At 37.3% G+C, this 72,089-nt stretch overlaps 4 protein-coding genes and 3 pseudogenes across 5 annotated transcripts in view; 3 read left to right on the top strand and 4 right to left on the bottom strand.

Annotated features, from left to right (window-relative positions):
- Nucleotides 1-5,136: 5,136 nt before the first annotated feature.
- LOC149029544 (pEARLI1-like lipid transfer protein 3 pseudogene) lies at nt 5,137-6,016 on the bottom strand (annotated as a pseudogene).
- A 3,037-nt stretch (nt 6,017-9,053) lies between these two features.
- LOC149029545 (14 kDa proline-rich protein DC2.15 pseudogene) lies at nt 9,054-9,906 on the bottom strand (annotated as a pseudogene).
- Nucleotides 9,907-20,269: 10,363 nt separating this feature from the next.
- Nucleotides 20,270-23,148, top strand: LOC149029546 (flavin-containing monooxygenase FMO GS-OX-like 3). Its single transcript, XM_089150989.1, has 7 exons — nt 20,270-20,969; nt 21,050-21,120; nt 21,688-21,837; nt 21,910-21,992; nt 22,187-22,322; nt 22,473-22,646; nt 22,788-23,148. The coding sequence occupies exons 1-7, from the start codon at nt 20,384-20,386 to the stop codon at nt 22,989-22,991; spliced, it is 1,404 nt and encodes a 467-aa protein (XP_089007115.1). The 5' UTR covers nt 20,270-20,383; the 3' UTR covers nt 22,992-23,148.
- Nucleotides 23,149-36,801: 13,653 nt separating this feature from the next.
- LOC149029547 (flavin-containing monooxygenase FMO GS-OX-like 3) lies at nt 36,802-39,542 on the top strand. Its single transcript, XM_089150990.1, has 7 exons — nt 36,802-37,405; nt 37,486-37,556; nt 38,076-38,225; nt 38,299-38,381; nt 38,592-38,727; nt 38,886-39,059; nt 39,201-39,542. The coding sequence occupies exons 1-7, from the start codon at nt 36,817-36,819 to the stop codon at nt 39,417-39,419; spliced, it is 1,422 nt and encodes a 473-aa protein (XP_089007116.1). The 5' UTR covers nt 36,802-36,816; the 3' UTR covers nt 39,420-39,542.
- A 2,432-nt stretch (nt 39,543-41,974) lies between these two features.
- LOC149029548 (putative F-box protein At4g17565) lies at nt 41,975-43,417 on the bottom strand. Its single transcript, XM_089143589.1, has 2 exons — nt 42,522-43,417; nt 41,975-42,032 (listed from the first exon to the last, which is right to left on the bottom strand). Exons 1-2 carry the CDS (start codon nt 43,415-43,417, stop codon nt 41,975-41,977), a joined length of 954 nt encoding a protein of 317 aa, XP_088999715.1.
- Nucleotides 43,418-47,135: 3,718 nt separating this feature from the next.
- LOC149029549 (autophagy-related protein 8f-like) lies at nt 47,136-50,361 on the bottom strand (annotated as a pseudogene). The gene is made up of 5 exons (XR_016172693.1): nt 50,325-50,361; nt 50,128-50,179; nt 48,361-48,413; nt 47,647-47,765; nt 47,136-47,514 (listed from the first exon to the last, which is right to left on the bottom strand). The product of XR_016172693.1 is annotated as an autophagy-related protein 8f-like (transcript).
- Nucleotides 50,362-71,084: 20,723 nt separating this feature from the next.
- Nucleotides 71,085-72,089, top strand: part of LOC149029550 (protein NRT1/ PTR FAMILY 6.3-like) — a 2,840-nt gene continuing 1,835 nt past the window's right edge. The window contains exons 1-4 of the mRNA XM_089150991.1: nt 71,085-71,355; nt 71,443-71,620; nt 71,723-71,762; nt 71,868-72,089. The exon at nt 71,868-72,089 is cut by the window's right edge and continues 347 nt beyond it. Of these exons, the coding sequence (XP_089007117.1) occupies nt 71,229-71,355; nt 71,443-71,620; nt 71,723-71,762; nt 71,868-72,089 (567 nt within the window). The 5' untranslated portion in view covers nt 71,085-71,228. The remainder of the gene's footprint in view (nt 71,356-71,442; nt 71,621-71,722; nt 71,763-71,867) is intronic.

A 72,089-nucleotide genomic window follows, 5' to 3' on the forward strand; every position in this document is an offset into this window, starting at 1 on the left:
GAGTATTTAAAAAATGAAAAGATACCATGTCATCAGAGGCAACCATAAAAACATATGAAGTAAAGGGTTTGATAAGTGGTTAAAAAAAATACAAGGAATGAGATCATAGATCTAAATTCAAAATATTTTTACTATCCCTACAAAAATAAGGAAAAAGGGTGGAGGATGTTTGCAACAATTTTTCTAAGTCATATTTATTTTAAAATTCTCATAATCAAGAAAAAAGAGGGTTTTCATAATTATTCTCAAGGTGAATTTACACTTTTTTTTAAGATTTATTATGCTAGAAGGTCAACATTTGTATTGAAAAGCAAAACAACAAAAATTACACACATCATAGGATACAAAAACACTTAAACATACAAGAGTCTAGCTTACAAACACCATGCCTATTATTCCATTATAAGAATCTCTCTTTGGGTCTACCTTCAGCATCCCTTTTCAACTCAAGAATTATTATTACTTGGCATACTTTATGATCATATATATGAAAAGAAAGGTTTTCCTCAACAAAGGGTCTACACTCTATGTATGCCATGTAATTAAGGAGAACATGTATGGATGCATCATTAAGGGCTTTTTGGATATCAATTTTTCTTCTGTTTTTTTCCGATAATCTTTTACTTTTTTTGTGCCTTTAGTATCTATTATAAATTTTTTTTTATTTAAAAATCGAAAAAGCTCCATAATTCATATAAACTTTTGTGTAAGATTATTTGAAAATCCAATTCAAACGGAGAGTACAATAAATTTTTTCCTTTTTTTTTTTTTTTACATTAATAAAAGTACAATCATTGACACAGAAAATGATAGAAAGAACCTGTCACTTGAGCAAGAAATGGGACCTATTGGACCAAGCAAAGCCGAGTCCGGATCAGCGACCCCGACGGGGAGCACTTTGTGCTACCCCCACGCTTCCTGACCACAAAATGCAGTGGGGCCCACGGTGAAAAATACTTTTTGGAAAAAAATTAATTAAAAAAAAAAAAAACTTTTTCACCAGTGGGACCCACTGCATTTTATGGTCAGGAAGCCATGGGGGTGCTCCCCCGACGGGGAGAAGATCCGGATTCAGCAAAGCCTGCCACTTTGCGGAGAGTTTGGACTATGACCCTGTATAAAGACATCCAAGAGTCATCAAGAACTAACCATATGAAATTCATTTCATTATTTTAACAATCTCATGGTGAATTCCCCGTGATTGGTTTATAAAGTGTCTTAAATGTGATATGATCCAAACTCTTGACTAGAGTATTTAAGTATTTTGGAGGGGTATTTAAGTATTTTGGAGGCTGTTCTGGCCATCACAGTGTAGAGGATTAAGATTTACGGAGCGTATGAAACTAGGTGATATGTACATATTGAGCTCAATCTGGTGTATGAGCTCTAAATTGACTTAGATGTGATAAGATTAAAGGACTTAATTGCTCAATAATAAAGTCTTTTCCAATGGAGACAGCTTGGACGGTTGTGGTTCACTTCCATTTGCCAGCAAGTGAGAGGACCCACTTGACAATTGGAATGAGGCGATTGGTGTCTTTTGGGGGAATCTATTCTGATGAACCCGGTTCTATGGCCCAATCATCTGAATATTTCAAACAAGTTCGACAAATTCATAAAACGATTTGGCTGATTAAATATTGAACGGCACAAAAATCAATTGAACCTGTTTCCATTCACGATTCAAATGAGCTTCAGAACAACTAATTGCCATGGACCCATTAATCAATACAGCCATAGAGGTAGCCAGTAGCGTTATTTTTTTTTTTTTGCTCTTTTGTTTTTCTCTTTTTGGGCAAACATGCAGCAGCATTATTCCACTCCCCTTAATGTGGCAGCCCCGCAATAACCACGTTTAATTATCACTGAAGAACCGATTAAATAAAAAAACAGAAAAAACCTAATGATTTATGCTTTGGTTTAATTTACTATCAGTTTAATTCTTTCTTGAAATTTCATAAGTTCATAGGGTTTGATGACTTCGATCTTTGATATAAATGCTGATAAATTTAATACTGTCTGTAAAACTTCTATAAAATCCAGATATATCACCTCAAACAATACACTACTTAAAAAGCCCATTCAATAATGGATGGAACCTGCATTATGTGTCGTCTTCTACTCTTCTTCATCTTCTTCTCAAATCATAACACAATCAAACAAATAAAAAAAAATTCATAAATGAAATAGTTCACATGACTCTCTGCAAGTGTATTCAAGTGAAAGAAAAAGGACTCCAGTTAACCAGAGATAAGAAAACCTAGTTGCTGAGATCAATTATAGCTTAAAATTCTTATTAAACTGCAGTAAAACCAAGAAGAAAAATCCACGAAACCAAAGTTCACGGATTCAGCAAGTCACGGATTGAGCATAGAAATCCACGCCATGATGGTGAGATCTGGAAAACTCCAAACTCTGCAATGGAGAATCTCGATCAAACACCAACTAATTCTATATACAGAAAACAGTACAACTGAAAAATTACTATACTTCCGTCAGAATTTCAATCATCGCTCTGAAACACTGAGTACAGAGTCACGGGTTTGTCTTCCCTGTTCATCTATAAAACTTCTATCCAAGCGCTGCCACCGGAAAGCAAGACTTTCAGGTTCATCGTCATGGGTTTGAGGGTAACAGCAACTTTGTTGATTTTTATGATTCTATCATTAACAGCACTGCCGCCGTTGTATGCTTGTGGTTACTGCCAACCCCACCCGCCGGTGAACCGCCATCCACCATTCCATGGACCTGGCTGGCCGAGAACACCTCCACCTAACATGAATCCGGTGAAAAATCCTCCCAAGATTACCCCTTCACCTCCCTCTACCTCTCCACCTTACACTCGCAACCCTCCTGCAGGCGGCAAAGGTGGTGGCGGCGGCGGCGGTGGTGGAGGTGGAGGTGGTGGTGGTGGAGGTGGTGATGCTGGTTGTGGTCAACCAGGGAGCTGTCAACCTTCACCAACTTCTCCTACTTGTCCTATCAACATCTTGAAACTGGGGTTGTGTGTTGACATTCTTGGAGGGTTGGTGCATATAGGACTGGGGAACCCAGTTGAGAATGCTTGCTGTCCAGTGATTCAAGGGTTGGTAGACCTCGAAGCAGCTATCTGCCTCTGCACAAGTATAAGATTAAAGCTTCTGAACCTCAACATCTTCCTTCCTCTTGCTCTTCAAGTTCTTATAACATGTGGAAAAACTCCTCCACCTGGGTTTGTCTGTCCACTATCATAACCTGTTACTCATTCCTTAATTAGTCCAGTAGTCATGCATGCATTGGATGTTTGTTTTGTTCCATATATTTTAGGAATTTGGTCACTTCTTGTGATTTTTAGGTTTTGTTCTACATGAAAAGCATCCACATTTGTTACAGTTTGCTCTCTTGTGTCTTTCCACCAATATTCTTCTACTATGCCTTTGAAGGATTTTCGTTTTTGTGGATAGGTAGGTCTAATTTGTGTCACTAATTAGCTGAATTTATTACACGAAAAAGAAAATTTTGAAAAAACTAAGGTATAGCCTATACTAAACCCCAGAGATTACAAAGCTTCCAAGTTCTTACAAGCCCTCATAAGATAGCCCCAGAAACGAAACCAACTACAGATCTTCTTGAATTAAAAAAAAAATACAAACTTAATGTCGATGACTTCTGCACAAGAAAACGAGATTTGGTGTAGTTGAGAGTCGAATTTCAAATTTTCTATTCAAAAGGATTTTTTTTAGAGAAACACTTTTTTTTTTCATGTGCAATTATAAATGATTTTTAAGCACTTAGAAACAGAAACAGTAAAAACTAATAAAAATGTATAGAAACAGTAAAAGCTATTTCTTATCTAAACGGAATCATACAACCCTTAAATATCACGAAATAAACTTTGTCAAAGTTCACGAGTTTCCATTTGGTAGCTAGGATATGGACCTACCACAGAACATCGTTGTGAGTTGCAAGAATTTTTCCCCTTCCGCAATGGAGGTGCATGGATTCTCTCCCCCCTTTCTCTGGTTATCTGAAAAGGAGATGCGCCAACAAACACAATCATAGCTGATCATTCAGAATTGCATCAGATTGGAACGTTGATCCAACTCCGCTCCACGTAGATGAAGCCCTTTCAAATCAAGAAGATTTTCCTTCACAGTTTCACTAGATTTATGGAGAATTAAGGAATGCTTTGTCGAGTTCAACTTTGATTATCTCAACTACCACCAGTTGTGCAATTATTCTCTTTTGTCAAAGCCAATCGACTCGGTTGTTATAAGTGGGGTAAAAGGTATAAATTTAAAGCAGCTTTAGTAATGGACATTTGTTTTGATTTCTATTTGCACCATCAATTGAGTATTGCAACCTAACCACCCTTCACCTTTTCCCAGTTATGCAGTCACGGGACTCAAAACTGTTTGTTTTATTCCATTTCAGTGGGGTTCTAGAAATGTGGAATAGCATATGGTATGGCTCCACATGCATTGATTAAAAGAAACAAAGAATTCTATATGTCGATGATTTCGTTTGAGATTTTTAGTCAAAATGCTTAGAAGTTCTTCCTACAAGTGATAAGTTTTACTGATTTTCAACTGCTTCAGTGACCAAAAGAAAAGAAAAAATGGAGGGGATAGAGCACCAACAGTAGATTTCTGCCATTTAAGTACACTAAAACTAGACTCGACGGAATGGATTCAATTATTCGATTTAAAATTTAGAAATATGCATCTTATGTTCTCTTATTAGGTCATTTGAGATCTGGAATTTTTTTCCTAAAGTTTTGGGTGAGAGTTTTGATGTTAGTTGAGAGTCTCTATTGTAATCTTCTTCTACGTACATAGTGAAATCTCTTTTTATTCTCATGGACATAGCATACCGTGTTTGTGTGTGAACTACATTCCTTCGTTTGTTTCTATTTCTATTCGGGATTGCTTGATATTCATTTTAACAAATTTCATACAAAACTGAAGGAATCAAGTCAAGATTAATGAGCTAAACCTATGACTTTCAGAACTGTAGGTCGATTCCTGGGTTTCAGTTTGATTTAAATAGTTTAGCTTAGGGATGAGTCAACTGAAGATATTCTCTACCAAGGAGAGCATGAAAATGACACATGAACGAAAGAAAAACCAAGAACTACAAATAGTCTTTCACTGCTACATGCAACAAATACGCACAACAGAGAAAATAAAGACAAGAAACGAGCGTTCTGAAAATCCCTAGAGTACAAAGTTTCTTTCACTGCTAACCCAATAACCAATAAAAAAACACACAGTAGTGTAGAAAACGAAGTAACGCAACAAGCACTTCACTCAAAACCTCTGAGACACTCACATAACTTTTATTTGATACCAAAGAAACACACAGGATAACGAGCTGGAGAAGAGGGATTTGCTTAGGTCAACATTGGAATCCGGTGGGGAGTGTCCTTCCACAAGTGTTCAGAAGCAAACTGAGTGCAACTGGAAGGTTGAGGTTGATGCCCAATAAATTAACTCTAATGGCAGTGCAAAGGCAGACTGCAGCCTCAAGATCAGCAAGACCTTGAATGAGGGTGCAACATGGGGTGTATGGAGGAGTTCCGATCACTGCTCCGACAACGCCGTTGAGTAAGTTGAGGCATACACCGAATTTCAGAGCATCCCTAGGACATCTTCCCCTGGAAGCTGGGGTGGGGGTGGGAGTTGGGTTATTAGGGTTTGGATTAGGATTATTAGGGTTTGGAGTTGGGTTGTTAGGGTTTGGAGTAGGATTATTAGGATTTGGAGTTGGGTTGTTAGGGTTTGGAGTTGGGTTATTAGGGTTTGGAGTAGGATTATTGGGGTTCGGAATTGGGTTATTACCAGGAATTGGAGAAGGGTTAGTGGGAGTTGGGCTTGGATTTCTACCAGGTTTTGTCCTTGGGGAGCAACGGCTGCATTGAGCAGACACAAGTGCAAAGAAGAGAAGGTTGAAAGAAAAGAAGAGAGCAGTAGAAGCAGAAGCCCTGGAAGCCATATTAAAACCTTCACAGTATCTAGGTAATGATATGGTAGTAGTAGCAGAGGTGATGGCTTTAAGGACTGGTAGTGTGTGGTGGCTATTTATAGGGATTTTGGAGTGTGCTGTTGAAAACTTTTCTAACTGATAAACAGAAGAATTAATATTCTAATATTAATTGATCTACCAGCTCATATAAGATCAATTGATTTAATGGGCGAGGCAACCAAACTTTTGGAGGGTTGTGTGTAGAAGGTATTGACAAATTGCGATTGTCTCGGTTCAAGCAACCCCTATAAAAATTTCCATTGCACCTTATAGCTTTTGTAGGTCACGTAGTGTAACAGCTAACCCCATAAAGGTAGGTATCGATGATTTCTCCGAATGAACCTCAAGAAATCATGAACAAAAACTGTAGGAATTAATCAGAATAACAGAGTTTAACATAGGCTTGTATTTGGCATAATTTTCATTTTTCATTTTTATTTATTTTTCAAAAAATCAGTCTTGAAATCATTTAAGATCAAAATATGAAAATCGTTTGATAACTAATCTGTAAAATAATTTTTTCACTAAAAAAATACATTTAGCATTACCTTTTTGCAAAATATTTTTTTTTTATAAGTTTTCAAATTTCTATTAAAAGTCATCTCCTACCATCAATCATAAGTCATTCATGATAGTGTATCATCACACATACAATTAAGATAAATATTTGTGTTTTGAAACTATATCAACCACAACAAACATCTAGACTAAAACCCCTTATGACAATCAAATTCTAACTACAAATGAAATAGACCACCTATGCTTGCCCAACAAGTGCAGCTGTTTGATGGGGTATTACAAATGCTACAGGGCTTAACCAAAATCAAGTGTTCTATTCAGTGCTTGAAATAAGGCTACAAATTTCCTGTCATTAGTTGAATAATAAGAGTCCCAAGTTTCCTGTTTTGTTGTTTGTGCTAAGAATCTCATTGGTTCATGTTTTGTCGGTGAAATTTCAGCAATTCTTTGATCTCTAACATTGAAGAGCTTCAATCGTTTTGATCCTAACCCCAAAAAAGATATGTTTCGGCTTCTCAATTGTTTAACTATACTTCCTATGATGAATCTAACTTGTATTATGTAATGTGAGAGTACAAGCGCGTATATAAAGAGAAACACAATGAATTACTCAAAGTACCCATAGGATACAGTGTAATGACTAAGAGTCCCTAACACACCCCCTCAAGCTTAACAGATCCACAACTGAAAGCTTGTGACGAAGTAGTAGAAAATGTGCTCGTGGAAGACTCTTAGTAAGAAGATCAACAAACTGATCTATAGTAGACAAGCAACGCACAATCAACTAGATCACACACAAAATGAAAATCAATCTCCACATGCTTAGTACGACCATGGAAGATCTGATTGACTGTCATGTGGGTGGCTCCTATATTGTCACACCATATTTGCGGTCTTGAGGGAAGAAAAACAAGCAACTCACCAAGCAAGGAGCGAAGCCAAACCAACTCAGTGGAAACTGTAGCTATCACTCTATATTTGGCTTCCGTAGAAGACTGAGAAACAATACTTTTCTTCCGTGAACACCATGAGACTAAATGATTGCCAAGAAAAATACAATAGTCTGTGTTGGAATGCCGATCATCAAGGCAATCAACCCAATCCGCATCAGAATAAGCACTAAGAGCAACAGAAGATTTGTTGGAATAAAAAAATCCATAGTAGAAGTACCACGAAGATAACACAAAATCCGTTTAGCAGCGCTCCAGTGAACATCAATGGTTGAGTGCATAAACTGTGCAACCTGATTAACAGTGAAGCCAATATCAAGTTGGGTATTTGAAAAATATTGCAAAGCACCAATAATCTTCCTATATTCCATCCCATCAGGAAGAGTTGTCCCAAGCTCAGTGACAATGCGATACCCAAAGCTATAGGAGTAGAAACAACATTAGCCTTAGTCATATTAGTTTGAGATAACAAATCAATGATGTACTTGTGTTGAATAAGAAACAATCCATCAAAAGTTCTCTTGGCTTCCATCCAAAGAAAATAATGCAAATTACCCACATCTTTAATGGCAAATGCAGTCGATAAGGCTTCCAAGAGAGAACAAATGGCTGCAAAATTATTTCCAATGACAAGAATATCACCAACATATATAAGAAAGTACAACAAATGATTCAAAAATAGCGAGCTATATGTCTTGGAACCAATGAATCCTTAAGAAACTAAAAAGGAAGTGAGCTTATGATACCAAGCTCAAGGTGCTTATTTCAGCCCATAGAGTGATTTTTGAAGATGACAAACATAGCCAAGTTTAGATAAATCCATAAAACCCGAAGGTTCTTCCATATAGACATTTTCAATAACTAAATCTCCATGTAGAAAGGCATTGAAAACATCTAACTGACAAATGGGCCAATTGTTAGCAATAGCAATGGACAAGACCACTCTTATAGTGGTATATTTAACAACTAAACTAAATGTATCACTAAAATCACAACCCGAACATTGATGAAAACCTTTAACAACAAGTCTTGCTTTGTAGTGCTCCACGGTTCCATCCAGATGACACTTGACCCGAGATACCCATTTACAACCTACGACATTATAGTCAAGTTTGGAAGAACAAGTACCATGTTCCATTATAAATCAATGTATTAAACTCTTCATTCATCGTCTTCCGCCATTGAGGAGAAAGAACAACTTTTAAAAAACAAGTTGGAACATATTCATCCTCAACTGTGGCAATAAGATTCAATTTAACCGTGGCCTCCAGATTTAGAACGAGTGACCATTAAATGGCGCTGGGGTTGATGAGTACTAGCTGTTGAATCCAAATGCACAGTTGGATTATTTAAATTGAGACTAGGCTGAAGTGGTGCAGAATTATTATCATGTAGCACTGCAGAACCATCAACATTAACCGGTTCATAAATAGGCTGAGGTGAGCCGATTAGGGAAGTGGACTGATTCGGACCATTGGAATCCTTATCACCAACCCTAACCACAGTACCTGTGGGCCTACAAATAATGCCAGGCCCATTCAGCAGGGGTGGAGAGCTTTCATTAATAGTAGGAATATTACAAATTACATTTGAGCCACCTGAAATTATTTCTGCAACAAACAGAGAAGAAGACGTACAGTGATGGGAAGAGAGCAAGCCATTGTGAAGTATCAAGTGTTCTAGACCCAATCTCTCTATACGGGAACATCACTTCATCATTTAGTTCAATAAGTTGAAATGGATGTTGACAGGACTACCTACAATAATCTGAAGAAAAACCATATATATAAACGAATTGCTTCTCTGTTGTACAAAGTAACTTATTGAGAGGAAATAACTGAACCACACTAACCACAATACATAAGGTGAATTAAGTAGGGAACAAGCAGTTCACTCTTATCATCCTATGTAGCTTCACAGAACACTCACATAATAAGGTAGAAAATATGAAATTGCTTAGTAACTAGCACTGGAATCCAGAGGGGAGCGTCTTTCCACAGGTGTTAAGAAGCAAGCTGAGCGAAACTGGGAGATTGAGGTTAAGACTTAACACATTAGCTTTGATGGCAGTGCACAGGCAGATTGCAGCCTCAAGATCAGCAAGTCCCTGAATGAGAGTGCAGCATGGGGTGTCTGGAGGGGTTCCAATGACAACACCGACAAGGCCGCCGAGCAAATCTAGACAAACCCCAAACTTCAGAGCATCCCTCCGACATTTGCCTTTGGCAGCCGGGGTCGGAGAGGGAGTTGGATTAGGGTTTGGTTTTGGTCTTGGCTTCGGTTTTGGCTTAGGGCTTGGGCAGGTTCCACACGAAGATACGATAACAAAGAAGAGAAGGTTGAGTGAAAGGAAGAGAGCAACAGATGCAGAAGCCTTGGAAGCCATTCTCAGACCTTAATACTGGAAGTAAAGGTAGTACTAGCAGAGTTTTCCTTTGCCTCTGAATGGTGCAAGGATTGGTAACGTGTGTTGGACATTTATAGGCACCAAGAGAGTGAGTTGTCGCTGTTCTTTATATTATTATCATTATCATTATTATCTTTTTTTTTCTCAACTCTTTGTTTGTTGTGGGTTTTTGGTAATACCATTTCACGATGGATTTATAAAATAATGAAGATATTTGGAACAGATGTGCAAGCCAATGGATTTAATGGGAAAAACAAGCAAATTTTAGAGGGTTGTGTAGGTGGCTTTGGCAAGTTGCCATGTTCCACACTTCAGCAATTTTCTGTACTTCCATCACTGCTAATTATTGGAGATGGTTTTCCCTTATCCTTCACAAAGGGTTCAGTTGTTGATCAAGGTCTTCGAACATATTTGAAAGTTGTAATTTTAGGGATTCCCTTTCACTGTTCTTAAGGCAAAATTCATCTAAGATCATAAACTCAGGTACTTCACAACAGGAAATGATTTTGTTAAGAACAAGTGATGCAGCCTACCTTGAAGTCTAACATGACAAACCAATTCAGGTAAAGAGTTCGGTCCGTATTCAAGCTTGATCCAACTCTAACCTAGTTTAGTTTAAGTACAATTCTTGCCCAAGAACTAGTTCAAAAGTTTCCATTTTGACTTAATTATTCTCCATACATTGAAAGCATTGGAGCTTGCATTAAGGAGCATTGGATCCACTATTTCATTGGAGCTTGCATCAATAAGCATTGGAACAAAGTACTTCATTAAAGCTTGCTTCAAAACACTTTGAAACAACACTAGTTATTGAAAATGTTTACTATTTATTATATTTCGAATTTCTAAGATAGCTCTAAGTCTTATGTTAATCTCAACCATTGAAACTCATTTGTAACTAAGGGTTGAGACTTCGTGGTGATTAGATATATTTTCCTCTACTTGTCTATAAAAGGCCATTATGTTGTGTAAATAGAACATATAAAAGTTTGAATGAAACATTGCCTAAGAACATTTCCATTGAACCTTGAAGAGTCCTCCCCTTTCCTTGAAGAGTAGGAGCATTTCCTTATGTATGCATCTTTGAAGAGTTGCATCCAGCAATTTGAAAGAACTCATGCCCTTAGAGCTTTCATTGGAGCTCTGGAAGAGCATTGATTGAAGTTCTACTCATTCTTATCATTTTCTACCGAAAACTCACCCCAAATCTGTCCACTCATATTTTCTCACTTCCAACCTCATTTTGGTCATACTCCAATCCTTATCCGAGAAAACTCAAAACACAAACTCTATAGATCCAGAGTCCTTGAAATATTGGTTTTTGAATCATGTCAATTTAACCTATATTGAAGAAGTCACACTATCTCCCCCCAACGTAAACACTAACAGAAAAGAAAATTCTGCTGTTTCACGGTTGTGATCAGTTTTGGTGTGTGCTAGTCAATCTCCTGATCATATTGTTCCAATGGCTCCACTTGTATCACATCAACAAGATTATCCGTTTTCTCTAGAGTCTAAAGGAACCTATCTTTATTGTGACAAATCAAAGGGGGCAAGCTCCATGAGCATATCAAGGACAAGCCTAAGAGATGAAAGAACTTCTCTCAATGCCAAGAAGGAAAACAACAAAAGCCAGCCAACAATGAATACTATCCGACTTTCTGTGGAGCCACCCACATGGAAGGACCAACATGCCTTGGTGCAAGGTAAGAGGAGAAAAGCTCTTGAAAATGAAAAAAATAAAGACTAGAGGAGAAAATGAGAGGCTTCTAGCACCACAGGGTGAAATTCCCAAGAGGATGACTGAACCTCCAGTCGATCTAGACCCATTCATTGGAAAATCATTACAAAAAAAATATTTTTTTTATCTATAATAATGATTTAGACTCAATTCTGTTTCAAAAGAAACAAAATTACCCGATCAACCAAATATGAAAAACAGTAGCTCATGAATGCTAGCTAGAAAGGTTTCTAATTGGGTTGAGTTCCCTTGAAATGAAGTCTTCTTTTAAGGAAGGGAAGCCCAGAAATCCACCCACATTTTATTAAGAAAAGCTTACATTTTCCGGTATTTACAATCAACTTTCAGGTTGTAATTCTACCAAACGAGGGAAAATTCTACGAATCATTTCAAAAAACCCTCCCCATCTTCCCAACTCCAAACAAAAAACAACTCCAGCACAGCAGGATCAGCCAGGGGAATCTTTCTCAACCATTCTTTGATGAGAAAAGCAGAAGTACACCTTCAAGCTGTGAATGAGTGGAAGACTGAAACCAGATGACTAAAGGCTCACTTAGTGCTTCCTTGTTCGTTAAATTGTCACGATCACAAAAATGTGGGGAAGGAGACAAATTAGTCTATCATTGCCTCGTCGGATCACGAGGAGAAAGAAATTAAAACAATGGATTTTATTACCTCGGTGTGAAACGAAGAACATTATGACTGGAAACTTATAATGTTTATAACAAAATAAACATAATGCATGTGTGTATTGCATTGAGTCTCAATGTACTATATATATGGGATGAATTTTTAGATGGAATGCACAATTATAAGAATAGGGTTTTCTAACCTTCTATACACAAATAAGAACTATACAATAAAATATAGAATATACACAACCAGATGAGGCGTCAAGACAAGATTGCATGAAGCGTTATGATAAGAAATTTCATGCATGGTTTAGGTGTGGGCGCAACTCTAATCAGAATAAATCTATTGGTCTTTGGGAACCATTAGGATTTGGATTGAAAAATTCTAATTGTATGAGAATATAAAATTTCTGATCTCAAATTAGGGTTAGGTTAGCATTAATGACTTCGGTTGAGTCCAACCATTTAGATCCTTCTTCTTCTTATTCAACCTCTTTCTTGTCTATCTTCTTCTTTTCTTCAATAAACAATTTTATATATTGAGGATAATAGTATTTCATATTAAAAAGTGTGGCTTTGCCCTTGACTTCGACCAAATTTGAACTCTTCATTTTCTATCTTTTCATTACCTGCCTTTCATTTCTTCTTATTTTTCTGTTCTCCTTAGCCTGGCCCGAATCATGATAGCATGTTGTGTCCTAGATGGTGGTGTTTTTTGCTGCCCACCATTTAGATTGTACCATTGGGCAATTCACTCATTATGAAATGATAATACTTCTATTTCTATTATCTTGGCCTTCATTGTGCTTTCCTTCATTTAACCATAGATTTATTATATAAATAGCCAAATGTTCATTTCCACTATGAATGATAATTGTATGGTCGATTCGTACAAGTACAAAAAAAGCAATTGGATGATTTATAATTTTCGGTAATATGCATGCGATAGATGCCCAGGCCTAAGTTTAATTTCAATCGTTTGAAATAAACATGTGAAGACTTCATCTACTTAAGTGAAAAGATCAAGACTTGAACCCCAGTTGAGCTGAACCACTCATCCATTAACCCAAATTTGGGATTTCGTAAGGTTATGTGGTTCATGAACGTTCAATTCAGGTTCATCAGTTTCTATATATATCTCTGCAAGAGTCGAACCCACAAACTCTGATTTCATCAGAGTTCACTTCACTTAAAGAGTAAGTATTATATGCGCCTCATCATTTCTACACTCCACATTTAACCTTTCTACCTGGTGCAGATCCAACCATGGAAAACACAAGCAACATGAGCCAAGACACAGCAACTATCACGATCTGTCTGGCCCAGTGTAGCCCTTGATTCCCTTCCTTTCCTCTTGGCTAGGTAAAATTAGGGTCAATTTGACTGGATGAGATTATTTTGATTATAACTCAAAACAAAGCTCTATTGAAACCCTAGATGTGTTGGTTTACAGAGATGAACTGTTCTGATCTGTCTCGATTCTGGTCCATTAGAAGAAGCCAAAATAAAATCATTCGATCCACGGTCACCCTCAGCTAATGTTTCTATCTTCTCACTCTTCTGATTTTTGTTTGTTACTTAGACCTAGAACTTTCACCTTCTACACTTTTCAATAGTAATGAGTGAGACTCACTACCAGAATCATCAATCTAGTTCATTGTGATCCAAGACTTAAACCATGGCTTGTGCGGTAGCCTTCGTTATCAATCACTTCTGGCCATCTTGTGTAATTGTGTGAAAACAAAGCAAGTTGACAACCACTGCATGCCCACTGGGTCAGTAATGTGGGTTAAGCAGCTCATGGGCCCTAACCTACGCCTGCATAGGAAAAACTGGGGGAGGAAGTGGGAGGGAATATTGTGTTTTGTGGTTCCCATGGTGTTGTGGTTAGGGAACAAAGATGTGTGGGATTTCCATATTGCTAGTAAAATAATCAAACAAATGATCTCAATCTGAAGCTACTTTGATATTGAGAGAGGGGGGTTAGGGTTGTAAATGGATAATCAAATCTGCTTCTGAATTCGCATTCTCATCCATTTAACGGTATTCAAATTCGTCCAATTACTAAAAAGATGCGGATATGGTATACCCCTTTCTTCAGATTGTAATTTTACTTTTTTGTCTTAATACAAGCTACCTTTTTCCCAAAAAAAGAATTACTTCTTTGAATTTTTTTTTTATTTTATAATTTTTTTACCTGAGATATGTGACCATTTTTATAGACTTTCTACTAAAATAATTACCAAAATTGCTGAACTCTTAAATTTCAAACCTAGCCTCACAAATAAAATGGCAAAGATATCAATAGCTAGGTAGTTGAAAACTTATATTCAATCTATATACATGGCCATTTATAAGTATATACTTAAGAAAATAATTATCCAATTATCAGAATTCGATTGAATCCATAAAAAAACCGATAGAATATTATTCAAATCCGTCTAAATATAATAAGATACGGATATGGTATTACCACTATCCGATCAGAATTCAATCCGTTTACATCCATAGTGGGGGTTACCAGCCAAAAATAAATGATAGGGTGAAAGAATTAAAGTTGTTTCTTAAGATTTTCCAAGTTTACTATTCTAGGCCCATTACACCTCTAATCCCCTCCCTTCCTCAAGACCATCCTTCTCCTAAGCTATCCCTTTCCTTCAGCCCATCTGAAGCCATTTCCCCAATGCATCCTCCTCTCCGCATCTCCTACCCCCCACTACCCAGCCCATCAAACCCACCCTTCTCTCGGCCAGTCCCATTGAACCTCTGTCGTCATATCTCTCTCCCCTGCATACATAATTTTACACACGAGATTCTCTTATATCTTATAAAGTCTCAACGGCAAGGGTGTGGCTGTACCCATTAGGTTTGCATTGATTAAGATATGTAATTTTGATATACGTTACCATCGAAGGGTTACTCAGTCGGTAATTACTGTCACCTCTTAGTACAGATGTCAGGGATTCGATAATTGCTGTGGTATATATAATAGTCCTCACCCCCTAATATAAAGTGAAGATGCTGGCCTTATTTTGGATGAACATTTAAAAAAAATCTCATCGTATTTAATATCGATCACATATGAAACTTTTACCAAAAATATAGCATTCATTATCTTCACCTACTCAAAGCTTCTTTTATGTTTTTAGTAACAAGCATTTGTTCTAAAACGATTGCTAAATGCATGATAAAAGCAACAAAGATTCCCTGATTCTCACTCTGGAGTACCATACATTTATGATCGATAATGAAAGTAGCCCAAAAATACATTATAAGCCACTTCAAGGGAAAAGACCCTAATTAAGTTATCCCATTAACTGCTACTAGGGTCCTTACAAAGGATGCATAAGGCAAATAAATGTCAAAAGAAATATTGGCCAACCATCTAGCAATGATGTTTAAAGTTTCTTAACTAACCCCTTTCTCCTAACCCAAAACCCATTGCTCTGTTGAGCCATTATTGAGAGAGAGAGAAGCTCAGTCGAATTCTAATGCACTAGTTGGGAAACCACCACTATGCTTTATAACCATAGTTGTAGAAAAGTAAAAAGAGATTAAGAATGAGTGGAAGACAGTTTTAGAAATCAAAACCGACTGGTTCAAACTCAATTTGCCAATCGAAGTGTCTCTCCTTTCATGTAAGGATGACTCGCAACAGCAGTACTTCTTAACCTTTGTAATGTAAGGCCCATCCCTTAGTTCTTGTTTTTTTCTTTTGGTTTGGTGTTTGTGTTTGTGTTTTATTTCAATTATGAATGAAATATTTGAACTTTTGACCAAAAAAAAAACCTTGTAATGGTTTGTAATTGATACTTAGTAGAGTTAACCCACTCTCTAGCGCTACTGGATTAATGAAGATTCCAATTATTGTATGGGAAAGGTATTCGTATCATAATTGGAAAATTAGGTCTTCTATCTCAATTCATCTTTTCAAAAATGATAAAAGCAATTCGTTATTTTTAAAATATTTTAATGCAACAAGTATTGTATAAGTTAATAATAAAAAAAGGCTAAATATCACTTACCTCCCCTCTTAGCTGGACAAATAGCACTTACACCCCCTCTTACTTGGATAATATCACTTATCTCCCCTCTTACCTAACAAATATATCAAACACTTCCCCTCTGTTAACTTTCTCGGTTAAATTTAACTTTTATCGTTAAATATTTTTCTAAAACCACAAACTACCCTTGGCTAAAAATATTTTTTTAGTTTAAACCCTAAATTATTGTAATCACCCTAGTAGTTAAAATACTAAATTATCCTCAATTAAAATAATTGTTAAAAACAAAAATACTATACTTAAAACCCAAATTATCTTTAATTATTAAAACCCCAACATACCTTTTTTTTTTTTTTTTTAATTTTTATCAAAAATGTATGTTGGACTTTTAATATTTAAAGATAATTTGAATTTTAACTATGGTGTTTTGGTTTTTAATAATTATTTTAATTGAAGGTAATTTAGTATTTTAATTGCTAAGGTGATTACTATAATTTAGGGTTTAAACTAAAAAAATATTTTTAGCCAACGGTAATTTGGGGTTTTAAAAAATATTTAACAGTAAAAGTTAAATATAACCGAGAAAGTTAATAGAGGGGAGGTAAGTGATATTTACCCTAAAAAAAAATTAAACAATGTTTAGAGGAAAAAGAAACAAATCAGGAGCCATGTAAATGCATTTTTGGGTAGTTTTCATTTGGACTCCTTAAAGTTTGATTCGAGTTATTTTTAATCCTATAAAAAGAACATTTTACATTTGTCACTTCAGTCATATCCCGAAAAGAAAGACACAGCCATTTTTATGACAAAAAAGCCCTTGTACTTTTTTTTATTTTCTTTCTTCAACAAGTAGCACTTTGAGTTAAAAAATTACTTCAATACCAAATTGTTAATATTTCATATCTTTTTTTCTTCTAGATTTGGGTAAGTTGAGGAAAGAAAATTGAAAGGACACAAAAACATTTTTGTTATAAAAATTACAATGTATCTTTAGTTGGTTTTCTTTTTTCTTTTTAATATATATTTCAAATTGTAGCTTGTGTACATTCAAGGGCAGAGATTCCCCCCCTCCCCTCCCCTCCCCTCCCCCACTTTTTGAAAATTTCCCTTCCTTTCACAATTTTTTGAAAATTGTCCTCTGTGTAAAATATCAAAACTTGGTTTCCCCAATATTTTGAAATTTGCCCTCTGTTTCCTATGTTTTGAAAATTTTCCTTTAACCCTCTTTATATTTGGGAAATATTAGTATTTAACCCTTCAAATAGATAGACCTTTTAATGATAAAGAAAATTAATAGATAAATCATTATATTGTGTACAAATTTAGTTCTTGGCCCCCTTGATCTTAAATCTTAAAGCAAATTGAATTGGCTCCCCAAAATAGAGACTTTAAAACATTGACACCCCACTTTATGTTTGAAAAACACATAGGTCATATTCGGTTAGAATGCTTAGTTATATTATCGCAATGACTTTTCTACCCTTCTCTATCAAATTTATTCTTCAAAAAATTTTATTATCATTTACCCAAAAAAAAAAAAAAGAAAGAAAAGACAATAAGTCTAATTAATTATGCTGTCAAATTCCATTCAATCAAAGAAATCATGATACGGAGTTTTCTATCTAGGGTTTTCGTTTTCTCCCTGCGCACGCATGCACACCTCAATATTTTTGGAGAAGCTGTTACTAGTGAGGGGTAAATAACCCTCAAACATCTTCACTTGTTGCCTCAATATTTTTGGAGAAGCTGTTACTAGTGAGGGGTAAATAACCCTCAAACATCTTCACTTGTTGCTCTCACCAACCATTGTCGCCTACTTTATTGCAAGTTTTTTTTTTATTACTACTTTTTAAAGTTGCTAGTTTTGGATTTAAGTCTTGTGGGTCCCATCCACTACCCCACTTTTCTTATTTTAATTCTTTGTGACATTCTCTAGGTTTCCTTTTTAATTTTCTTTCAAAGAATATTTGAGTATCATGCAATATTCCTGGTCTTCATCAATGTCCATTGAAATTGGTTTTGTTATTTCGGTTGAATGCGCAAGAGTAGGACTAGTTTGTGAGTTTTTTTTTTTCAATTGAACTTCTCTTGAATTCTTCTGGAATGTTAATCCACCGGTTGACAAACAACTTCAATCCATTTTTAAAGTTTTTATTCTGTAATAAATTTGTGTAACCACTTTTACATTGCATTAACCTGTTAGGGTTTTCTTCCGACTACGAAGGTTATTCGATGAAGACATTGTTGGATTTTTATTATTTTTTTTCAAATTTTGGTAAGGATATTTTTGTAATTAAAGAAAAATAAACAATGGGTTAACGGTTTCACTAATAAAATATACTAATTATTTAATGATTTGGGGTGTCTTCGTTTTCAAACATAAAGTGGGATTTCAATGCTTTAAAATCTCCACTTTTTGGTGCCAGTGCAACTTGCTCTAAATCTTGCCTCTGACCCAACTTAGTCAATCCTTTAGAGTCACAGAAAATTATTGTGTCCAACTCAGTTTTTAAGTAAACTTGCTTGATGATTTTAGAATTAATTTATGACTCAAATGGTTCTTACTCAGAGAACCTTTGGGCATAGCTTGGGGGGTTTTATTGGTTCTAGTGAATACGAGGCTTTTATCGATTCATAGGTCTTAACAAGAGAATTCCTATCATTAATAAATATTATAAATAAAAACTACGGTAGTAAATTCGCATTACACAAAGATAAAATTAAAATAGAACAAGAGAAAATTCAAGAAACTTCTAACAATCAACATAAAGACAAATGCCTTGACTTGATATTTTGACATTGATAAGGAAAGAATAACTAAGCTTAAACTAGTCCGGTGTGAGCCCAGTCCGACCAGATTGGAATCAAACTAGTTCGGTTTGAGCTTAGTCCGACCAGCTCGGATCAAGTTGGACCAACCAAGTCAAGGTCAGTCGAATAAGTACAAAGGCTGAATAACAAGGCAAATCTGAATAAGATTATAGCCAAAGAAACAGTATTCAGTCAAGACTCAACTACTCATGTTCGAGTAGGACTCAATGACTAAGATTCAGATTGCAACCTAACTAAGGTTTGAGTCCCACTCAAACTCATACTTAGAAAAACTATAAAAAGGTATGAAAACACAAGAGAAAGGGACGCTGAATAGAACGATCACTATTCGAATTCTTATTGTTCATTACTTTCTTGCCTTCCTTAGTCGGATCCCTAACTAGATCGTCGGAGGTGAAAACTCGACCTCCATAGTCGAGCTCATTCTTGCAGGTTCAACCGGCTAAAGGGACGAATAGGATTGTGTAGCAACAGACATCATCATCACAAACACAAAGAATAATTGCAGGATATCAGGTTTTCCAAAATGTTAGAGTTGACAACTGTAATGATTCACCCAAAAAAAAAATACTGTAACGATTAACCCTAAACAAGTATAGTGTTGATTATCTTATCCCAAAAAAAAAAGGTATGGTGTAGATTTTGTTAACATTATTCAAAACTTACTGTAATATATCTTTATCGGAGAAAAAAAAAGCTTGGTATAATAAATTATAGTAAATAATTCACAGGTTGCAACGAAAAATATTGCTTGACTAGGTGCGACCCTTGTTGGTGGCTTTGTTAGGCTCCACCAACAAATTCTCCATTTATTGCTTGTCTTTTTAATACATAGATTTACTTTGGGCCAAAAAAAAAAAATCCTCTGATATGCATAGCAAATAAAAGACAGAGATTAAATAATTTAATTTTAAAATTTTAAAATCCTCAATAATTTTGTATGATTTCTTAGCTAGCTATTTAAGTATATATCAGCAAAGACTTTGTGCATAATAGAAGATGTTGCGTTTATTTTCTTTTAATGTTTGTCGATTCCAACTCCAACTAAAGGCCAAGACCCCATGGATTCATTTTAAGGCTAAGAATTAAGACACCACAACAACCAGTAATAAAATGTAAAGTTTGTAAAGCAAAGCTTTTCCTTAAACACAAAACCTGTTGCTGATTATAAAGATGGATTATTCTTTAACCAAGAAAAGAAAAAAGAGAGATTATTGTAACTATAAAGCTTATCTGTAGTTTGCATGAGAACAAGTTCACTGCATTTGATGAACAACTGTTCGAGATTTTGAGTGATGGAATCAAGAGGGTTTTCTGCAACTAAAGTGGGTGTTATCGGAGCTGGGCCTTGTGGTCTCATCACTGCTCGGGAGCTTCGAAGAGAAGGTCTTCAGGTGGTGGTGTTTGAGAAGAGTGATCAACTCGGAGGCATGTGGGTTTACGATGAGAGAGGCGAGACCAACTCACTGAGTCAAGCTGAAGCAGAAGGTGTTGAGCTTGAGGTTCACAGCAGCATTTACCGTTCTCTTCGAACCAACGTTCCCAGGCAGCTCATGAGGTTCTTGGATTACCCATTCAAGAAGGAAGGCCATTCAGGAGATCCCAGAACTTATCCTGGACATGAAGAGGTTCTCGCCTATGTCAACGATTTCGCCAAGGAATTTCAACTTGTTGAGTTGATTCGTTTCTGCTCTGAAGTAGTCCGAGTCCACCGTAAGCATGGAAGCCCACATGAATGGATCGTTCAGTATCGTTCCTCTCGTGCTCGGAGCGATACTTTGAACTCGGAACCCAATTCAGAGGAGCTGCTGACAGAGGTGTTTGATGCCATCGTCGTCTGCATCGGCCACAATACGGTGCCCAACTTCGCTCAAATTCGAGGTATCTGCTTCGATAAATAGTCAATCTTCGGTAAATTTTTCTGTTCTCTGATCCATTATGGCTGCTTGCTTCATGGGTAGGCATTGATAAGTGGACTGGAGAGCAAATACATAGCCACAGTTACAGAATTCCAGAACCATTTCGAGATAAGGTTCGTCTGAATATTACCCTTCCAACTATATGATTTTATCTCCACAAAGAAAATCTTTCCTCATGTATAACCCTTCCAATCCCTATTTTCATGTGTTTCTAGTGGATTGTGACTTGTATTCAGAGAATTATTCAAAACGCCCAAAAGAATACAGAGATATACACCAACCCCAATTAATAATCCCAATGGATTCTTCCATCTTGAATGATATTGACTCCCAAATTTGCTTTCATGGTCTTTCTTCTGATTTTACTCTTCATCCAACTTCACAAGAAGGTTCGTTTTATCGGTGAGACTGCAAATACATCTCTGAGATGTTAGCAAATTGCTATGTATTCGTCTACATGTAAGAGAGAATTTTTCAGGTTGTTCGCTTCTCTGCATTTGCTTTGAATGTTAAAGAGAACATTGAACAGAAATCTGTAATAGAATATTTCATGTTTCATTGCGTTTTATCGTGTTCAGTAATTTGCCTTCAGTCAATTCATTCACATTATTATTAACTCGAACATTGTATCTGCTTCAGATAATTTGATAACTAATTTAATCTTTCCTGCTGTTGTTCAGATTGTAGTATTGATTGGAAGTGGACCAAGCGCTCTTGACATTTCGAGAGATATCTCTCAAGTTGCTAAGGAAGTCCATTTAGCATCAAGGTCTCCAAGTGTCAAAATTGGGAAGTTGAATAACTATAATAATATGTGGCAACACTCAATGGTAATTGTTCTGTTAAGAAGATCTTTTAAATGGGAAGGCATCAAGTCACTAAACATGAATCTCATCTTGCAGATAGAATTTGTTTCGGAGGATGGTAAGGTGGCTTTTCAAGATGGATCCTCTGTTTTTGCAGATATCATTTTCCACTGTACTGGGTATTGACCAATCTCTTCTATCCTCAGTTTGTTATTCTTGTTCTTGTTCAATTTATTGTCTTAGAAGTTGAGCCTTAAAAATCTTGATTTTAAGGGGTAGTGAAGCTGATGGGGTTCAAAGAACAACAACATTACTACTTCAACTAAGTGCTTGAATTTTTATTTTTCTTTCCTGACTAGCCAAAGTTTTGCAGGTATAAATACAATCACCCTTTTCTTGAAACAAATGGAATTGTGACTGTAGAGGACAATCGAGTTGGCCCCCTGTACAAACACATTTTTCCGCCTCACTTGGCTCCTTGGCTCTCTTTTGTGGGAATTCCTGCAAAGGTTTGGTTGATTTGATTTGATTGATAGATACAAAGCAATCACTAGTTACAAATATAAACTCCTTAAAAAACCCAGATCAGCTCTGCCGTATTTACTCTTAACTTCTTAAGCTGTTTGGATGATTAATAGCATAAGCTCTCTTGTCACCAGGTTATCCCGTTCATGACTTATGAGATGCAGGCCAAGTGGGTATCACAGGTTTTATCTGGCAAGGTGCTATTACCATCGGAGCAGGAGATGATTAACTCTGTTGAAGAATATTACAGAGATATGGAGGAGAAAGGAAGACCCAAACACTACACCCATCAACTTGATGAGGACAAGGTTTTGTAGCCCGTATATTTTTCTCTGATCCAGATTAAAGTAGTCTGCTGTGTTGGGTGCTTTTCATGGTTTGGATTTTCAAACCCTACTTCTTGTGGAATTCCAATAGCTTACATGACAATCTGTGTTTTTTTATTGTAGTTCGAGTACGTAAACTGGATTGTTGCTCAGTTGGGGTTGCCACCGTTGGAGGACTGGATAGAGCAACTGGACATCGTCTCTCTGAAGAATATCTATTCTGATCACGATGGTTATCGGGATACTTTCGATGGTGACGATTGGATTCAACAATTTCATTCTTCTCGTCAAAACAAAGATTCTGTTGATAATCTGTCTAAATACTGAATGCATGTTGTAGTGACTAAGGACTAATAATGACTAGACAGTATCACTTCAATCTTGCCCCTTGTATGGTAGGTTGTAGAAGTTAGGTAATCTTGATAACTGAATAATTTAACAAACTATCTCTAAATACAAGTGATTGATCCTAGGGTGCTTCTTATTGGTCGTATGATTATTTTCAGATTTATTAAATCTTTTCATTCAGGAATGGCCGAGCCTGGCCCGGTTTTTCGGTAATAGGATATAGCCTTGACAACACAGGCCTCCCTACTCTACCCTCTGCCTCCTTCATCCCCTTTTTTCCAGACTTTGCTTCAAACAGTCATGCGAAACAATTCGAACCGTCGGATCAAAATCTTGGCCGAAATTTTGATCTCGACCATTGATATTCAACGGTCGACCATAATTTTGGATACGAAAGTCCGAAAATCGACATGACGGTCCTACGCCCTTGTGTCCGGATTTCCAGCTTGGTGAGTCTGCACCTTCCCCCTTGGGTTGAGCCTCGCCCAAATCCTTTGCCCTTCCCTGCCCAGGCCCACCTTCACCTCTTCTATCGGGAACCTCTCTCCCCCTTCTTTTTTTACTTTGACCCAGCCCATTCCCCTCTTAACCCTCCCCAGCCCATCTCTCTTTAAGCCCATCAATTCTTCTTCCTGGCCCAGCCCATTACCCCCCCCCCCCAACCACACCACCTCTCTCTCTCTCTCTCTCTCTCTCTCTCTCTCTCTCTCTCTCCTGGCCATCTTTTCCCTCTCCCCCTCAGCCAACCCTCCCTCCCTCCCTCCCCCCTCTATCTCTGGCTCTCTTACCCCCCCTCCCTCCCTTTACTTCATATCTCTCTCCCCTGCTTACATAATTTTACACACAAGATTCTCTTATATCTTATAAAGTCTCAACGGCAATGGTGTGGCTGTACTCATAAGTTTGCATTCATTAAGATAAGTAAATTCTTATATGCATTATCATCGAAGGATTACTCAGTTGGTAATTACTGTCACCTCTTAGTATAGATGTTAGAGATTCTACACTTGTTGTGGTATATATAATAGTCCCCACCTCCTAATATAAAATGATGATGCTTACCTTAACATTTATAAAGAAATCTCATTATGTTTAATATTGATCACATATGAAACTTTTACCAAAAATATAGCATTCATTATCTTCAGTTACTCGAAAACTTCTTTTATGTTTTTGGTAGTGAGTATTTGTTCTAAAAGATTCTAAATGCATGATAAAAAGCAACAAAGATTCCCTGATTCTCACTCTAGAGTGTGGCTTGGCCCAACCACACATTAATGAAAGTAGCCCAAAAACACAAATTCTTAATTGCAATTGCAAGCCACTCCAAGGGAAAAGACCCTAATTAAGTTATCCCATTAACTGCTAACTTAGGGTCCTAACAAAGGACCCATAAGGCAAATAAATGTCAAAGAAAATATTGGCCAACCATCTAGCAATGATGTTTAAAGTTTCTTAACTAACCCCTCTCCTAGAATCCGTTTCATCACCCTCGACAAGGAGCACAGAGTGCTCCTGACGATTTTTCAACCACAAAAATGGTGGGCCCCACGTCTGAAAATATTAAAAATAAAAAAACACTCCCATCACCACCCCTGGCCCCTCCTGCTTTTTGTGGTGGTGCCGTTGGAGACCACTGAGTCGCTGATCCGGATTCTGTCTCCTAACCCAAAACCCATTGCTCTGTGGAGCATTATTAAGAGAATATCCTAGCATTTCCAGGTGAAAGACAGAGAGAAGCTCAGTCGGATTCTAATGCACTAGTTGGAAAACACCAATATGATTTATAACCATACTTGTAGAAAAGTAAATAGAGACTAAGACGATTGAGTGGAAGACAGTTTTATAGAAATCCGAACCGACTGGTTCAAACTCAATTTGCCAATCGAAGTGTCTCCCCCTTCACGTAAGGATGACTCCCAACAGCACTTCAGAACCCTTGTAATGGTTTGTAACTCATACTTAGTAGGGTTAACCCACTCTCTAGCGCTTATGGATTAATGACGAATCCAATATTGAATGCTATCATAATTTGAAAATTAGATCTTGTATTTCAAGTCATCTTTCAAAAAGTAAATTACACTGGCACCCAAAATGGAGACCTTAAAGTACTGCCCCACTTTATGTTTAAAAAATACATAAGTTCTATTATGTTAGAATGGTTAGCTATATTATTCCAAAGACTATTATACCCTTCTCCTTCAGACTTAAACCGAATCAATTTAAATTAATTCATTGCAATTTTATCAGATTTGGATCTGACCCGGTTTAAAAGCTAGATCGGCGATTTTCTTCCCATCCCAACTCTGGATCCGCCATTTTTTTGGGGAATAGCACACGATCCGCCATTAAAACAACAGAAAGTAAACAGGGATTCATGGTTTCAGACTTATTCAACCATTCACACACGAGAAAAAAAAAAAAAAAAAACAAAAGCACTTGTTCAACTATTTTATTTTATTTTATTATATTTTTGCCAACCCCGGTTTTTAAACCGCTGTTCGACCCGCATCGCACACCTAACTGTGGTGGGTGGGTCTCCCAGCGGGGATTTTTTGCATCCACAAGGATTCGATACCGGAACCTTGCTTTAACAGACAAGCTGCTTACCACTTGGACCAACCCCCGTTGGTAACTATTTTATTCCTCTAACTTCATAAGTATTACATCATAATAATTTTTTTTTTTTTTTTATGACAAAGTCGCTTTATATTTAGAGAAATTGGGGATGAGATATTTCATATGCAGCCGGTATTGAACCCACAATCTCTCTACTGAGATGTGAGGTTCTCAACCACTGCTCTATCCTTCCATCCTTCGATTGGCATTACATCATAATAGTTGCAGAAAAAAGAAAAAACCAATGAATCATGAAAGACAGAATAGAGTGAGATCAGATCCACTAAACAAGTTTTGTATATATATATACAAAAGTTGCAGGAAGCACCTCCACGCATGCAGAGAACCTGTAGAATGTGATATCACATCTTGCTGTGACGTTCCGACGACCTGACACTAACCGTATCCACCCCAGCCGGAGACTTTGTCGTCTCTACTACCACGGTCTCTTTAGTTGTGGTTCTGTCACCATCAGCCCACTGAGCCGTTCAGTCTGCTCATCCCGTTTTTGTTCTCCGTGTTTGTTAGTTTCCCCTTGATGGTCTCTGCGTCGCCCCTAATGGAGCTCAATGTGCCTCCTTTCGCAGCATTTCCCCCAGGGGCGGACCCAGGATGAAATATTGGGGGGCCGAAAAACGAAAGCCAGATAACCTTCCCGTTAGAGAAGCAATAATGTTTTTTTGTCACACATATTATGTGGGCCCTTATAAGATTCATTTGAGGTCCCACCTCTAAATAATTTTATTATATTAAAGAATAGACCTACATATATTTGTGGGGTCCACAGATATTTGAAAAAAAAAGGGTAAATTATTGATAATGGTATTTTTTTTTTCGACAAAATATAGGTAAAATTAAAGCAACAATATAGAAAAAAATATATACACATGACTTCAACCTTAAAAAGTTAGATGCAAGTCAATATTTGGTAAGAGATGTAAACCAAATTTTTTTTAGGTAAGAGATGCAAACTAATCACAATTAGTTACCTACTAACTATAGATATTATTTTACCAAAAAAAAAAAACTATAGACATTTTATTCACAATTCAAAATCAAATAACAAAAATTGTAGAAGAAATAAAGAAACATAGAATATAAAATCAAATAAAAAGAATAAAAAAAGGAGAAAAAGAGAAACGATAAATATATTGAGAAAGAGAAAGAATACCTAATTGTGGAGTAGATTTTTTTTTTCAAATTTTCTTAACCCACGCTTATAGAAAGTGAAGAGAATAAATAGAAAGAAAGAAAAGGAAGAGAATAAATAAAAAGAAAAGAGGAGAGAGGAGAGAGGAGAGAGGATATAGAAGAGATAAATAGGGATTGAAGAGTTACTTTCTAATTATGAATGACATTTTGATTTTTGAATACCTAATAAGATGTTTTTTTAAAAATTTCCTTTAACCAGGTTTATAGAAACAGAAGAGAATAAATAGGAAGAAAAGATAAGAGAGAATAGTGGGGAGAATAAATAGGGATTGAGGAATTAGTTTTTAATTAGGAATGACATATATGCCCACTATTTTACCTTTAAAAATTGTTCCCAATATTGGGGGGGCCAAATAGCGACATTTCACATTAAGGGAATTTATATAAAAATTTTAAAAATTCAGGGGGGGCCATGGCCCCTCTCGGCCCCTTCATAGGTCCGCCCCTGATTTCCCCTGCATCAAATCTCAAATTGAACTCCACAAATCAAACATTAACAAACCTCTCGCCCTCCATATCTTTTGTTTCTCCAGCCCTTTGTCGATTTTCATCGTTGTGCTCCTCACCTGTCAATTTCATCCCTTCCATTTTTCTTCTAGCCTCTTCCTCTTTCTCATCCATTTTCTCCTGCAATTTGCAATGAACCCTTTTCAGCAATAATAATTGTCGTTAACATTAATCAACTTAGGCACTACAATTAGCGAACCTTGGTCGCCTCTCCAGTCTCAAGTGCCTTCTGCTTTGTCTCCTTGGCTTTTCTCCCGCCTACGAAGGTTATCCGATTAAGCTTTGATTTTTTATTTCTCCACAGATTTTGGTAAGGATACTTTTGGAATTAAAGAAAAATAAACGGCGGGTTAACGGTTTTACTAACAGAATGGGCTATTGTGTTTAATAAACTGGGGTGTTTATGCTTTTCAAACATAAAGTAGGGTGTCAGTGTTTTAAAGCCTCCATTTTGGGGTGTCAGTGCAATTTGCTCAAAATAAAAATGACATAAACCAAGTTCAACGATCCAAATGAAAACCATTTGGTATTGTTTCAATTGAGCCACCATTTGGTGTCATGTTAATGCATTATAACAAACTATTTAGAAGGATCGAGTTGCATCTAGATCCTAGATCTACACCAAGATACACGGTGCATTCAACTTTCCCTCTCGCATCCCACTTGACATAGGTGCGCTCAAGGTGACCTATGTTAGGTGGACTATGAAAGAGAAAGTTAGGTGCACCATGCACCCAAGAATTGAAAAATTGAGGGTTTTTTATTATTGAAGAACAATGTATATATAATTTTTTTTTTTCAAATTGTAGCATGTGTACATTCATGGGCAGAACTCCCGCCCCGCCCCACCCCCAGACTTTTTGAAAATTTTCCTTTCCTTCACAAGTTTTTGAAAATTCTCCTCTAGCTCTCTTTTCCATGTGCAAAATATCAACACTTGATATCCCCAATATTTTGAAATTTGCCCCATATTTCCCTATGTTTTGAAATTTCCCCTCTAACCTTCTTTCTATTTGTGAAATATTAGTATTTGGCCCTTCAACTAAAGAAACCTTTTAATGATAAAGAAAATTGATAGATAAATCATTATATTGTGAGTGAAAATTTAGTTTTTGGCAAGGTGTGAAATTTCAACAAATTTCGCTAATTCGCACATGGGCGAACTCGGGGAACCTGGCCAAATTTGCCGAGATTTCTCTGGATAAAAAAGTTCATTTCAGCGACATGTGTAACAGAACTGCAGAAGTCAAAAGTCCTCACTCCTCATTGTTCATTAAATATTTAAAAATTGTTGTGGTTACAAATATTCAGATTTCCCGTCAATTAATGAAAATGAATTGAAATATCACTCCTCACACATTTGCATTAATCGACATTACCCAAGGTTCCCTACCCATTAAATATTTAAAATTTGAAAGGTGACAGTGATACGTGAACACAACAAACAAATGGATCAAGTTGCATTAAATGTGTGGAAGAATTTGACCCAAAAAAAAATGTATATGTGGAAGAATGAAAAGTCAATTTTCCGTGAGTGTTTTGATACACATTCAACCGTGCCAAGAGCAACCCAAGAATCAACAAAAGAACCTCCACGTAGGACATCACGTATTAGCAAAAAACCTTTAATTTCTAAAGGATTGCACTCAAGGATAAAAGTGGGTTGTTAGAGATGAAGGGCTAAGATCTAGATCTGATGTAATAGCTTGAGCCATAGAAATCCTATAAATGTAATAGAATTTAGTAATAGAGTATCAAAGAAGTTAACCCCCTACCTCTATTCTATTCTTTGTCTTTACTTCGTCTCCTTGCCCATTCTTCTTCTACAACCTATAAACTCCTTGAATCATATCAATTTGATCTGAGCTGCCGGATCCATGGCTGAGGGAACCAGAGCACGACATGCTAAAGAGCTGTTGCGACAACTAAGTACAACATCCACCGATCACACTACAAAGATAGGATCCCTACAGGATGCAATGGCTGAGCAACGAACTGCCATGACAGAACAACGTTCCTTACTGGCGGAGATAATGACTAAATTGAACACCATGGATGGTCAAGTAACAACAAGCTCTTCAGTTCAAGACACAAGAGGAATTTTGGGCACACCGCTTGGCTCCACGAGCTCTACATGTTCAATTCCGATCCATACACGCTCAGCTTGAGTGGATCTTCCCAAATTCGATGGAGTTGACCCCGTCGAGTGGCTTTTTCGCGCTAAGAAGTTCTTTGAAGTCCATTTATAGTATTCCTAAAGACCAATGGATCAACTTCTCATCAATTCATATGGAAGGGTTGGCTCTCCAATGGTTCCAGTGGGTAAGTAAAACCAAACTCTTCACTAATTGGTCTACCTTCACTTGTGCTTTAGAAATTCGTTTTGGCCCAACGGAATTTGAAGATCCACGTGCCGCATTAGCAAAACTTATGCAATATGCTATTGTTACCGATTACCAAGCACAATTTGAGGCACTTGCTAGTTGAGTTGATGGGTTACCCAACAACTTCTTAGTGAGTTGTTTCATCTCTGACCTCAAATTTGACATCCTGACCAACGGAACTCATGGACATTGTTATGCTAGCACAAATCCAGGAGCAAAAACACCAAGAAGGAAAACACTCTTATATGCAACCCACACCGGTGACGCAAAAGGCTTCCCTTCCAATTGTTCCCGCATACTCCTAAACACCAATGTCGCCTATATCCACCTCTAACATTCCAATTAAGCTCTTGACAACATATGAAATGCAAATTCATCATGAGAAAGGATATGCTATAATTGTGAAAAAAAATCATTTCAGGACATAAATGTAAACACCGACAACTCTACCTATTGGAATTTGAAGAAGATGGTGACGACTCAGAGAGGCATGATGAACAATACAAAACGGAATCGAACGAGCCGGGTCATTCAAATCTGATGAAACAGTTCATGAGATGTTCTCTATAATGGGTGTCAATTCTCCAATCACTATTCAACTCATTGGGTGCATAGCGGGACAACCGGTTCAAGAGTTGGTTGATGGAGGCAGCACTCATAATTTCATCCGGACGAGGTTACTAACAATTTGAATATGACGGTGGAGGCAGCACACCAAATTTTCAGTTCTAATTGGCGACGAAAACCGACTCACTTGCTCTAGGTTAGTATGTAAGATGGCCCTCCATTTACAAAATTACAATACTAACCTTAAGGCATATGTGTTACCCATCTTTGGCATAGACGTCATCCTCGGTGTACAATGGATGGCCATACTTGGTCCCATCCTGTTTGATTACAAAGAGATGACCTTACAATTCAATGATTCATATCACACCATCATTTTGAAAGGTATCACCAATCACACACCTATGCAATTGTAGTGTCACGGTTTGCGCAAGGCCTATGAAGCCCATGATCTTGTGGTCTTACTACACTTAGAAATGGAGCCCATAGCTGAGCCCACAAACTCAATAACTTCAACAACCTTGCAGTAGTTATTACAACAATTTTCTCAAGTGTTTGAAGAGCCCACTGGGCTTCCTCCACCAAGGGCCCATGATCAAATTATACACCTGCAAAAAGAAGCCCAACCAATTAATGTCATACCCTATCGATATCCACACTTTAAAAAAACAGAGATAGAGCGCCTAATCACTACCATGTTGAACACCGGCATCATCCAACCAAGTATCAGCCCCTACTCCTCGTAAAAAAAAAGGACAGAACCTGGAGATTTTGTGTTGATTATCGCGCTCAAAATGCGTTAACAATACGCGATCGCTTCCCTATTCCTACCACCGACGAGTTGTTCAATGAACTCTATGGAGCTCGTTTCTTTTCCAAAATCAATCTCAAAGCAGGCTATCATCAAATCCGCATCCGACCAGAGGATGTAGAAAAGACGGCATTCAAAACCCATGAAGGCCATTACAAATTCCTCGTAATGCCCTTTGGGCTAACAAACACCCCTTCGACTTTTCAAGGCGGCAATGAACCACATAATTCATCCCTTCCTGCACCGGTATGTACTCATTTTCTTTGATGATACAAAAAAACATGGGAAGATCATCTCTACCACCTCAAAATTATACTCTAAACTCTCTTGCATCACCAATTATATGCCAAACGCAACAAATGTTCATTCGGTTGCTCAAAAATTGAATACTTGGGGCATATAATCTCTAGTAAGGGACTCTCTAAAGATTGTTCCAAGGTGGATGAGGTTCTTGCTTGGCCAATTCCCAAGAATGCCAATTCCCGGGAATCTGAAAGAAGTAAGAGGATTTCTTGGATTAATTGGATATTACAGGCGCTTCATAAGAGGTTATGCCCAGGTTGCCACACCTCTAACATAGATTTAATGAAAAAAGGGGATTTTACTTGGACTAAAGCAATAGAGAAGGCCTTTCGCACTCTACAACAATGTCTTGTTCAATCTTCAATACTCGCCTTACTTGATTTTATGCAACCATTTATAGTTGAAACGGATGCTTTAGGTACTGGGGTTGCCGCCATCTTATCTCAACATGGTCATCCATCGCTTTTCATGGTCGCAAATTATCTCCACGCCTACGAGTGACTTCTGCCTATACAAGAGAAATGCTTGCTATCACACATGCGACTTCCAAATGGAGACATTACCTGTTGGGAAGTAAGTTCACTATTAGAACCGACCAACGAAGCCTATGGGAGCTTAATGATCAGATCATTCAGACCCCAGATCAATAATATTGGTTGAGCAAACTACTTGGTTTTGAATTTGACATTCAATACAAACCAGGCAGGGAAAATCGAGGGGCGGATGCCCTGTCTCACATGCCCACTGTCCAGCTTTACATCTTGGCCATTATCACACTGTCTCCAATTTTCTTGGACCGCTTACGTCACAAAACGGCAACTTCTTAAGAGCTTGCACGATTCAGACAGGCATCCTCGCTGCCAATCCAGAATATAGTCAGTATGAAAATCACAATGGCATATTATTTTACAAAGGGTGCATTCTCCTACCCTCTGACTCTGAACTATGCACAACATTTCTCTAAGAATACCATGATTCTCCCGTTGGAGGACATGCCGGTTATATGTGAACCCTTCAACGTCTCACCACCAATGTTTGGTGGCATAGGGTGGCTAAAGAGACTCGAAAGTATGTTGCCAATTGTATCCTTTTTCAACAACTGAAAACTCCACCACAAAATCCTACAGGATTGTTACAACCACTACCAATACCAAAGGAGGTTTGGGAAGACATATCCATGGACTTCATTACAAGACTTCCACCATCTCAAGGAAAAAAGGCTATAATGGTCATGGTTGATCGTCTCTCTAAATACAGCCATTTAAGCTCCTTACCTACTGGTTTTACAAGCATACAGATCACTGATTTGTTCCTCATGGATGTTGTATGCCACCATGGGGTACCTCACTCCATCATCACTGCCCGAGATCCCTTGTTTTTGAGCCACTTTTGAAGGAACTTCATTGCTTGTAAGGTACTACTTTAGCAAATAGCACAACCTACCACCCCCAAACCCACGGCAAAACAAAGGTCCTCAATCGCACCCTCGAGATGTACCTCCGGAGCTTTGTTGTGGATGCACCGCAACGTTGGACGAAATATTTAGGCTGGCAAAAACTTTGGTTCAACACAGCACACCAAACAAAAATTAACACTACACCTTATCAAGACCTGTACGGAAGATCTCCTCCAATACTTAGTTGATACCTTCCATGCTCCACTTTGACTACCTCCTCCAATACTTAGTTGATACCTTCCATGCTCCACTTTGAACTGTGGATCCTGAACTACGGACACGAGACCAAATTATTACTACTTTGAAATCGAACTTGCTCCGTGCTCAACACCGGATGAAATTCCAAGCCGATAAACATTGGCGTGATCTGGCGTTCACAGTGGGAGATTGAATTTTTGTTTGCCTTAAACCATATTGCCAAACCACCGTCGCCTGCCGCCTCAACACCAAGCTTGGTCGCAGGTACTTTGGTCCTTACTAGGTCACGAGACAGTGGGGAAGGTTGCTTATCGAGTTGCTCTACCTGAAGGATCTCAACTTCACCCTGTGTTTAACATCTTTGTTCTAAAGCCTTGCTCCGGAGATCCACCACATTTGCTGCATGACCTCAGCTACCTCCTCTGAAGCTCACGCCTATTGTAGTACTTCAAACTTGCCAGGTACAAAAAAAAACACCTTCTCACATCCCAGCTGTTGGTTTAGTGGGAAGGATTACTACTTGAAGATGCAACGTGGGTGGATCACAATGAGTTCCTACAATGTTTTCCCACATTTAACCTTGAGGACAAGGTTGTCTTATATGGGGAAAGCAATGATACACATCCAACGGTGCCAAGAGCATCCCAAGAATCAAGAGAAGAACCTCCACATAGGACAACACGTATTAGCAAACAACCTACTTTTTTTTGAAGGATTACACTCAAATATAAAAGTGGGTTGTTAGAGATGAAGGGCTGAGATCTAGATCGATGTAATGGCTTGATCCATAGAAATCCTATAAATGTAAAAGAATTCAATGATAGAGTATCAAAGAAGTTAACCCCCTACCTCTATTATGTTATATGTCTCTACTTTGTCTCCTTGCCCATTCTTCTTCTGCAACCTATAAACTCCTTGAATCATATCATGTTTCTTTATCTTTCTTCACGATGGTTGCAAAGATGAAGACTGAAGCTCAAATATTTGCGACAGTAGTTCCGGCTAAGCAAAGATGAAGTCATGGGTGGCTATTTTTTATGGTGTTTTGGCAAAGAAAAATAGAGATGAAGATAGAGTACTAAAGATCGTTTCTTTTTTTTGTTTTCCTGATTTCTTGCAAAAGCAAAGTGCCTGTTAGTGAGAAAAACCCTAACTTCTTTCACCCTATAGCAAAATATCCATTAAATATATGCCAAGTTCTTCGCATGGAGAGAGAAAGGAAGGAGTAGCAAGGAGGATTTTGCAATCCCGGGAATGGAGGTTACTTTTAGCGAAATTTCACCTGAATTTCAATTATATTTCATCATTCGCTCGAAAATTGCCGATTTTCCAACGATATAGAGTATATATTGTTTCACTGCCAAAAAAAGTTTGTTGTTTGGCAAATTGACCTAAATTCGCCAAAAGTTAGTTCCATGGTTCTTGGCCCCATTGATCTTAAATCTTAGAGCAAATTAAACTAGCACCCTAAAATAGAGACCTTAAAGCACTAACACCCCCACTTTATTTATGAAAGACACATAGGTCATGTTCTGTTAGAATAGTTAGTTATATTACTGCCAAGACTATTATATCCTTCTCTATCAAACTTATTCACCAAATAATCTTATTCTTATTTACCGCCCCCGGAAAAAAATACAATAAGTCTAATTAATTTTGCCGCCAAAATTTTGTTCAAACGAAGGAACCACGATCGGGAGTTTTCTACCTAGGGTTTCGTTTTCTCCCTGCGCGCATTTGAAGAGTGGAAAAACTAGATTACACGAGCACCTCAGTATTTTTGGAGAAGCTGATACTCGTGAGGGGTAAAAACCCTCAAACATCTTCACTTGTTTCTCTCTCCAACCATCCATAGCCTACTTTATTGCAATATTTGTTTTTATTATTACTTTTTAAAGTAGCTAGTTTTGGATTTTAGTCTTGTGGGTTCCATCCACTACCCCATTTTTCTTATTTTAATTCTTTGTGATATTCTCTAGATTTCCTTTTTGATTTTCTTTCAAAGAATATTTGAGTATCATGCGTTCTTCTTGGTCTTCATTGATGTTCATTGAGATTGGTTTTGTTATTTTGGTTGAATGCACAAGATTAGGACTACTTTGTGAGTTCTTTTTTTTTTTTAAACTACTTTATGAGTATTGAACTTCTCTTGAACTCTTCTGTAATGTTAATCCACCGGATGACAGTCGACTTCAATCCATTTTTGAAGTTTTTATTTTGTAATAAATTTTTGTAACTACTTTTACATTGCATCAAGGTTATTAGGGTTTTCTTCTGCCTACGAAGGTTATCCGATGAAAACATTGTTATTGGATTTTTTATTTTTTTCTCTTCAATTTTGGCAAGGGCATTTTTTAAATTAAAGAAAAATAAACAGTGGGTTAACGGTTTCACTAACAGAACGGACTAATGCGTTTAATGAATTGCAGTGTCTTTGTTTTTCAAATATAAAGTGGGATTTCAGTGCTTTAAAGCCTCCACTTTGGGGTGCTAGTGCAATTTGCTCTAAATCTTAACTCCACCCCCGAGGCATGGGTCTTTATCAACTTAGTCAATCCTTTAGGGTTATAGAAAATTATTGCATCCAGCTTAGTTTTAAGTAAACTTGCTCTATGATTTTAACTCAGTTAATTTATGACTCAAATGGTTCTTACTCAGAGAAACTTTGGGCGTAGCTTGGGGGTGGGGTTTTATTGAATCATTGTGGTTCTAGTATGAATCTGAGGTTTTTATCGATTCATAGGGTCTTAACAAGAGAACTTCTATCATTAATAAATACAAAATATTATAAATAAAAATATGGTATTACATTTGCATTACACACGGATGAAATTAAAATAGGACAAGAGAAAATTCAAGAGACTTCTAATGATCAACATAAAGACGAATGCCCCGACTTGATATTTTGGCATTATCATCACACACACAATGAATAACTGTCGGATATCAGGTTTTCCAAAATGTTAGAGTTGACTGTAACGATTCACCCTAAACAAGTATGGTGTTGATTATCTTACCAAAACAAGAAAGATAAAAGGTATGGTGTTGATTATGTTCACTTTATTCAAAACTTACTATAATGCATCTTTGCAAGAGAAAAAACACTTGGTATAATAAATTATAGTAAATAATTCACAGGTTGCAATGAAAAATATTGCTTGACTAGTTGTGACCCTTGTTGGTGGCTTTCCTAGGCTCCACAGACAAATTATTTATTTATTGTAATTTGAAGACAGATGATTCATACAAAGTCTTCGTAACGCATAGGTTAACTTTGGGGAAAAATCATCTGTTGTGCACATTTTTTTGCTGTGTACAACAGTGCACTTTTGTACCAAATAGAAGAAAGCAATTAAAAGCTTAATTTAAAAGTGTTAAAATCCTCAATAATTTTGTGTTACTTTGCTTTCTTAGTTATCTATTTGGTATATATTAACAAGACTTGTGCACAACAGAAGATATTTTCGTCTATTTTCTTTTATTCTTTGTCGATTCCAACTGCAACTAAAAAGCCAAGGCCCCATGGATTCATTTTAAGGCTAAGAATTAAGACACGACAACCACCCAGTAATAAAATGTAAAGTTTGTAAAGCAACTCTTTTCCTTAAACACATGTTGCTGATTATAAAGAGGATTATTCTTTAACCAAGAAAAGAAAAAAGAGAGATTATTGTAATTATAAAGCTTCTCTGAAGTTTGCATGAGAACAAGTTCACTACATTTGATGAAGAACTGAGATTATGAGTGATGGATTCAAGAGGGTTTCCTGCAACTAAAGTGGGTGTTATCGGAGCTGGGCCTTGTGGTCTCATCACTGCTCGGGAGCTTCGAAGAGAAGGTCTTCAGGTGGTGGTGTTTGAGAAGAGCGATCAACTCGGAGGCATGTGGGTTTACGATGAGAGAGGCGAGACCAACTCACTACTGAGTCAAGGTGAAGCAGAAGGGGTTGAGCTTCAGGTTCACAGCAGCATTTACCGTTCTCTTCGAACCAACGTTCCCAGGCAGCTCATGAGGTTCTTGGATTTCCCATTCAAGAAGGAAGGCCATTCAGGAGATCCCAGAACTTATCCTGGACATGAAGAGGTTCTCGCCTATGTCAACGATTTCGCCAAGGAATTTCAACTTGTAGAGTTGATTCGTTTCTGCTCTGAAGTAGTCCGAGTCCACCGTAAGCATGGAAGTCCACATGAATGGATTGTTCAGTATCGTTCCTCTCGTGCTCGGAGAGACACTTCGAACTCAAAACCCAATTCAGAGGAGCTGCTGATAGAGGTGTTTGATGCCATCGTCGTCTGCGTCGGCCACAATACGGTGCCCAACTACGCCCAAATTCGAGGTATCTGCTTCGATAAATAGTCACTCTTCGGTACATATTTCTGTTCTCTAATCCATTATGACTGCTTGCTTCATGGGTAGGCATTGATAAGTGGACTGGAGAGCAGATACATAGCCACAGTTACAGAATTCCAGAACCATTTCGAGATAAGGTTCGTCTGAATATTACCCTCCAACTATATGATTTTATCTCCACAAACAAAATCTTTCCTTCTGTATAACCCTTCCAAACCCTATTTTCATGTGCTTCTAGTGGATTGTGACTTGTATTCAGAGAATTATTCAAAAAGCCCAAAAGAATACAGAGATATACACTAACCCCAATCAAGGAATAATTAATCCCGATGGATTCTTCCGTCTTGAATGATATTGACTCCCAAATTTGCTTTCATGGTCTTCCTTCTGATTTTACTCTTCATCCAACTTCACAAGAAGGTTCGTTTTATCGGTGAGACTGCAAATACATCTCTGAGATGTTTGCAAATTGCGAGAGAGGGGGGGATTTTTGGGGTTTTTTTTGTTTGGGGTGGAGAGGAAGAGAGAGAAAAATATTTTTTTTTTTTTTTTTTTTTGGTTTTTTTATTTTCCTTCTTAATCTTCCTTATTTTTCTCGACTTGTATCTGCTTCAGATAATTTGATAACTAATTTAATCTTTCCTGCTGCTGTTCAGATTGTAGTATTGATTGGAAGTGGACCAAGCGCCCGTGACATTTCCAGAGATATCTCTCAAGTTGCTAAGGAAGTCCATTTAGCATCAAGGTCTCCAAGTGTCAAAATTGGGAAGTTGGATAACTATAATAATATGTGGCAACACTCAATGGTACTTGTTCTGTTAAGAAGATCTTTTAAATGGGGAGGCATCAAGTGACTTAAACATAAGCCTCATCTTGCAGATAGAATTTGTTTCGGAGGATGGTAAGGTGGCTTTTCAAGATGGATCCTCTGTTTTTGCAGATATCATTTTCCACTGTACAGGGTATGGACCAATCTCTTCTATCCTCAGTTTTATTTGCTATGTGATTTGTTATTCTTGTTCTTGTTCAATTTATTATCTTAGAAGTTGAGCCTTAAAAATCTTGATTTTAAGGGGTAGTGAAGCTGATGGGGTTCAAAGAACAACAACATTACTACTTCAACTAAGTGCTTGAATTTTATTTTTCTTTCCTGACTTGCCAAAGTTTTGCAGGTATAAATTCAATTACCCTTTTCTTGAAACAAATGGAATTGTGACTGTAGAGGACAATCGAGTTGGCCCCCTGTACAAACACATTTTTCCACCTCACTTGGCTCCTTGGCTATCTTTTGTGGGAATACCTGCAAAGGTTTGGTTGATTTGATTATGGTGTCGGCTTTGATTGATACAAAGCAATCACTAGTTACAAATATAAACTCCTTAAAAAAACCTAGATCAGCTCTCCCTTATTTACTCAACTTCTTAAGCTGTCTGGATGATTAATAGCATAAGCTCTCTTTTCACCAGGTTATACCCTTCATGACTTATGAGATGCAGGCCAAGTGGGTATCACAGGTTTTATCTGGCAAGGTGCTGCTACCATCGGAGCAGGAGATGATTAACTCTGTTGAAGAATATTACAGAAACATGGAGGAGAAAGGAAGACCCAAACACTACACCCATAAACTTGATGAGGACAAGGTTTTGTAGCCCATATATTTTTCTCTGATCCAGATTAAAGTAGTCTGCTGTGTCTGGTTTTTTCATGGTTTGGATTTTGAAACTCTTTTTTTTTTTTTGAATTCCAATAGCTTACATGACAATCTGTGTTGTTTATTGTAGTTTGAGCACATAAACTGGATTGCTGCTCAGTTGGGGTTGCCACCTTTGGAGGACTGGATGGAGCAAATGGCTATCCTCTCTCTGAAGCATGTCTACTCTGGTCACGATGGTTATCGTGATACTTTCGATGGTGACGACTGGATTCAACAATTTCATTCTTCTCAAAAAAAAAAAAAGATTCTGTTGGTCATCTGTCAAAATACTGAATGCATGTTGTAGTAAGGACTAATTGACTAGACAGTATCACTTCAATCTTGCCCCTTTTATGGTAGATTGTAGAAGTTATGTAGTCTTGATAACTGAATAATTTAACAAACTATCTCTAAATACAAGTGATTGATTCTTGGGTGCTTCTTATTGCTCGTGTGATTATTTTCAGATTTATTAAAAATTTTCACTTAGGAATGACTGAGCCTGGCCCACAGGCTCGGTTTTTCGGTAATAGGATATAGCCTTGACAACACAAAGCCTCCCTCCCGTCCCTGTCGAGATTGAATCTCGACCACTTGTTTTGATTTTTTTCTTACTTTTTGAACTATGCCGCTAAATCCAAAAAAAAAAATGAAAAACAAAACGGGTGGTTGAGATTCACTTTACAACTGGATAGTAAGCAGTCCAGTGCTACGCATTACCCACTCAGCCGCCCCCCAACCCATCCTTCCCCCTTGGGTTGACCCTGGCACTTCCTTGCCCAGGCTCACCCTCCCCTCTTCTACCTCCAACCTCTCTCCTCCTTTTTTACTTTGACCTAGCCCATTCCCCTCTTAACCCTCATGGCCATCTTTTCCCTCTCCCCCTCAACTAACCCTCCCATCCTTCCCCTCCCATCCTAGAGCTCAACAAGCCCCTTAAAGAAGGAAAAGAAGAAGAAAAATTAAGAGAAATTTATTTTCGTTGAATTTGTTTGGCTTTGGTCTCGGTTTTATTGTCTTGTTGCTTTTCTTGGATTTGTTATTTGTTTGAAGCTTGGTCAGCTTTGAAAGAGCTTTGACCATTCGTCTTATAATTCTCTTTTTCACCAAAAACAAAAACAAGAAAGAGATGACATCCTTGAGTGCAAACAGTGGCATGCATGCCTTTAAGGATTTTGGATAGAAATGTTTCGTGGGGGTTGGGGGATAGAAATGTTTCAAAGGATATTACATCAATAACCATGATTACTTCTTTTGGATAATGAATTTTCTATTTATTCACATAAAAAAATGAGCAAATTGCAAAGGCACTCCAAAATGGAGGCATTAAAGCACTGACACCCCATTTTATATTTAAAAAACACAGACACACCAATTCAATAAACATACTAGTCCATTTTGTTATTGAAACCATTAATCAACTGTTTATTTTTATTAAATTCTAAAAATGCCCTTATATAAAAAAAAAGATTTATTATTCTTATTTTTATAAATTTTGCCTATAATATGTGACTATTTTTCTAGATTTTCTACTAAAATATCTACTAAAATTTTTAAATTCTTAAATTTCAAACATAGCCCTCACAAATAAAAAGGTAAAGACGTAAATATGTAGTTGAAAACTTGTATTCAATCTATATTTATGTCCATTTAGAAGAATCTACTTAAGAAAATAATTATCCGATTATCATCCGAATCCGACAAAATCCGTCCGAAAACCGATAGGATATTATCCGAATCCGTCCGAATATAATAGGATGCGGATATGGATATACCACTATCCGATCCGAATCCGGTCCGTTTACACCCCTACTCCTAGCCAGAGTATCCGCAAATACCTTAGATGTTCTTGGAACGTAATCACAACATTACAAGAAATTGTAGAGCAAAGGTGAACAATCTCTTAAAATTTGGATCATACTTATGCTTGTTTTTTTTTTTTGGATGAAAGGAGAATACTTGGTCTCACCAAGAAAAGACTTCTAAGTTCCAACCATTAAAGATTAATTATATGAAAAAATTTATATTTATATTTTTATTTTCTTTGGTATGTTTTATAATTATATTTAGTTAAAATTTCAGAGATACCCCCAAAACTTTGTCTTAATGCATAAGCAACCCACTGAAATGCAAGAATGAAATTCATCCCTTTTTCTGCTAGATAGGTCTATGTTCACACTTCTCTCTGTTACTTCTCTTTATCTTTTTATAGTTTCAATTCCCATGTTTTATCGTCTCTTCTTTGTACCCACCAAACACTGCTAATCGAGTATCGTCTTCTCATGATTCTCGACCATAATTTTGAAAAAATCTACAACTAATTGGAAACAAAGTCTCTAAAAATCTTCAAGAATTTTTAGTGGATTAGATAGATTTTGAAGGGTATTCGTTATGTCCATAGTCATGATCCTCCTAGGATTCATGGAGATCTCATGTGTATATGACAGCTTGTCAATCAGAACCAAGAGGAAGTTAAGCTCGTAATGCCAGCCTCAAATATGTAATGAAAAGGTGTGAGACAAGTAAAGTAAGATAAAAGGATCCCAATTCTTAAATTACACGCCACCTACTAAATTGGTAAATCCCAACATCTCGAAGTCCTTGAATCATTTCCAAGCTTTTGATGCATATCAAGGGCTTGATGTGATATAAAAAGAATGCTGATTTTTAATTCACTGCTATATCCAACAAATTAGACATGAATGACTTAGAAAAAATGAGGGATAATTCGTTATCTCGTTTTGCTCCTACTCCACCTATTAATTCTTCTCCAGGTCATTACTACTTCAATTTCAATTTTAAATTTTTCCAGATTTTTTTTTTCTGAAAATAATCATGTTGAAGCTCAATTCAAGCTTTTAATTAGAATTCTGAATTCGGAAGGTTCTCCTCTCTTGTGGTAACGTCTCTCTCATTAAATCTGTAAAAAATTTAATAATTTTAAAACACCTTCTCCATCTATATATAAAAAAGTATACATCAGAGATGAGATGAAGCCAGAAAAAACCATTACACATAACTCGAAAGGGAATAAAAATTACTGTATATGATAAGCCATAAAAACGTAATTACATACATCATCTCTTCCCTCTTTGGTGCCTATTTCCCTGCCGTTTGAATCAAATGGGAAAATTTATGAACCTGATCAGATACACCATTGATTCCCTCTTTCCTTTCTAACCAAAAATTTGGTATGAACCAAGTAGGAAAGTACTTAGAATTTTGCAAAAAATTTGACTCAAAATACTCAACTTGCTTGCGTTTGATATCGAAGACACCCAAATGGAGGCTAATTTCCGGTCTACTATGGTCGAAGAAATCCTTTGTGAAATATATACAGTTTCTTCTAAATTCAGGATAGTCACTCGCAGAGAGAGACAAGGTACTACCCTTCCAACAAATAAATAACATTTGATCACCCAAGTCTTCCACATTAATCCAACGCTGACCCTCTAACTTAAATATCTTGAAACTATCAATTGATGAATTTAGAGTTCCCATAACAGCCAATAGTTCTCCAAGACATTCCACCAAATAAAATTCCATGTTGTGCATGCTATTAAAATCAATTCCATCTATTGCTGGAGGAGGGATGTTGCAACTTGTTAATTTTGGATTAGGAACAAACTCTGCGACCATAAGATCCATTCTTGGGTAAGAAATAGCATATAATTTTCCATTGTAGAAGATTAAGTCTTCCAACCGCTCATTCCGAATAAGTCCAATGGCAATCCACATCTCATCACCTGGTCTGCAAAATGCTAAACGTGAACCATCATGAATTGCTATAACAGTACTACTAATGGCACCAGCAATAGGAGTAGGAGGAGTCAACAATATAGCCTTATTGATTGAGTAGAAATCTTCTTCAAGTCCATCATCACGAGGAGGAAGCTTAGCTCGAGGGGGAAGATTGATTTGCAACTTCGTCAGTGGATTAAAAAGGAAATGATTTCCCATTCTACCTTCCATTATCAACCATCCCCAGTTAGACCCACAGCAGTCGTCATCATACATTTCAGAAGGCAATTCAAGGTTGCAGAGTTCACGTTGGGAGAGATTGAGAAACCGATCATATCCAGAGGTTGAGGAAGAAAGCATCAGCAATAGAGGTGGTTGAGGTTGTAGCTTATATTCTTTGATTGCAATAGAAATAGAACGCCAAGACCTACAAACTTCACTAAAGCGGTGGAAGTTCTCCCAATCTAACTTTCTCGCTATGTTTATCAAGATATCACTTGGAAGCACTGAAACTGCTGATGTATCTGGGTGTTTGCGCTTTTTATTATTTGTATAGGAAGCCATGGTCTGACCTGCGAATTATAATCGTTTCCTCTGAAATTTTCCAAACCTGCAATTCCAATTTAACAAGTAAAATTTGGTGGACTTAATATAAGTAGAGGAATACTCGCAATATTTAGAGATGAAGAAAGAAGTTGCAGAATCTTAAATTGATGCAAAAGTCGTCCTTAATAAAAATAAAAAGATACAGATTTGATGAGTGCCTGTGAGCTCTTACGTTTGATCCCATGTTGCCTTTCTTCCTAATGATTTATTTATTGAAAATATAGAGGTTGAAACTCAAAACTTTAATTTTTATGGTGAAATCTCACATCAAATCTTATTTCTTCATCCTTCGTATTCCCTAATAATGTACTTTCTACTAAATTCTGTATCGTTTCTTATTTTCTCTCAATTGAATTGTGCCCTCTAAATCTTGTTTGGTTTTGCTAAGTTGGATAGTAACCCAAGTTTTGGAGACATAAAAGTAAGAATTGTTTCATGTTAATGTTTGTGAAGATAACTACAGAAGACAGTCTCAGAAACCAAAGATGAATGCAGTTGCATAAGTAACCCTAGGACGAAGAACACCAATACAAAAGAAGCGATCACAATAAACTGATAGACAAGGAGGAAGTTAAGGGAAAAGAGATTGGATGAATACCTGGAACGTGGAGAGAACTCTTCCAGTACAGCTTGATTCAAAGTCACCGTAATTCGTTCTTCTGGCATTGACATTCTATCTAATTTATATCTCTCGTCCTACTCTCACACCCGCTCGACTCCAACTCCAACTCCGACTCCAACTCCAACTCCAACTCCAACTCCAACTCCAACTCAATTGCTGCTGCTTTAGGACTCCGCATTAACACTTCGTAAATAAACAGAATTAAGATAAAATTGAAGTCTTAAACTTTAATTAGGAATGTTCAGTCCCATGACTAATCGAAAGGTGATCTTCTTTTGGTAGTAAAATACAAAGAGTCTTTGAGGAAGAACAAAGCAGAGATTCTATATTGATCGTGGATTCTTTATTTGGAAACTTACCTTAATTATTGATTTATTTTATTTTATTTTTAATTTTTTTATTTTTGGATCGAGGGTTGGGCTTTGTTCACAGCAAGAAATCTAAGGAAAAATAAAATTTTAATTTTATTAACTTTGAGTATTTTAATTAAATTGATCAATTAGAGAGTCATTATTATATAATGAGTTTTTTACTGTTTATCCACTTTAGTAGGGGGAGGGGTTGAAACTCTAGGCGACTAGGCACCCTACTAAGTGCCAAAAATTATAGGTTATTTGCAGTTAACTTTTTGGGCTTCATTATGTTAAATTATTTAAATTTTGAATGTGAATGATCATAATGTCCTTAGGGGTAGTGTGATGACTAAATTACCTTTTCATACCAACCCTTAAGTTGATGAAGAGATTCTCTTCTTTAGCTATCTTCTTCCTACACATCATTGGAAATTGCCCACCACATCCCTTCCCCTGCCATCGACCACCACCCTACTTTCCCCCCTCCATACATCAATCATGTAGTGTACATGGTCATCAATATACTATAGCAACAATATGATTGAGTACGACATATCACTAAAGAATAATGAACGAGCAAACGCCAACTCACAAATGATTAGAACTCGTTCCGCCTATGATCTCAAATAACGGGTTTTTATCTGTAGCTGGCGCTGCCAGCTGCTGCCAACAGTGGTGATCGCGCCACGTAATCAAAATTAGATCAAACGGTTGAGAATCAAATGGCAATGTTTACTTGTAAATACTATTTTTTTATTTTTAAATTTTAAAGGTTTAAAGTTACTAATTTATAAAATCAGACTCCTCATTTGCTCGACTCCCAAATACCTTTTTTTTTTTTTTTTTTTTTGTATCTGAGGTTCATCTGGGCTAGCTTGCGCGCACCTTAATTACATCCTCAAGGGGGATGCTTGTTGTCCACAAGGGTCGAACCCATGATTTCTCCACTGAGAAGTATGGATCTTACCACTCTACCAACCCTACGTTGACCCCAAATATCTATTTCATTTTGCCTCTTAGAAACTTCACTACCAAACTTCCTGCTTCACCACAAAAATCGGCGCCTATGGGTGCCATCAATTCTTTTAGTTAGAAATTGATCTATGTTTCTTGATTTTCTTTCTTTTCCGCTCTTTCTGATTTGTCTCTCTTCCTCGTTTAATAGTGTATAGATCTTTGATCGGCAAATGATAGCTCCCTTACTTTTTCTTCATTGTTTACTTAACTTTATTAGAAGGCTTTACTCTTCTGTTTCTGTTGTTTAGTAATTTGCGTCGATGAATTCCGGTCGCCGACAATTGATTGACATGCTCGGCCTTATTCCAAAACGCGAATTGAATAACTAAAATTCGTCTATCTTATAATTAAAGATCATTGAATTTTGCATTCATTCTGGTATCCTATTACTGGACCATCATGTGGAACAATGGTTTGAAGATATTGTGTGAAAATTTAATAGAACCTAGAAGAAAACCGGTTACAAGCTAAGATTTCAGTTTTACAAAAGCCATGGAATGAAATGAAGTCGAGCAACCTAATGCACTCAATGGGCTCTGAATGAACTCTTGAAGATCTTTGGAGATTACCCTAAAGAATCCGGTTCTAATCAACTTCTGCCTTGAAGAATCCCAGTTCTAATTAGCTTCTACCTTGATAAATCTGTGATATGAGGAATCCATGATCTAATTATCTTTTGCCTTAACCCCAAGGTTAAGCCTGGTCCCAAGTCATGGGGATCCGAGTAGATAAAATGAAATAGGGATTTGGGAACCAGGTAAATGATGGGTCTGATTTTGTAAATTAGTATACTTTAAACTCTTAAAATATAAAATTAAAAAATAATACTTACAAGTAATCTCCTGCAATTTGATTCTCAACTGCTCAATTTATTTTGATTACACGACACAATCATCACCCTTGCCAGCGGCTGCTGCGAATAAAAATCCAAATAAACCTCAAAAAATTGCAAATGATTAAAAACAGACTTGCGTAACTAGATATGGATTCAGTCTCAGTCTTGCCTCTTGTTTCAATGTCAAATATTTTCCACCAGGTCGCAAATCGAAAATTTTCTTTGTTTAGGATGCGTTTGTTTGGTGGGAAAAAAATGGTGAAAAAAATGGTGAAAAAAAAAAACATGTGGATCCCATGTGTAGTGGGGTGAGGGAGAAGGAAAGGAAATGAGAGGGTTTTGTGGAAAGTGATAGGGGTGGGTCCCACTTTTTACTTTTCCCAACTTTTCCACAAAGTCCCACCAAATATGTGGGGTTTTAAAATGGCATGGGGTGGAAAAGTTAGACTACCACATCAGCAGACAAGTTTCCTTGCTTGTCTCCCACTTTCCCAGCCCATGCAACCAAACAATCTACCATTTTGGGATTTAAGAGAAAAGTAAGAAATCTACTCTTTTCAAGAATTTTTCCACCCGACCTTTATTCCAGCAAACAAACGCAGCCTTAAGGTTTTAAATCGCGTGCCAAAAACGAAATCATTCAAGCTCACCGGAAAACCTATGGCTTTTCGTTGTCAACAAAAATTAAAGACGTAAAAACTATAAGGATGGAGATCCAAATGTATCAAAATCCGTCATTGTTTGGGTTTTCCACCTTAACAAGCTTTAACTATAAAATACCAAATATCTCCAATCCCTTGTTCCTGCATTTTCTTGCCCAGCTTTCTGCTTCAGCGATATTTGAAAAAATAAATGTAGACACGCAATTGACTGTGGACACTTGAAATTTGAATCGAGTGCATCACCATGGGTGATGCCTAGACAAAATAGAAGTAAATAGATAATTAAACCAGGGTGTCTTAATGTTTGCCCACTTTTTCAGGAAGCTATATACATAATGACTGTACATCTTATCTGTGGAGGGGTTCTCAGATTCTAGGAATTGGAAATGAAATTATTAAACACAACAGCAAGGAAGATGAAACTGACGATGTAAAGTCAGATGGGCAGTCATCAGACTTGCGCTACAGTTGCATCTGGTGACCGAATGTGTTCTCCCCGCTATAGGTGACATAAAGAAATCCATCTTCATCCTTCTTCTCGTCATAAATGGAAGACAGTATCGCCCCTGGAAACAACCAAATGTAAAACCAACCTTCAGAATCTCAAAACCCAACTGCTTCAAATTTCCAAAAGCATAATTCTTTAGGGGCAGGTTTAAGGGATTAAAGAAGCAACACAAAATCCGTGAAATGGTTACCAGTTGGAGGGAGGGCATTCTCCACAAAGATGAAGATGGCCTTTTCTGCACTCAATTTAATTCTTTTGCGGATTACGTACACAAACTGTCCTACTGTTAAGTCAGCTGGGACCAAGTACCTGCAGTTATGTCTTCAAGTAAGAATCAAGACAAATCTGACTAACACAATAAGAGAAACAGTCCAACCGATCCAAAGTAATCAGTTATGAACAGGGTTTCCAGTCGGCATTAGTATTAAGACCATACTGGATAGCTTGACCCTTGTATTCTTCAAGAAAAATCAAATTCTTTTATATTTTTACCATTTTTCAGTACCAATCTAAATATACTGATCAGTAAGGAATTGGTATCAGTCTCCACCGTCGCAGATCGACAGGTCCAATACCAATTTGTACCAATCCAAAGATACAGCTCGGTTAAAAACCAGCACCAGTCTTCACTGCTGCTGCTGCAAATAAGCAGGTCCAATACCAATTCCGAACTGTGGTTCTGATTTCAGACTGCCCACACTTATTAATATTGAACTTCACAATGGAAGAAGAAGAAGACAGCAAGGCAGGGTGACATGAGGGACACACATACCAAAATAATTCAAAATTCGTGAAATAAATTATCTACAGATACATGAGTTCTTGACATTGTCAAAAGGTTTCTGACATTGTGAAAAGATGCAGAAAACAGATGATGCCATCAGTAGCATAGAGTGGAGCTTACTTTTTCTTATCAATGTTTGGGATATCACTTCTCTCAGCCTTCTCCACGATCACCTTAAATTAAAAGCCAGTGCACAGAAAATGAGTTAAGTTAAAACAGGGTTCTCTAGAGGAAGCACCAACTTATTATGAAAAAGAAGTCAAGAGAAACAAAAAGAAAGGCCACCGACAACAAACAGTTAAATCAGTGTAGGTATCTTCATAAGTGACCATAGTTCTCATGGCCTCCAAGCAAAACAAGATGTTCAAGGGAAAATAAGCCAACACCAGCACGCAAAGCTCAAGAAGGTGCCTGGACACCAAAATGACTCAAAACAATTAACTCTGTAAAAAACAAAGAGATCCACCTACTATTGATACTCAGATTCTGATATATGACAACAAAACATCAACATACTAACCTATATAAAAAGGCATTGTACTGTCCTACTTACCCGCCCAAGAAGTCAATAGGCCAAAACACGGCTATTCAGAATGAACTACACCAGGTCGAATCCCAAGTTTCTGCCTAAGATGTTAATTGACAGAGTCCTCTCTCTCATGCACATTCAAGAAATTTCTTCTACAGGTCAGTCTCCAAACACCCCAACCCCCCCCCCCCCCTTCTATCTTTCTTTCTGTAGGGGGGAAAAATTTTAAGAACATAAACAATGACCATAATGCAGGAAAACACTGGACAGCAATAGGATATTAGGATTATGAGAGGTACAGAGGAATACAGTAGATGCATTTTCAAGGCCAATTGGACAAGATGATTCAATAAGAATAACTTTATGGCCCTGATACATGGGACCAGTTACATTATTTTGCAGGGTATCAAATAGGTTTGTGGAGGGAGGCACAGCAAATGTTATAGGCTGGTGAAGGAAGAGTTTGGACCAAGGAATTGTGCAACATATGATGCAAGCACTTTGGCACCCCACTGTAACCATCAGGTTCTGAAATCCTACATCAACCAAGAAATTTCTTACTGAACTCTCTTAAGAAAAGAGAATCTTGAGAATTCTAGCAAAATGACTCCAGAACAAAACATATATGACAAATTTCTTCAGGCAATATACCTCACTTTCTGACAAAGCAACCAAACAACAAAGCATGTTCCAATCATCAGCATGCAATGCTCTGAAGTCTTATATAAGGTACCAACCAAGCTCACAATTAGTGATTAACAAATGACTGTCATATTACCCTGTGGGCAGAATAACCACATCTTTTTTGATGACCAAGAATAACCAATTATAATCAATTAGTGATCAACAAATGACTGCCATATTACTCTGTGGGCAGAGTAACCACATCTTTTTTGATGACTAAGAATAACCAATTAGGCGTATAAATAAGTGAAGATCAATCAAAATGGCTACATGCTATACAGTCACAGCTAAGCAAACCAGTGGCAAGTCAGAAATACACAAGTTCCAACAAGAAGCTGCAGAGAGCTGAAAAACTAAACCAGCTCTACTTATCAGACTAAATCACAATAAATTCACTCTTATATTCCTCGTTGCAAGAACAAAGGAATGAATTTGACAACATTGCAATACATTGCTTTGCTTCAAGCAAACAGATAGGGTTAAGAAGCATACAAACATAGTAAACAATGTATGGGTGCACACAGAGTTCATTCTTTACTTTGAAGCACCAAGAACAATTCAAGTAAGAGTCGATCCTTCGGCTGGGACTTTAACAAAGTTCATTTCAGAGTCTCAAACTAAAGCACCAAACGCAAAGAGCATTCTATAAATTGGAGATGAAGCTAAATACTCACCAGAATTCTGTCTGGTTTTTCTCCCTAATTCTAGCAGCCTTGGCACACTCTTCTCTGATAAGAATCAAGAGGAAAACAATTTGGTTCCTCAATACAAGGAGCAAAAGGAAGGACAAACATAAAAAGAAAAACAGTCTACACAACAAGTTTGCAATTTTAGAACATGACTGCCAGTGTACACAAACACCCGTACATACCAAAGTCATGTTCTTGCTTGAAGTAACTCTTCGACATTGCTCCTGAAAGTACAACCACATGAAAATCAAACTTTTAATCGTAAAATACTGCAATCTAAAGATATTCACAACTTTCAATATTTCGAGGAAATCAAATAACAACAATAAAGTACCCAACCCTAACTCATGATTGTTAAGTTTATACAATCAAACCTTCAAAACAATACTCTTTTCATTCATTGATTGATGCAAATAAGGTATTAAATCGAAGATCGTCAAAACACCTTTCCAACAATTCAAAAATCACCAAATTCGGAGTCCGTTTGGGGGTCCAACCATGGACCGGTTGGGTGAACCAACCCCCCACCCCATTTCTAATTTAGGGGCAAAAATGGAATTTCGGGTTTCTAAGCCCTATTTTATGTTTTAACTCATCCGTAACCACATTTCTTTTTGCAAGAACGAATTTGAGGCTACAGGAAGAGGAGAAATGAAGGAGAAGAGAGGTTTCCATCCTTCGGAAGGTGTTTTGTGATTCGAATCTTTGCGAAAACTTCAAGAAATGTTAGTTTTCTTTAATCCTTCTCTTAGTCACAAGTTTTGTGAGTATTTTCTCTCCTTTCCTTTCGAGGGATCTTGAAAAAAAAGCATGTTAGGTTCATTTCCCACTCCTCAATCTTTGTTTTAATGTCCCTTTCTAGTATAAGAATTATTGGTGCAATCCCTTACTAAGGTTGATGCATTTTGACTCTCCGGGTCACCCACAAATGATTTAGGAGAGCCAATTTGGGGCATTCTGATCTAGATCAAATTGAATCAAATTGAGGACACCCTAATGATCTTCTTTTTTTGCCAATTAACTTCTCCCAAAATTTCATTTCGTTTCGACTTCAATTCAAGGGCGAAATTATAACTTTTAGGCGATTTATACTAAAAAGGCGAGTTAAAACCTAGTTTTCTGTTTGGGTTTTTATGGGAATATTTTAAGATATTTTTCTAAACCTAATTATTAACTCTTATTTTTATTTTGTTAATCCTCTTGCATGAATAGGTTTATATATCTTTAGTCACCAACTTGTGGGATGGAATTATTAAACTTTGGAGGTAGATCAAAGAGAAAAGTAAGGAATATACTTAACCTTATCTTGCATGTTTAATTATGTTAATTAATTTTTATTATTGATATCTTGACTTGCTTTAATATTATCTTGTGATTATGTCTTCTATTTTTCAATATCTTTGAATGCTGATATGAGAATGTATGAGATGGATGAGATTGAAGCATTTGAGTTTTTCTTGTTGAATCCTAAATTATTGATATGAAAATATATAGATGATGCTGAATTAAATTACTCCTTATGTTTTATGTTGCTTACTAGGGTTGTGGGTTCACCCATTGCCCTAGTAACTTTATGTGATTGCCTAAATTGTGATTGGGGAGTGGGGAATGCCCTTTTGGTATTTCTATCATTGGACACAAGTGGATATGGTATGGAACGCATTTCTATGGTGCCCTTGGCGCTTTCCTTGATTATTGGTTGACATGCCTAGGGCATGTCTACAGATGTTGGGTTAGGTGACCTCATGAGTACTACTACCCTTTCAGCCGGGGTATTGAAGCTGGTTAAACCATGATGTTAGTAGTTGGGTTATGTGTGTCAAACAGGCCCACTATCATCATAGAGAGATAGGGTTGCATATAATAGATAAAGGCTCTTGGGCGCTCAAGACTAGTAACCAACCCGTGATAGGACATAGAGAGCATCCTGTCCATTATATGTGGATGACCATTGGGGTTAAGGAATGGGGTCCAACAAATGCCTTTCATTGGGGATTCCATTCATAGGTGGGAAAGTGTCGAACCAACAAAGCACTAGGCATGAGGGGAGATATTGGATACTAAACCGAGTTGGTTAGTGTCATAGGGGAAGTGTTTATACCACATGTAGTACGAGACCGTATGACTTTGCATTGAACCTAGGATTATCCTTGACATGCGCCAAATCTTATACCAATGGTGATGTGTGAGAGTGGTGACCTAATCTCCAACCATGGCCTGACAGGACTTTACCCAACAACCGTGGAGAACCCAACAGATGTGCTTAAGTGCCGTGAGGGAAGAGTGACTAACTTATACCAATGGTGATGTGAGAGAGTGGTGAACAAATCTCCAACCATGGCTTGACAGTACTTTACCCAACAACCGCGGAGAATCCAACAGACATGCTTTAGTGCCATGAGGGAAGAGTGACTAACCCAACAAACGTGCTTGAGTGCCGTGAGGGAAGAGTGACTGAGATCGCTCAAAGAAGACTGGTGTATGACTTAATGTGTATCTACCATAGAGATTTCATGATAGAGTTAGGAGCATAATATCATAATCATTTATATATCATATCATTGTCATTAATTACATTATCGATATTCATGTTATATGTGTGGTATGGAATCTTGTGAATGAATGCGTGATATGATGTTGAGTTGACCACACTGAGTTTTGTTGAACTCATTCCTTTTATATGTATTTTTCTATTAGAATATACTACAGGTTATGAGGACTTTTTCCAAGTGGAGGATTTGTCACCTGCAAACTTTCTCCAAAGAGCAACTGAAGACGGTGTAGACTCGCATGGAGCTTCCAGTGTTAAGACCGTTATTATGGAGTTGGTTTCCATTAGAGAATTAGTTTGGTTTACTTTCCGCTGCAAATAAAATTATCGTCTTTTCTTTTCAAAACTCTGATGTTATATCATTTGATTGAAGTAATGGATGATTGTAACCACTATTTCAGTTTTTGATAATGTTGGAAAATGCCAAGTCAGCATTTGCCACATCAGTCTCCAATCAGTTTTGATGATGACAAACACTCTACTAATGTTTCCATGTAGATATGTTTTGTCTAGCTCATCACTGCAGAGAATCTCGTTGTAAATATCCGGTTCAAAGAAATTTCTGGAGAGTCAAGCTCAAGATCAAACCATCTTAGACAAAGAACCAAAGTCAAGAGGAGAGCATTAAGATCACTGATCAAGATCAAGTCAAAGATCAAGACTTAGACTAAATCAGGGCTTAGGACACCTTTGCATACACACACATGTAAATGCATCAATAATATGTAATCCATGTTACTAAAGTGACCTAGGACATATTAGTAAGGTGTACAACGCTTAGGATTGTCAAAAAGATCCGAAAATCCAAGCCATATCCCAGCCCAAAACTGTTTAGAAAAACAAAGACGGATGACCGTCTGGGCAGACGGATGTCCGTCTGGCCCAGATTTGACTATAACAGCTAGTTCAAAGAGAATATCTTCTACACCTGTTTGTAACGGATACCTTTGAGACGGATGACCGTCTGGGCAGACGGACGTCCGTCTGGAACAAAATCTCGCAAAGATTTTATATCCGTTGGGGAAATGGGGAAGGTAGTAACTTGGGGTCTATAAAAGCCCAACCACCCCCATTTGAGAATCATCCTTCTCCCCCATCAAGCACATATTCACTCACAAGTGAAAAAGCAAAGTTTTGGTGTTTTTATCATTATTGTTGTCCTCCCAACTCCGGTTAACTTTGAGGGATATTCCAAAGTTGAAGCTTTCACTGAAGCAAAGTCTGGAGTTATTGAAAACCGCTGAAGTATATTGATTTTTGATTAATTCATTGCATCACTTGCACTCAAAGGGTAAAGGGTTACTCTCCTTTGATAGGTAATATCTAATACTTTTCGTATTGTGAATTGATTATTTTAGTTCTAGTCTAGGTTGATTAGAATTCATTGTATTGGATACTCTTGTCCGTGAACGAAGATTGTATTGGATAACTCTTGTCCGTGAACGAAGATTGTAAAGGGTACTCTTGCCCCGAAACGAAGATTGTAAGGGTTTGATTCTCTACCCACTGTATTGAAAGAGATTCGTTAGTGGAAACACTCTCTTGAGGCTAAGAGAGGAGTGGACGTAGACTCGGAGAGTCGAACCACTATAAATTATGTGTTTGTGATTGCTGTTTTTCATTAGATTTTATCTTGAACTGTCAATCCATTTTGAAATTGCAACTAAACCGGAAAATTGTTATAAACCACTAGGTACAACCTAATCACCCCCCCCCTCTAGGTTGCACCAACAGTTGGTATCAGAGCAGGAGCTCAAATCAAGATTAAAATCAATCTCAAAAAAAGTAAAAGATCATGGCATCATTGTCTAACCAATTCTCCTCAAGACCCGAAGGTTTAAATACCTCTAGACCTCCATATTTTGATGGAGAAGGGTTTGCTTATTGGAAGAATAGATTTGAAGATTTTGTTTGTGCTATTGATATAGATGTTTGGGATATAATTGTGTATGGACCAAATGAGATTACCAAACTTGATAAAGATGGTAACAAAGTCCCAAAACCAAAGACTAAATGGGATGGAATTGATAAAATTAAATCCCAAGCAAATCACAAGGCAAAAATGTTCCTACAATGTGCTTTGAGTGAAAAAGTATACAATAGATGTGGTACTTGCAAGAATGCGAAGGAAGTTTATGAAAAATTAATAGTTACATATGAAGGAACAAACCAAATAAAAAAGATAAATTTGGATGTCTATATGCTTCAATATGAAAATTTCAAGATGTTAGATAATGAGGATATAACTTCTTTGTTTACTAGATTTTCTAACATTATAAATAAGTTGCATAGCCTTGGCAAGGAAATTGCAAATGAAGATGTGACAAGAAGAATCCTACGAGCACTTCCACCATCTTGGAGACCCAAGAAAACAGCAATTCAAGAAGTGGGAAATCTAGAACATATCACACTTGATGAGCTCATGGGATCTCTACTTGCACATGAGGCAGAACTTGAAGAAGACAAGAAGTATGAGGAAAGCCAGTCAAAAGAACAAAAGAAGAAGTCCATCGCTCTTAAAAGTTCCATCAAAGACAATGAAAGCGATGAAGACAACAGTGACTCCGACAGTGATATTGCTCTTATCACAAGAAAATTTAGGAAATTTCTAAAAGGAAGGAAAGAAATGTTTCCATTCAAAGGACAAGGATCAAAAGAATTCAAAGGTAAAAGCTCATCAAAAAGTAAAATTTCATCTACTAACAATCAGGATGTTATTTGCTTTGAGTGTAGAAAACCAGGACATTTCAAAAACGAATGTCCTACCAAAGTGAAAAAGAAGGCGTACAAAGCCGAAGTAGTCTACACTACAAGTGATGATGAAGAAGAAAGTGAAGAGTCAGATGAAGAAAAGATCAACTAGCCTTGATGGCCAGTTCACTTGAAGAACAAGATCATGAGGTAAGTTCCATATATGATAGTCTTGACTCTACGCTTGATGAAAATTATATAGATAACATTGATGAAGAAGATCTGGCTAGTGGCTTTGGAACTTTATACAAGTTCAGCAAGAAATTTAAAAGAAAAACAAAATTCTAGAAGGAGAAGTAATATCTCTAAAGGAAACAGTAAGCAACTTACACGAGTACATTAGAAAAATAGAAAAAGAAAATAATGTGAAATCCACAAGTGAGGAAGAAGATCTAGATGGTCTTCTAGGAGAAGTACATTATCTCAATAACACAGTAACTGAATTACGGGAACATATTGAGAAAATAGAACGAGAAAATACAGATTTAAACAACTCTCTTGTGAAATTCACAAATGGTCAAAAGAACTTAGATAGTCTTCTAGGTAACCCAAAAAAGAATCCCCAAGACAAAGAAGGACTAGGATTCAATAGTGAAACTGAAATTCCTAGAAAAGGGAAAGAAGTTCGTTTTGAAAAAGGAACATCTTGTAAGAATCCTTTACCAACACCCAAAAATGTTCAAGGAAACATTCAAGGTGGGAACAAGACTCAACCTCAAACAATTAGAGGAAAAATTGAAAAGAAAAGTCACTACATTCAAAGTAAAAGAGTAAATGAAAATCAGAAGAATGGACAAAGGAATAATCAAGGACAAAATTATCATAATCAAAATTATTCAAGAAGAAATGGTAGAAATCAAAACAACTATGAACATAGGCAGCAAAAATTCAAAAACTATCAAAATGTCCAAAACCAACATCATCAATTTTGGCCAAACCAAAAGCAAATGATGTTTGATTATAATTGACCATATCCCTGTTTTGCACCCTATGAGCATATCCCTCAACCTTCATATATGTCACATATGCCTAGAAGAAATGAAAACATTTTTAACAATACAAACAAGACAAATGGACAAAGAAGTCAAAACTTCTATGGACCAAGAAGACAAAAACCTCAAGTCCAAGAACCATTTGACATTTGTGATCCAAGATTTCAAAAACTAAAAGGATATCAACCTAGTTGGTTCAACATGGAACCAATAAGAACTAACCAATTTGGATCCATGTAGACGTGGGGACCAATGCACATCTATCCTTTCCTCTGTAGGTTTGCTTAATGAATACTCAAAGAAGTGAATGGTACATTGATAGTGGCTGTTCCAAACATATGACGTCAAATCCAAAGCTCTTCACAAAGCTTAGATCATATGATGGAGGATGCATTACCTATGGAGACAATAGTAAAGGAAAGATTGTTGGCATTGGTCAAGTTAATATTGGAGGTACATCTATCTCAAATGTATATCTAGTTGATAAACTATCATATAACTTGCTTAGTGTAAGTCAATTATGTAGTATAGGTTATAAAGTCACCTTTGATGTTTCTTCTTGCTATGTGAAAGATATAAATGAAAAATTAATCATTAAAGGAATTAGGAGAGACAACATCTACACTTGTGTGTTCAATGAATCATCTCTTAGTATGACTTGTCTCATGTCTCTTGAAGAAACTCTAATTTGGCATAGAAAACTAGGTCACATAAATAAAAAAACAAATTGAAATCATTGCATCAAAAAATCTAGTTAGAAATCTTCCAAAAATGAAATTTGACAAAAACTACTTTTGTGATGCATGCCAAAAGGGAAAACAAACTAGAGTATCCCATAAATCCAAAAATATAGTCTCTACTAGTAGACCACTAGAACTATTACATATGGACTTATTTGGACCTATTTCCATAGCTAGCCTTGGTGGAAAATACTATACCTTTGTCATTGTTGATGACTACTCAAGGTATACTTGGACTATGTTTCTAAAGCATAAAGATGATGCTTTTGAAGAATTCAGTATTCTTGTTAAGAAAATTCAAAATCATAAAGAATACCTTATAACTACCATCCAAAGTGACCATGGAAGAGAATTTGATAACAACAACTACTTTGGACAATTCTGTGACAAAGAAGGCATAACTCATAATTTTTCTGCTCCTAGAACTCCCCAATCAAATGGAGTAATAGAGAGAAAGAATAGATCACTTCAAGAAATGGCCAGAACCATGCTTAGTGAATTCTCAATGCCCAAATACCTTTGGGCAGAAGCCACAAGTACTGCTTGCTATGTCTTAAACCATGTGATAATTAGAAAATTTCTAAACAAGACACCATATGAACTCTATCATAATAAAGTGCCTAGGGTTGATCACTTTCAAATATTTGGTTGTAAGTGCACTATATTAAACACTAGAGATCCTAAAGGAAAATTTGAAGAAAAAGTCAATGAGGGAATTTTCTTAGGATATTCTCAGAACAGTAGAGCATATAGAGTACTAAATCGAAGAACCCTTGTTGTGGAAGAATCCATGAATGTCACATGCGATGTCTCTCCACCTAAGGATAAATATAAACCTCTAATTGACGAGGAAGATGATGGAAGGACTAAACAGGTCATTAGGGAAAAGTGGATAACCAATCATTAGAGGAATCTCGAACCATTCCAGAAGAAAATAGAACTCACTCTCAAGAATTACCTAAGGAGGTAGTTCCTTGGAAAGATCATCCTCTTGACCAAGTCATAGGAAACTTAGGTCAAGGAATCCAAACTAGATCCAGAACCCAAAATTTTTGCAACTATGCTGCATTCATGTCAACTATAGAACTCAAGAATGCAAAAGAGGCCTTAACTGACAATTATTGGATTATGGCCATGCAAGAAGAATTAAATCAATTCGAAAGAAATGATGTTTGGGAACTCATTCCAAGACCTCGAGACCATACCATCATAGGTACCAAATGGGTATTTAGAAATAAACTCGATGAAAATGGTCAAGTCATTAGAAATAAGGCACGCCTAGTTGCCCAAGGATATAATCAACAAGAAGGCATTGATTTTGATGAAACTTATGCACCCGTAGCCTGACTAGAATCCATACGGATGTTATTAGCATTTGCTTGCCATAAGAACTTCAAGCTGTATCAAATGGATGTGAAAAGTGCATTCTTAAATGGATTCATTATGGAGGAAGTCTATGTTGCCCAACCTCCGGGTTTTGAAGACTCCGCATTTCCAAATCATGTCTTCAAACTAAAAAGAGCTCTTTATGGACTCAAACAAGCCCCACGTGCTTGGTATGAACGACTAAGTAAATTTCTAGTCCAAAAAGAATTCTCAATAGGTAAAGTAGACACCACACTATTTGTAAAACATAAGAAAAAATTATAATTGTTCAAATATATGTAGATGATATCATATTTGGTGCTACAAATGAATCCTTGTGTCATGAGTTTAGTACTTGCATGAGAAATGAGTTTGAAATGAGCATGATGGGTGAATTATCTTTCTTTCTTGGTCTACAAATCAAACAAAATGACAATGGCATCTTTATCAGTCAAACCAAGTATATTAAAGAACTCCTCAAGAAATTTGATGCCACCTCTCAAAAGGCAAATGGAACTCCCATGAGCACATCTTTGAAATTATCAAAAGATGAGGATGGGAAACTTTTTGATGCCACCAAATATAGAGGTATGATTGGGAGTCTTCTATACTTAACAGCTAGTAGACCAGATATCATGTTTAGTGTCTGTGCTTGTGCGAAATATCAGGCTAATCCTAAACAGTCCCATGCCTGTGCCGTTAAAAGAATATTCAAATATTTGAAAGGCACATCAAACTTAGGACTCTGGTATCCCAAAAATCAAGGGTTTGACCTGTTAAGTTTTTCGGATGCTGATTTTGCTGGTTGTCATGTTGATCGGAAAAGCACAAGCGGTACATGTCATCTACTTGGACCCTGCCTAGTGTCATGGTTCAGCAAGAAACAAAACTGTGTTGCTCTATCAACAACAGAGGCAGAGTACATTGCAGCTGGAAAATGTTGTGCACAAGTCATTTGGATGAAACAAACCTTGCTTGATTACAAGATTCAACTCCACAAATGTCCCATAAAGTGTGATAGCACTAGTGCCATCAATCTAAGCAAAAATCCTGTGCTTCACTCCCGAGCCAAGCATATTGACATCCGACATCATTTTCTTAGAGATTGTATCCAAAAGAATGAAGTCATTCTTGAATTCATTGATACAAACCATCAATTAGCAGATATTTTCACAAAACCTCTCAGTGAAGACCGCTTTGTTGAACTACGACGAGAATTGGGGTTACTTGATCTCTCAGAGTAGCATAATCCACTCTATTCGCTCTCAAACTCCAACTTCCCAACATACTGGGTAGTTCAGCACTTCAGACGGTCGTCCGTCTGCCGAGACGGATGTCCGTCTGACTACAGAGTCCAGACGGAAATTCCGTCTGGCTCACTGTGTTCACAAAAAACACAGACTCGTACAACAGACGGACGCGCCGTCTGGTTCAGACAGACATCCGTCTGCTTTTTTTTTTTTAAATACCAAACCCTCTCCACGACGCTATTTTTCAAATCCCTCACTTCTCTCCTTCCTCTATTCACTCCCCACGATTTCAAACGGTTTCAAATCCCTAATTTTTCTCCTTCCTTCTCCCCATATCTCTCCTTCACCTTCCTTCTTAACCCCTCCAACACCCTGCAAACGACACACCCTCCAGCAGCACCATCTCTCTCTCTTGCGCAACTCACGACTTCACTCTTGTGTGCATCTCTGTTGGTAAGTTTTCAAATTCATCTATCTTTCTATTTTTCTCACAATTGCTCTATCACATACACTAAAAGTCTGGGATTTTATCAGATTTCTGGCTTGTTTGTATGGTTGACACATGAGTTCACATTTTTTTGTTTCTTGTTGGGTCATTAACATGCTGTCATACTGCAACTCCATAGTATGCTTGCACTCTCTTATTGACCATTCTTATGCATTTTTACTTCTTATCTTCCTCTTTACAGCATTGTTTTTCAATCCCCGATTTGGTATTCTCAAACCTTAAAATTCCCCTGTTTTTCTCTTGGTTTTTATCTTCCCTCTCTAGGTATATCTTTGTGTTCACTCCGATACTCTGAGCGCCTTGTTGAAACCATATTCTATGGAATACTTATTGGTTAAAACAAGTCTCAACTTGAGTACAAACAACCTACAATCTTCAAACCTATGAAGATTACATGCCCTTAGGGCTCCACTGTTTTTTTTTTTTTGTTTTTCTTTCTTATCACACTTCACCCATTCTCTGTGCAGTGTGTTTGCTTATACCTGTTGCTATCTTGTTTTTCAACAGATTCCCCATGCCTAGCCGCAAGCATCCGTCCGTCCACGATGGTGCCTCCGCCTCTAGTGCCCATCCTCCTCGCTCTTCCCGAAACCCACCTCCTGCGAGCCCACCTAGGCTCGAAAAATGGTTTCGCGATGCAAAGGCTTAACAAATGTACCCTAGAGTTGCTGCCCGTAGCATAGAACAAGGCTCCACTGTTGACCTTGATGCCTTCTCCAAGTTTCCCATCAAGGACATGTTTGAAGCCCTAGGCTGGGAATATATGCTTCATGCTGAGGAAATCACCTATGGCCGCTTGGTCAATCATTTCTATGCCAATCTTCGGCATGAGGGAACCAACGAGAACCTGACAGTCACCTTCTATGTCAAAGGAGTGGACATCACTCTCACTATCCCATCTTTTTACCCAATTTGTCAGGTCTCCACGGAGGGTGCTCTTCGTTTCTGGACCTACAAAGATACCCCTCCTGACGATGTACAGATAGATACAGTCTACCAAAGCCTTCTCCCACCTGAGACCCCTCCTTGCTACCATGTGGACATTCAAGAAACGATGTTCACTAAACAAGCTAAGGTTGTAAGCAAGATCACTCAACGGAACGTCATCCCTAAAAAGGGACATCGTTCTGATATTACTTCCTTTCAAACATATGTCACCTATTGCATCATTCATCATGTTCCTCTCTGCCTCCCTTATGCCATTCTTTCCTACATGATCCAGTCAGCTGTGACTGGGAACAAATGTCTTCCTTATGGCAGTCTCCTCACCAAAATATTCAGACACTTCAACGTTAGTTTTAAAAATGAGGACCCTACTCCACCTGCCTCCCGGATAGACACAAAAGGCATTGTCCCCTCCCGCAAGCGCACTGCTGCCCAAGCACGCCGAAAGAGCACCTCTCAACCCATGGATGTAGAGGGCACCTCAGCTGGGCCACAACAACCATCCTCCTACTCTTCCTCCACTGCCTCAAGGTTTCAAGCACTTGATTCGCGCCTAACTAATATGCAACAGCACTTCGACACCCGCTTTGACTCCATCAGCTGTCGACTGGATACTAGTGACAGCATGATTGCTCATCAAACAATCATGATACACCATCTGATGACTCACCTTCGGATTCCACCTCTACCGTCACCAGGAGTCGCCGAAGCCGAAGGTGCCGATGAAGATGAGGAAGGTGCCGAGGAGAGAGATGAGGAAGCCGATGACATTGAAGGAAGTGGCAGTGGTAGTGGGAATGACGATGGGAGTGCAGATGATGTGGACGGCAGTGACGCTGCTAACTAGTTGCCATTTTACTGTTTTTGTTTTATATCTCTGTTTTTTTATGCTTGGTTGAACAATTGCTGTTGTTATAACCTTTATAGGTAGCTGCCACATTATGTTTTATTTTGTTTGTTTCCTTTACCTTAATTCTACTATTCTCTGCATATGTATGTTTCTTATCTCTTCTTATCTCCTGTTTTCTTGCTTGTGATAATAGCGGGATGCTCCTGTTTAGGGGGAGTTTCGTCAGTAGGGGGAGCATGCCATGCCCTTATTTTCTCCTTTTTGTTTCTGCCAAAGGGGGAGAAATACAGCCGTAAACTCTTTTAGTTAAAAGATTTGGTTTACATAAAATGAAGATTGGAAATACATATGATGGGTTATATGATGCTTACTAAGAGTAATAAGCACTCTTCATGATTATATAATTATCCAAATACATAAATGGAAATGTTTTACGATATATATCATTTTATCCCTTGCACGTTTGTCATCATCAAAAAGGGGGAGATTGTTGGAAAATGCCAAGTCAGCATTTGCCACATCAGTCTCCAATCAGTTTTGATGATGACAAACACTCTACTAATGTTTCCATGTAGATATGTTTTGTCCAGCTCATCACTGCAGAGAATCTCGTTGTAAATATCCGGTTCAAAGAAATTTCCGGAGAGGCAAGCTCAAGATCAAACCATCTTGGACAAAGAACCAAAGTCAAGAGGAGAGCATCAAGATCACTGATCAAGATCAAGTCAAAGATCAAGACTTAGACTAAATCAGGGCTTAGGACACCTTTGCATACACACACATGTAAATACATCCATAATATGTAATCCATGTTACTAGAGTGACCTATAGGACATATTAGTAAGGTGTACAACGCTTAGGATTGTCAAAAAGATCCGAAAATCAAAGCCATATCCCAGCCCAAAACTGTTTAGAAAAACAGAGCCGAGACGGACGTCCGTCTGTTTTGTTAACTCTGTTTCTCAGAAACAACAGAAGGCCAGACGGAATTTCCGTCTGAGCCAGTCTAGGCCAGACGGATGACCGTCTGGGCAGACGGACTTCCGTCTGGCCCAGATTTGACTATAACGGCTAGTTTAAAGAGAATATCTTCTACAGCTGTTTGTAACGGATACCTTTGAGACGGATGACCGTCTGGGGAGACGGACGTCCGTCTGGAACAAAATCTCACAAAGATTTTATATCCGTTGGGGAAATGGGGAAGGTAGTAACTTGGGGTCTATAAAAGCCCAACCACCCCCATTTGAGAATTATCCTTCTCCCCCCCCCCCATCAAGCACATATTCACTCACAAGTGAAAAAGCAAAGTTTTGGTGTTTTTAGCATTATTGCTGTCCTCCCAACTCCGGTTAACTTTGAGGGATATTCCAAAGTTGAAGCTTTCACTGAAGCAAAGTCTGGAGTTATTGAAAACCGCTAAAGTATATTGATTCTTGATTCATTCATTGCATCACTTGCACTCAAAGGGTAAAGGGTTACTCTCTTTTGATAGGTAATATCTAATACTTTTCGTATTGTGAATTGGTTATTTTAATTCTAGTCTAGGTTGATTAGAATTCATTGTATTGGATACTCTTGTCTGTAAACAAAGATTGTATTGGATACTCTTGTCCGTGAACGAAGATTGTAAAGGGTACTCTTGCCCCGAAACGAAGATTGTAAGGGTTTGATTCTCTACCCACTGTATTGAAAGAGATTCGTTAGTGGAAACACTCTCTTGAGGCTAAGAGAGGAGTGGACGTAGACTCGTAGAGTCGAACCACTATAAATTCTGTGTTTATGATTGTTGTTTTTCATTAGATTTTATCTTGAACTGTCAATTCATTTTGAAATTGCAACTAAACCGGAAAATTGTTATAAACCACTAGGTACAACCTAATCACCCCCCCCTCTAGATTGCACCAAACAAACACAATTAAAACAAATATTTATATAAAATAAGTTTTAACCATATTTACAACATATTATATCAACAACCATGATTACTTCTTAATAAAACAACTAACCGACCTATAAAACCACCCATTTAGTTATTTTGCCTCTCTTTTATTATAAGTGTTATGGGTAAGTGATCATTGTCGATCATGTCCTATATAAAAAAAATCCACTGTTGATCATATAAATTTTGCATTGACTTGAGAGTTAATGTGAACACAGGTAATGCATAATATAAACCACCAGATACGGATAGTGGTTTCGTCACCAAATTTGGGTTCAGATAGTGGTGTATTCGAGCCGAATTCGATCCTTTTAAAGGTCTAATTAGGGGTGTCAATTCGCAATCTAAACCGTAAAACCAAATCAAACCAACCCGTTATAGCCCTAACTGACCCAAATCGAATTTTAATGTGTTGAGGGGGCAAAGCTGGAACAGTTTTGGGCCAGCCCGTTAGCCTGAACTGAATGGCTCGAATAAGCCTATTAGTGAATATCTCTCTAATTTAGCTTTATATTTCAGTTTTTAAAGTAGATACTTTGTTTTCTTCCCATCAATCTAAATTTCTTCCCTCAACAATGCAGCTATCTCCATCAATCTAATTTCTTATTTCCTTCTTCCAATATCTCTCTCATGTTGAGCGTTTCCTTCCTCTGTGTCGAACTAAAACCTATTTCCCTAGGGTTTCACCTGGTAATCTACCTATATCGGTCCATGAAAAAACGCAAACTCTTTCACCTCTCTGCTTTACTTCAGCCCAATGGGCTTTGAATCAATATCAAAATTTCATTTTTGGCCTTTGCATTGCTGAATATCAGAAAAAAGCTACGCGGCCTATGCTTGAATTGATCAATGTTTGGAACCTGTCCTCTCTCTCTCCCTCAATCTTCTTCAGTGGATGTTCAACCCAAGTGAAACTCATGCTGGGGCATCGCAAGAAGCTAGGCCAGATCTTTTGCATGCTGAAAACTTTTCTGCTACAGTCTAGGTATTCTACCCCTCATTGCTGTGCAATTTCCTGTTTATTATCTGGTTGGATCCTTTTAATTAAGTACTGTTGTGAATAAGTTAACCAAGACCTGGTTCCTACTGGATCAACCGGTCTTAACCAATGGACATCACCAGATACGGGGTCAACTTTAAACCCACATAAGGATCTAATCCTAACCATCAGTTCTATGGTGCTCGATTAACGACTCAAAGAAGGTTAAGTCAGAAAAGTGAATCTATAAATAGGGCTGAAGCACAAATAGAAGGTAACACATTCTAATTCACTCAAAAATTACCTACATTTCCTGCCTTTAAGCATTAAAACATTCCTGAGCTCTCTGGAGCTCTGCAACCCTAATTCTTCAACAGTCATTGACTTAACCGTTGGAGACGGAGCTTCGATCCAGTTGATCGGCTCTGTTTCTAACTGTTCTTTGTTAACCTTCCAAGTAAGAGTGGATTCAAGTCCAGATCGAGCCAGATCTAGTTAGTTTGGTGTGATTTTGCTTGGTTCATAACTCCGGCAAATTCTGCACCAACATTTGACGTTGTCTGTGGAAAACTCCAGAACAAAACCTATGACACAGTTGCCTGAGCAACAAGTGGAGATACTAGTAAACAAAACGATAAAAACCAGCCAGAGGGAGTTAAGAGGAAAAATTCCAAAGAGAAAGACGAAGGAAACAACATTACCACTGCTAGTTCTAGCAATGCTGACTCGTCAAAAGCAAAAGGTTATTGGAGACAGTTCTCCTCACCTCCTAGAAGTTCATAATCTACTGGAGAGACAACCATTAGAAGCCCATGCAACAACATCACAACCTAGATTCAACCCACATCAAATCCTTACTCAGATGGAAAGTATGCAACATCAGATTATGGTGACACAAAACCTGATGAGATCATACATTTGACAAATCAGAATTCCAAAGTCAACCAGAATTCCAGTACCAACACCACCAGTGGAACACAGAACTCCTCTTTCCTGAGTTGATACGGTTTTTAACCAAAATCCTCGAAAGCAAGAGTCAAGGTAACATCTAAAGATTTCAGATATAATCAAAGAAGGCTATAGAGAAAGTTCAGATCCGGATTTCGATCCAGTTCCTTTCGAGTTAGAAGATCAAATTTCAACTAGAGAAGGTAGAAGAATTCAACAAGCCAAAGTGGCAAAAGTAGAATTCCGGGAAGCAAAAGAGATCGAAAAGAAAAGCTGCAAAAACCAGTTAATAGCTATTCAGAAGTTCGTGGATCCAAAATTAGTAAAATATTCTGGATTCTTAATGATCAGATCCAACGACTGGAAAACAAGGAAAACGAAGAAAATATGGAAGAATCCATAGATCGAAATCCGTTTTCGAAGGAGATTATGAAGACTCCATTACCTCACAATTTCAATATTTCAGTGTTCAAAATGTACAACGGCAGTGTTGATCCGCTAAAACATCTAGCTCAGTTCAACTCAATCATGATGTTAGCCGGAGAATCATAAGCTTTGAAAGGCCGATCATTCCCTTATTCATTAAAAGGACCTGCAATGACCTGGTTCTTTAGTTTAAAGCCAAATTCAATTGGAAACTTCAAAGATTTAACCAAAATCTTTCTATCGTGTTTCCAAAGTAGCATGAAAAACAATGGACTATTTGGCAGCAATCTGCCAGAGACTAGGAGAGTCAGTTCGCAGTACATAAAGAGATTCAATCAGGAATCAATTTGGATCAAGAACCTGAATAAAGCAGTGGCTTATGATGCGATGTTCAGAGGTTTGACTGATGATTACTTATTGGAATTTCTAATTATGAACAAACAAGCAAACATTGCAGAGTTAACGTCACGATGCAATCAATATACAAATATGCAAGAGATATTGCAGGCAAGGAAAGACACTAATAGCGGTGGAAGTAAGAGAAAAGAAAGTGGAACATTGCAATATGATCAAAAAGATTGAAGGAGTAATAGAAATTACTCGAGGGGTGATCACAGGAGCAGAAAAGATGATTCTATGACCAAATCAAGCTCAATTCATACCTCTGAACTCAAAGAGATCAGAAATTCTTATGCAAATTCGAAACCAAAAGTTTCTAAGATTGTCCAGCACCAATTTGGTTGCGAGGGTGGAGGAATGAAATCATACAAATTCTTTAGATTCCACAAGGATCATGGACACGATACAGATGAGTGTAGAGTTTTGAAAAATGAGATTGAACGTCTAACAATCAAGGACGTCTTCAAAGAAGAAATGGAGGTCAACAAAGTAATGGTGAACAACCGAGGAGGTGGAATAACAAAGGATCGAAAAGAAAAGAACAGGCAAAGAAAGACTATCGATCCAAGTCTCCACCTGAAGATCATGAAGGTTCAAAACCTCAACAAAAGCAATCGCCAGTCATGACCATGGACTTGAATTCAATTGCAAAGTCGAAGGCTCATGCAAGGTTCGTTCACTCTGTGGAATACGGATAGTTCCAAAGTGAATCAAAAAAATGAAAGAGATAAACTTTACAGAATAAGAAATGTCTGGAATTCAAAAGCCTCATGATGATGCGATTGTAGTGATAACTGAGGTAGCGAACTATGATGTTCATAGAGTTTTAGTTGACATGGGTTCCTTAGTAGATATCATGTCATATGAAGCTTTTTTGAGACTGAATCTGGATTCTATGAAAGTAAAGCCATGTGGAAGCGGGTGGTCCATAATGCCCGCGAGACCAACCGATGTGCGGATTGGTTGGCGTCGATGATGCCGTCGATCAGTGAGCTTAACCTTGATGTTGAGGCGCTCCATAGTCTGTCGTTTGTTAGGGAGGAGCAATTTGGTCGTCGTTTTTTTAGAAATTAGCTTGCTGTAGTTTTTTTCTCTTATTATATCATGTAATTCTCGCCCTTGTTTCAAAAAAAGAATCAACAATCTTGTCTCTTCCCCATTAATGAAGAATAAATCACCTTGATCCAATCTTCCCCACTAAACAAATAATCAATTCTTATATTCATCTCATAGCTATAATTGGAGTCAGCCCATTCAATTGCCTTAATCCCAATTGTGGTAAGGGCTATAAATGATCACGAAGATGCCAATAAGAATTTAGGTCAATAGTAACCTATATTTAAATTTGAGTAAATCTCATTCAATAAACAAGTCTACCTCATTACCCATGATCAAAATCTTTAAGGCTCTTATATCAATTATAATTGATATTCATAACCATTTCACCATTCATGATCAAGGTCATAAAGGGCCTCATAATCAAGATCATGAAAGGTCTAAGTACCATTCATAATTCATGGATCTCACACATAAGCAAATCAATTAAAACAACACAATGAAAATGCTAATTTTTGAAACCTAATATAATAAAATTAGATTTAAAAAAAAATAAATCTAACATAAATGAAAGCAGCATGGTTAATGAACATAATCCACTTAAAGGGCAATATGTTTCCCATCTGTAACGCACTCGCGTTAGAAGAGGTAGATACAAAAAGAGCAAAGTGGTGTGTGTGTGGAAATTGAGTAATAATGGAATAAAATAATAGGAAAGACTAGAGTGCAAGAGAATTGACAACCAATGGAAGATCAACCAGTGGTGTGTAGAAAATGAGAATTAATTGAATAGAATAATAACCTAGTGGTGTCTAGAAGGTGAAAGTTAATTGATCGAATAGAATAATAAAATATAAAATATATATATATATATATATATATATATATATATATATATATTTTTTATATATATATATATATATATATTTATATATATATATATATATATATATATCATGAATCTAATCCTGCAGGTTGAACAAAATTTCTCTCAATACGAGTAGAGGATCTGGACTTGAAGAGTTTCTTTCTTTTGTTAAGTCAAAATGATAAAAGACACCTTAAGAACTCCTGTGTTGCAATTTAAAATATTTTTTTATAGAATTCCAAGGCTACATAAATTAATGTACATAATGATCTTCCCTTACCAACCCTCATAACCTTTCACTATGACTTTAATTGCTGAACTAATGAACATTCAATATTTAATGTGTAGTTGAAGTGTTCATAAAACAGTTTGAGATAAATAAAGAACTTTCAGTTTTGGTAACCAGGAGCCACACCTGTTATGCAAGGGAGAGGGATTTGGCTCTTTTTCTTAGAAAAATCTCCTTGATTGTCTAATGAGTGATAGGATTTAGCTATGTGTAAATATTCTAATTTAAGAACAGTTATTAAATTTATCCGTATATTTGAATTGAAATATTTCACATGTTTGAATTCTTTCGCTTATGAGACTTGTTGTGAGATTTCTCCAAAAGAGGATTCAAACCTAGGGCAAAGGAGATGAAATTTTCTCATTACTTGGGAAAAAGAAGTTTAGTGACAATCTTAGATCAACTCTTCCCCCGTGCATGACCCTTTTTTCTGTCATTAAATACGTATCCAGTTATATGATTCGTAACCTAGTATAAATGAGCCTTCTTTTATTTGGTCAACCCAAAACAAGGAAAACAAACACTTTCTTTTTTCGTAAGGCATGAAATGAACCTTCATGTACATGATGCTCTTAAATCTTAATCGTGCGTGAAGGTTCATTTCATACCTTAACACAAAAGCTAGTTTAATGGTTGAATTAAAATGGCTTAATTTCATTGGTGACACGCGTTCCATCTCACTTACTGAAACATTTCATTCCCACGGGGCAAGAGAAACTAACTTTTATCTTTATTGTAATCCTTTGAGCATTTTGCAACAAAGTCTAGTTAATTAGGCCTAGTGTTATAAAATCTTATCAAAATTCTTATCACATAGGTGCACAATATTATGTTTTTAATACTTTTCTACCATACATCTAGAAAGAGGATCTATTTTTTATGAAATGGAGTAGAAGTGAGCTTATTTTTTAAATACATATAAAAAAAATATAAGGAGAATACTACCTTCTATACACGGAGACAAAGAATCCTAACTCATGTATCTTATTTTTCACTAAAAATTCAAATGTATTTAAAAAAAAAAAATGGATACAACTTTACATAGACTTAAAAAATTTAACCTAAAATTTATTTTCCACCATAGGGCCTATCAAAAAAATTAATATTAATATGCTTGCACCTAGGCAGGCTTGAGGCATCTTCTTTGTTAGAAAAATAAAAGAATATTCTGCATAAATATATGTTAATAAAAATAATACAATAATATATAACTCTATATTATTATTCTATTTTACTAAAAATATTATAAAATATGAAAGGGTCCTCCTTTAATTTCATTATTCAGTATTTGCATTATTAGATACAACATGCCATGTAAACCAAGGTTTAGGCAAGTGGTTAACAAAAAGTGCATCAATTGAACTCCACGGATTTTGATTATGTTTCTGTCAAAATAATTTTATAGTGGAATGTGATGAAATTGACCTGAAACCTAAATTTGATCAGATTTTTATGATTAAAAGTTGGCCAAACTTGAAGATCAGTAGATGCAGCCTTTTGGGTAAAAACCATCCAATCACTCTTTGTTTTTTTTTTGGGTAGAAACTATCCAAGACACTCATATTGATAGGACTTTTGCGCTGCTCACAAGAAATGTCCAACTGCCCTTGACTTCTCCCATTAAAGAATAAGAGTGAGAACAAAGATTTCTTGGAGTTTATTGTTTTATCATTGTGGGTGGAAGAGTTTACTTTTATTTTTTTCAAATTCTTTCATCCATGGATCCACTTAGTGTAAAACTACGTTCACAGACTATTTGAAGTTTGTAAGGGAGTGGGTTTTGGTCGAAAATGGTGAAGTTGGTGGAAATGGTCCTGTAGGGACGAAATTTCTTCTCTTAAGGAGACAATGTCTCTTTTAAGGAGGCAACAATGTACGTAGCTCATACTGTAGTAGTCTCTTGATTATCTACTACTTTTATAGCTTCTTGAAAAAGACAAGAAGGAGGAAGGCCCAGCAAAGCAAGACGAATGCATGGCGCACTAGTATGCCTGGTCTGCCTGTGTCTGTTGAAATGATTAATTCTTATATAATGGAGAGGAGAATGAGCAAAAGCACTGGCTGAAAGTGATATATTCATAGAAAATCAGCCTTGTTTCCTTGGTTCTCAACCAATTTATGCTCCCTGAATACTATAAATACTTCCTTCCTCTCTGTTTGTCTTCCATCTGTGAGTCACTGGTTTCCTTCTTATCTATTCCCTGGAACTACCACAACGACCTCACAGAAAATGGTGAGTGAAAATACTGATCTTCCTGAAACCAAAGCAGAGACTCTATCAGATGCTTGGGACTCCAAGGGCCGCCCTGCTGAGATATCCAAAACAGGCGGCTGGACTAGTGCAGCCATGATTCTTGGTCAATCTCCATCCCTACATCTTCTTCTTTTCCTGCATTTCTTCAACTAACGTTTAAGATGTTCACAGTTCTGAGTTTTTTATACAGGTGGGGAGATGTGTGAGAGGCTAACCACGCTGGGCATAGGCTTGAACCTGGTCACTTATTTGACAGACACCATGCATATGGGTAACGCCGTCGCTGCCAACACCGTTACCAATTTCTTGGGCACCTCCTTCATGCTTTGCCTACTTGGCGGCTTCGTCGCTGATACCTATCTGGGCAGGTTTGTAATTCTCATTCAAAACCATTAACGCTTCTCCGTTTCACGTACCACCTTCAATTAATAATGTTCTAAAAGATTCCCGCCCTCCTTCTACCGGCGCAGGTACCTCACCATAGCCACCTTCGCAGCAATGCAAGCCACAGTAAGCCAATTCAACTGTGCTTTAATTTTACTGTTTCTGCTATTACTTTCGATCACACAAGATCTTTCTGGGATCGATTGATTTATTAAAATCTGGGTTAATTAGGGAGTGATGATATTGACGATATCAACCGCGATTCCGAGCTTAAGACCCCCAAGCTGCGCCGCCGGTGGTTCCTGTGTCCCAGCAGGAGGATTACAACTGACGGTGCTGTACATCGCGCTTTATCTCACCGCTCTCGGTACAGGCGGTGTGAAATCAAGTGTATCTGGATTCGGGTCAGATCAATTCGATGAATCAAACCCGAAGGAGAGATCCCAGATGACG

Source organism: Hakea prostrata, chromosome 1 (genome assembly GCF_041222555.1).
Source record: "Hakea prostrata isolate BN-2017 chromosome 1, UWA_Hpros_2, whole genome shotgun sequence".
NCBI classification, from domain to species: domain Eukaryota; kingdom Viridiplantae; phylum Streptophyta; class Magnoliopsida; order Proteales; family Proteaceae; genus Hakea; species Hakea prostrata.

What these genes read in the sequence shown, in the direction of transcription:
- LOC149029546 (XM_089150989.1), top strand. Translation starts at nt 20,384, where the DNA reads ATGGAATCAAGAGGGTTTTCTGCAACTAAAGTGGGTGTTATCGGAGCT. An exon ending in ATATGTGGCAACACTCAATG is followed by an intron (nt 21,838 to 21,909) that starts GTAATTGTTCTG and finishes CTCATCTTGCAG; the next exon opens with ATAGAATTTGTTTCGGAGGA. An exon ending in ATCAACTTGATGAGGACAAG is followed by an intron (nt 22,647 to 22,787) that starts GTTTTGTAGCCC and finishes TTTTTATTGTAG; the next exon opens with TTCGAGTACGTAAACTGGAT.
- LOC149029547 (XM_089150990.1), top strand. Translation starts at nt 36,817, where the DNA reads ATGGATTCAAGAGGGTTTCCTGCAACTAAAGTGGGTGTTATCGGAGCT. An exon ending in CAGAACCATTTCGAGATAAG is followed by an intron (nt 37,557 to 38,075) that starts GTTCGTCTGAAT and finishes GCTGCTGTTCAG; the next exon opens with ATTGTAGTATTGATTGGAAG. An exon ending in ATAAACTTGATGAGGACAAG is followed by an intron (nt 39,060 to 39,200) that starts GTTTTGTAGCCC and finishes TGTTTATTGTAG; the next exon opens with TTTGAGCACATAAACTGGAT.
- LOC149029548 (XM_089143589.1), bottom strand. Translation starts at nt 43,417, where the DNA reads ATGGCTTCCTATACAAATAATAAAAAGCGCAAACACCCAGATACATCA. An exon ending in GAAGACTTGGGTGATCAAAT is followed by an intron (nt 42,033 to 42,521) that starts GTTATTTATTTG and finishes AATTTTTTACAG; the next exon opens with ATTTAATGAGAGAGACGTTA.